We start from the raw sequence: 72,089 nt of genomic DNA, 5'->3' as shown, positions 1-72,089 counted from the left end.
CTCAACACGCACTCCCAAACCCACACACTCACACACACTGACACACATGCTTAGCTTGTATTGTGCAATTTCAGTTTTGGGTCTGGACGCTGTTCACTTTGTCTTGGCGTTTCGACACGATTTTTCTTCATTTTGCGAAATCAATCAAATGCAGGCTGCCTGCCATGCCGTCTCCTTGTTTTTCGGGCGGCAGCTCTTGCTCTTGTTGTATTTGCTGTTGACCAGTTATAGCCATGGCCACTACTACGTGCAGGCGCCTGGCCTGTCAACACAGGCCAAGCCAATACCGAGTGGGTAAAAGAGTGTGAGAGAGGGAGGGCAAGGAGAAGAGCTTCCTGGCAGCCTGTCCGTCAGTGCGCCTGGCTTACTTCACTGGCTGCCAGGCTGCTTGTTGGACATTCATCAAGCCATTTCATCTATTGACTGATTGATAATATTTTTGATAAATGATTGGCGGCGACGTTGTCGTCCTGCCTTTGCTTGAACCACACGGCCTTGCTTGCCTGCCTGCCTGCCTGCGTGCCCGGTTGCCTTCCGGCCGGGTTATTTACGGCGTGCAAAAGAGCCAGGCAAAGGATTTATAGGTACGCTGCCGAGAGCTGAGCTGATGCAATATGCAAATTGATGGATCCTCGATAGGTCATGTACATATGGTTTGGGGGCCCAATGCTGGGCTTATGGCTTAAGCTTGTTAGTTGATTGAGCTATCCGTTCGTTGAGAAGGGGAAGGCAACCTGGCACTATCATCCAATAGTCTCATCACATGCAGCTCATCATTTTTCATAAGCAACAACAACAGCAGCAGCAGCAGTTGGAGCAGCAGCAGCCATGCGCATAACGAGTTGAACTAATAAAAATTAATTGAAACATCAACATTAACACCACACTCCAAACGATTAGAATCAGTTCCAGGCAGGCGCGCACATTAAGGTGTTGTATTGTTGCTGTTCCTCTATATCGTTTGCTTATTGTTGTTGCTGTTGTTGTTGGCAGTCGGGCACGCGCCAATGTTTACACGGCTCATGGCACAGGCGACAGCCAGAAGCGGGTGGTCAGAGAGACAGCGAGAGAGGGACAGAGAGAGAGAGACAATACTGAAGGTGCTGCCCATATGCGAAGCAAGAATCACAACAATCAGCCAAGGCAGCCAAACCAACAGACAAGCAACACCACAGCAACATCGGGTAACAACAACAGCAACAGCAACAACATTAAACACTAACAACAACTTAGGGACACGGCCACATAAAACGCCCACATCGGACGCGCAGATTCGCAGACGGACGGACGCGCTTATACAATAAGCCACACACACACACTGCAGAGACAACGGACAATGAAGAAAGCAAGCTTGTGTGTGGCACAAGGGGCAAGCAGTGAAGAGGCGCTGCACAGGCAGAATTCAACGTACGTCGACGGCGGTGGACGTTGGACGGAAATTACAGGTCCGCGCCAAAAGGTAGCTAAAATCTTTCGTGCAGAACTTGACGGTGTTGCCTCTTCCACATTTATGTGGCACTGGGGCATATTCACAAACTAAAGTGGTCTGAAGACAAGAAATAATTCTGGAAGACTTTCAAACAACATAGAAATAAGATATCTGACATGATATTGCATATAAGATTAACATAAATTAATATTGATTAATCATATTAATATTGTCTACATTAACATCTTCATTATTTTTGAACCGCTTTAGTTATTTTCATTTGAACAAGTGCAGATCAAGTGGCATAAAATGAATTTAATAGTTTATGATTGTTATATATTTATATATATATTTTGTTGTTCCTTTTGGAACTTCTGTCATTTCAAATCTGTAAAATGAAAAAAGCTTTTTCTTGTTTATAATAGTTTATTATTAATTATATAAGAAAGAAGTTATCATTCATATTTGCTATACATACATTTTATACAGGTAAAGGAATATCTTATTTATTTTTTTGTTTGTCAGAGTATTCACTCTTCGCTTCAGTAATCGAAATTTCCCTTTGATGTTGTGATTCTTGTTGCCTTCGCGTTTGTGCTGTGGTGCTTCCACCTGAGCTGAGTTAAGCGCCGCGTGACTTATTTGATTGTTAAACAACATAATCTGCTGTAGCCTGCATGTCGGCGTGCCTGTTGCCGCATGTTGCCAGTTGTCGTTGTCGTTGCCAATTGATTTTGGTCAAGTGTGGCAAATAAGTGAGCAAACACGAGGTGCCCAAGTGGCCACGCGAGCAGGTGGCTCCATCTGGCATCTGGCAGGTGGCAAGTATCAAGTGCAGAGACAACGCTCGAGTCTGAAGATGCTGCACAACGGATTGACGTCTCGTTTGGGAATGGAATGGCTTGGTGTCGGAAGCGTCCAACACCCGTAAGCCAAACGCAATTTAAGCAATTTGCAATAAGGCAACCGATGACTGCCGGCTTCAATTGCTGACTGCCTGACTGCTCGACTGCTTACCTCCTTGGCTGCCTGGCTGCCTGTCTTTGACAAGCGGTTCTATAAAAAAAGATAAAAAAATAAGAGAGAAAAACTTTGTCTTTGTTTGTGTCACCGTCTCTTTCTCCCACACGTGTAATGAAAATGCAGCGTAGCGGAAAATCGCGCCAAAGACACAGTGCAAAAAGTTTTGGATGTGAGAGTGGAAATTGAAAAGTAACGGACTGAAGTGCCAAACTGCCCCCACAAAAAGACTCGAACAAAAAACACGCCAACAACAATAACAACAACAACAGCAACAACAACAACAATAAGACAAACTGAAAGTATAAAACGAAAGAATATTGTGAAAAAGGTATGAAAATTTCGTTCAAAATTCATGCAGGAATATTCCGAGGCAAAGTCAGCGAGAGTTGGAGAAGCGGAAGCGGATTGGCAACTGACTCGCTACAGCCTTTGTGTGTATGTGTAAGTGTGTGTGTGCTTGTGTGTGTTTTTGGGGGCGGTGAAGCTGCACTGCTGGGGACACTGAGAGAGTACTGAAACTGGGATTCCAACAAGGGGTCTGCTGTCGTGCGCACTTTCTGACAGTCAATATTGCCGGGCGGACAAAGCCACTTTAGGTGTTATTGTGTCAATGTCTCGTAGCCAGCGTAAAACCCCCTGAAGTGCCTGCCCAAACTGCCAGAGTGGATTTTTTATACCCGCTACGTATAGTATAGAAGGGTGTTATAACTTTGTGCCACCACAAAATATGTGAAGCAGGCAGTGGAAGCTGCCTTCCATACAATACAACTATTGTTGATCAGCATCAAAGCCAAAACAATAAGCCATGCCAGCCTGACTATTGGAAAGCTATCCTCTTATTTTAGTTTGGTTTAGATTTAACAAAAAATTTTGAATGCGATCAATGGAAGTTATTGTAGAAACACTTTGCTAAGTGTAAATTTTGACAATGTGAACGAATATAATATATTTTGTATCGAGATAATATATTTTATATTGTAATATAGTATATTTCTAATATATTTTTGGTATAATTTACTAGACTTGATTCCCATATTTTATACTGATATCTAGTATATTTTGAGAATATTTTAGATATACTCCACCACGCTTTACTTACATACATTATACTGAAATCTAGTATATTTTGGGTATATTCCACTTGATTTTACTCATTTTCGCTACACCAAAATCTAGTATATTTTAAGTACATTTTTGTACATTTTACTATATTTTACTATACTTTAATTACTTTCTTTTTACTAAAATTCAGTATATTTTTGGGTATATTTAACTAGAATTTACTCACTAACTTTATGCTTAAATCAAGTATTTTTTGAGTATATTTTGGTTATATTTTACTAGACATTCCATAACAAGACATTCATTATTTGTCATTTGTTAAAAATTCGGAAGGTAGAAAGATGTTAAACTTATTTTGAATGTACTGATATATACAATTAGTACAGAGTTATGATTAATATACATACATATATGTGAAGCATATTTCATTAATCACATTTTTAGTAAAAAAGCAAGTTAAAAATAGGTAGCAAGTATTTCACAGTCAAGTACACTCGACTGCAACTTTGTTACTTGTCTGTATACGCTTTCCGAAAGTTACTTAGATTACAATGCCACAAGTTGATTAAAGCAGACAATCTTTACTTTACATATTCAATAAACGTCACAATATCAACAATAGTTTCTAAAAAATTGGTCAAGTAATTTTATTTGCCGACACACTACCAATAATATTGGTGCACGCAATCGCTTGAAGTATTTTATAGTCGATAACACTCTGGAAAACCATTTTCAGTCGTTTTTTGCTTGCATTATTGCTGCTGCAACAGTTCCAAACAGAAATTGGTAGTTCATATTTTACAGCAATTTCCATTTTGCCATATTGTCAGGCTTCAGTTCACTCAGCTTCCCTCAGCTGCCCTCAGCTCTTTGCTTTTGCAGTTTCTTTGCTGCTCCACTCGCTAGTTTTCTACATGCAATTGCAATGCATTTTTATTATTTTTGCCAAGCTTCATTTGGTTCTGACTTGGGACAAACACTATTGCACTCTTTGGTTATGGTAATGTTGTCTATACTATATACATACTTGGCGAATAGTTTGTAATTTGCCGATGCAGCTGAAGAGCAAACAAATCAGAGTTAATTTCAATAATCAGCAATTTTGTCGCATGCTCTCCATATAGTACTACACTAACTTCATGTTCAATTCGTTGCGCTTCCTGTTGGCCATAAAAAACTAGAACGTTGGGTTGGCTTATTAATGGCCAAGAACAGGACAGCTGCCAAGCTGTACAACTGATGCGCTACACTTTGTGCTGTGAGTTTAATAAATTTGTCATATAGAATATAAATTTTATTTTATAAACTTTAACTTACAATTTGTATAAATTTAATCAAAATATAATTTTTGAAAAATGCATTTTACTCACAAAATGTTAGCTGCTATTGCCATTATTCGAAGAACAAATATGCTGCACTTGGAGTGTGGCAATTGGTTTGGTTATACACTACATTATGGCCACAATGTAACTTGTGCCACACTCGGTCGGTCGTCTGTGCTGCTGCTTGCAACTTCCTCTTGGCAAATTAAGGCACTTGCCCAGGCAGCGGCTGTCGTTCTGACAATTGCCTTAAACTATAATCAAGCGGGGCGAACTGGCTAAAAATAAAAGTGGCCAGTCAGCTAGGCCTGCCTGAGTGCAACACATACATACATACATACACAGAGAAAACTAACTAACTAGTTCTGTTGCGAAGTAAATCAGAGCCGCATCGAGCCAACGAACCGGATGCTGGTAATAATATTTAGATTTTTAGCCCTAGATGCAAAACTTTATGCTTGTTTAGATAACATTATCTCGCTCGCTGGCCGTGGCTTGCCGTTGCCCCGGGTTGGTCAAGGCAACTTTGTGTCCAACTTGTTTCTTCTTCTGCCTTGGCCAAAGGAAAGAGTGCTGGATGGGGGGAGGAAACTTCGCTAGCACGCATAAACTTGGCTAATTTACGATTGCATTGTGAGCATTGGACTGGCCGTATAATTAGGAAAATTAATTTGTGTACTTTAACACAGCGACAACATGAAGACGATGGCGAAGAGTGCGAGAGAGCAGAGAGTAAAGTTTTTAATTTTCATGATGCAGATAATGCCCATTAAAATACGTTGCTAACGGTGACCAACACCTGCGGCTGATCCTGGCCATGTTGCACTTGCTTTTCCTTGCCTTACCTCGACTCAGTCGAGCCGTGAACTAAGTGCATTAAAAATTGCAAAAAGAAATTGTAGCGGCCGAGGATGAGCAGCAGCAGAAATGGAACAGCAAACGGCAACGGCAACGACGACGGCAATGAAAAAAAATTATGATTATTATTTTTTATTATAGAGCTGAAAGAAAAGTCGTCCTTTGGGACAGCGACGTCGACGGCGACTGTGAACTCGCGTCCTGTGTTGCTGGCCAGACCAGGATGCACCGGCCTTTTGAACTTGTCCGGAGTCAGTGTACGCCGTAAAAAGGCGGAGTTCAGACTTGTTGTTGTTGTTGTTGCTGTTGCCGCCGCCGGCGGTAGCCATTATGTATTATTATTATTCAGCCCCGTTCTGGCAATGCATCCACCTCTCTCTTTTTGCATTTATAGTATATATTTTTTCCTGTCCAGCACTCGAGCTGAAAATTATTACTCGAAATCAATTTCATGCAATTGAAGCACTTAATTTTTACCAATTCATTAATTGATTTCGTTGCTGTTGATGCTTCTGCTGCTGCTCATTTCGCAGAGGAGGCGAACTTATGGCAAACAAAACTGCTACGAAAAGAAAAATTTGTCTATATTGTGATGAACTTTTGATACCCTGCTGATACACAGAAAAGATTGCTATATTTATAAGCAATTTATGCAATTATTTATTTATGTATATAGTTAAGTAATAAGATTACTGACTTTACTTCAGGATAGAGTAGCGATGACTAAATAGTTCTCTGGTCACAAATTATGAAAGTTTATTTAGTATATATGACTCTTTAGTTTATATAAATTTTAATTCACATCTTTTTACACAGTTGGGCATACCCCATTTGCTTATTGCAATAAGTGCTCATATCAATGCTGGGCAAATAAAAATATTAAGGGAGTCTACTTATGTACGTAATAAAGCCCATTCGAGTCTGAGTCCGAGTTCCCATTTAAATCGCCTTTATCCCTTTTGCTGGCAGCTTTTAATGAGTGTTCAGCGATGGATGTTGCAGTTGAATATCAAACGGGGAAGGAGGAGGCGTGTGGAGGCGTGGCGTGGATTGTTCGGTTCACCGAATGCTACTTGACCAATTTACGAGTTACGAAATGGTGCAGGGGATAAATTAAGCAACTTTCTGTTAAGTGTTGAATGTAAAATTCCATGTTGTGCGGCAGCATAAACATAAACAAATAAATGCCATGCACAACCTTAACTTAAATGTAATTTAATTAATGTACAATTGTTTATTTAGTGGTTTTGCTGAGAGCTTGCTGCATAAAAAACGAAACAATTATTTGTTTTATTTTTAAATACCCTATTAAACAGAAATTAAATAGGTATATGCTCGAGTATTGAATCATTGCATTTCTCTACACAGAAAAAACACATTCTAAAATCAAGAATAAAATCTTGATTCAAAATAGTACGATGTCATCGTTGAATAAAGAAGAAAAGTTTTTAAATCAATATCAATGTCTCATTAAAGCTCTTGATTGCCAAAATTTAGATTGCTTAAAATGAAACATAAAAAATTGCTCATATGATAAAGTATGCCTAATACCTAATAATATGCGCTGATACAATATTTATAATATTAATATACATATGTTGTCGAAATATTGATTTTAATACAAGTTACAATTAAAACTTAAAACTCAGGACTATTGACCACACGGTCTAATTTTAAATAAAAGGAATTTCAACTTTCAACTTCCATTATTTAGAAGATTTAACAAAAAAGAAATTCTTGAATTTGAGAGCTTTTCGATCTTCAAAAAAGATTTATTACAAATTTAATTCAATAAAACTATTAATTAACGAAATCTTGTTTCAACATTTTTTAATTTTAAAGGTTTTTTTAAAGCCAAAAGTTTTTAAATCAAGATTATCAGCGTGAAATTCAAGCAAAGTTGATTATTTAATTTTTCATAAAAAATTCTTTAAATCTTTAATACAGGGAATTTCGAAGCCTAACCCCATTCAGCAAGCTTCTATTGTTATTATTGGAAATCTGAAATTCCGCAATCCGCAATGCGATTGCGATTGTGACACAGCCACAAACAAACAATTGTGCAAATATTTATTCAAGTTTGGTAAAAATGCGCGGTTCTCATTTTATTTAATTCAATATTAAATATTCAATGGGATTTCAGCATTGCTCCAGATGCTATAAGTACCCATTATATTCGGAATGCTCTTACAGTTCGAATAATTAATGATAAATGTTTTAATTGATTGTATACATTTTCATTTCAATGCCTATTTAAAGGCTCGATGACCACTTGAGTGGTTTCCTAGATATTTTCATTAATTAAATTTAACCATTGATTGATTTAAAGAAATTCCATCAGCACTTTTGGTATTCACTTTACTCACCATTGTCACAAATTTTACTGCTTTTCAAAACTGTTTTACAATTTATGATAATTTTTGGAATTACTCGAAATGAGCTTTAATTAATATTTCACCTACCAGCTTAATAAACACCGCTGGGCACGCTTTGTATTAGCCTAATTAAAGTCATCAAATTTAATATTTAATTATAAAAAACATATTAATTTAATGCAACCGTTAATAATTTCCATGCCGTTTAAACTTCAGTTCAATTAAATACAAATTATCGTCATTGTTATCATTTCACATTTTTTTTGCTGCGATGCTTTTATTTTTATGCTCGATTCTTTTTTTTTTATTTTGATTTTAATTAAATTATTCAATATTGATTTAATGCATTTGCATAAAATACTGGCGCTGGCATTTATTAATATTGTTATTACTGTCCCAACGGGGGGAGAGAATGCAATCCTTTAGGAGGCAACAAAAAAAAACAAAGCTCATTGCCTCACTTTAGATGCATTGCCACGCCCACATCGCGCCATTATTTGCTGTAATGTTCGTTGCCCTTCTGCAAGTCTGCAATTGTTGTTGGCTGATTTTTTAATGAAACGCTGAAGTATAATTTATGAATTTTAATGAGTTGCCAAATGATGCCGAAGCGTTGATTTTCCATAATTATTAACACAACGATGCTGGACCGTTGATGGCAGCAGCATCAACAGCAACAGCATCTCCATCAGAAGCAGCAACAGCAGCATCAACACCAGCAACAACAGCAACAGCAACAATGCTGGCAGTCTGTCTGAGCTGAATGCCAAATGAATGGGTTGAGGATGATTCTGATGAAGCGAGGGGGGGACACTGGGCTCAGGGGAGTGTCGTTGCCAGGCCATTTGTCTGCCTGACAACCAAGCCGATCTGCAGAAGTGCAAATTCTCGTTATACTCTCTCATTAACTGTCTGTTAGACCAGCTGGCATTCTAGTGAATGAAATAATGATGCGATTATCTCACAGCTTCCCAGATCGATATTAATTGTGTAAAAATACACGTATTGATTTACAAAGCAAGTGTTAGGCCAGCACATTAAAGCGTTTCCTTTAAAGTGTGTTTCATCTTCGGGGTCAATGCGAATGTTGAAAAATTGCTCATCTGTTTGTTGACAGTTGGGCTTTTAGCATTGCCTATGAATTGTTTCTCTTTATTATTATTATCTTTTCGTGTTTCCTTATTTTGTATTTTTAATTAACAGATTAAGCGCATTTCGTGTAATTAAATACAAAAAGACATCGCACCTTTAAGGAAACTTTAAACATTTCGTACGAATTTTTCAATTGATTTCTGTGACAAAGCCTGGATTAACATCGTATAATTGGCACAGATGCAGATGCGGATAATGAACGCTCACAAAGCCGCAGCTAATATGTGTGCGATGTAAGCGATGCCAATAATGCTTAATTAAAGCCAATAACTATAACAAAAAGCAGGTGAAGGGCATTACATAATGAAATTAACTAACTAATATAAACGTTGAGTTTACTTAATTAAAATGTACCAAAGCGAATATGGCGCAGCTCATGGCCAGCTTAAGCGCATGAATAATACCAATACACACATACACACATACACATACACGTACACACATATATATGTTTACCCTGACGATAACAAACACAATTACATGCACAAAGGGTGAATATTTGATTTTAATGCGATGGGACTAAGCCGGCTTACCGGTCGTATGATTAATTGTAATGTGTTGCATTACATTACGTATACGTCACTGGCAACACTCGCAAAAATATTCTATTGAATTGTTGCAGCTGCCAGCCGGCTGACTGACGCATGCAACAAATGTCGATAGCGCAGTCATGGAGGCTTTTTCGGTAAAGTTTAATTATGACCTGCAACATCGAATATATTTAAGTAGATGGCTTATTTATGTTATACGTTACGTACTGCGAAAGTGTGATAGCAAGTGCTTAATATTCAAATCCGACATTATGTTATTGAGATAAGCTTAAGATTGCACAAGCAATACTCTAATGAAACAAAACATAATTAATTTGGCAAACTAAAGTCAAATTAGTTACGTATGTTTTCACATAGAATTCGTTTAAACAGATAATAAATAGGAAAGCTACAGGAAGTCGAATATTCTCGACTGTGAGATACCCGCTACGCTTAATCTTAAAATATACTTAAGAATACTAAAATATACCAAAGATTATATTTGGTAAAACAATATACTATTACGTACACAATATACCGAAAAGTACAAGATATCAAAAAAAAACAGTGTGACATTTTTTTTAAATACACCGAAGAATACTGAAATATACTGAAATATATTATTTAGTATATGAATATACTGTTACGTACAAAATATACCAAAGAGTAGAAAATATCTTTGCAAATCAGTGTGGCATTATTCCTAAAATATACCAAAGAATACTGAAATATATTGAAAACTATATTTGGTATATCAATATACTAATACGTACAAAATATACCATAGAGTACAAAAAACATTAAAAAACGAAGACTATATTTGGTATATCAATACAAAATTACGTACAAAATATACCATATAGTAAAAAAGAATACTAATATATAACAAAGACTATATTTGGTATATCAATATACTATTACGTATAAAATATACCATATAGTAAAAAAAGAATACTACTATATAACAAAGACTACATTTGGTATATAAATATACTATTACGTACGGTATATTTTGTACGTATAGTATAGTATATAGTAAAAAAAAAATACTAATATATAAAGAAGACTATATTTGATATATCAATACACTATTATGTATATAGAGTACAAAACCCTATATACATTTCCTGTAGGCATAAAGTTATAATACCCTTCTACCCAATGCTACGCATAGGATATATGTAGTAATTTAAGTCATTCGAACTTCTTAATTAATACACAATATCTAAGGCAAGTGAATTGACCCCTTCCGCATCTGTTTGGTATTCATTTCATTAGGATCTTGGCAAATTTATAAATGAAGTCATCACTCGCGGCTCCACTTCGAAATTGCACATCTCAGGTAAATGCCAAATACTATGATTTAATTGTTAAACATTTTCGGCAATTGCTAAACCAATATTGATTGCAATTGCAACTGCTGCTGCTGCTGTTTATATGTATGTGTTTGGCTTCAGGTGCTGTTTTGCTGTCTTGGCGCCAGTTAGGTGGTCATGCAACAGCGTGGCAATTTCTGACAGCAGACATTACAACTTAAAGTTGCCTAATGCTAATGATAATGCCTACTAAAGTCAACACACACACACACACAAACACTCAGCAGCAGGTTGATGCAGCATTAGATGCAAATGCGAGTAAACGTTGAGATTGTCAGGCGGCAGACGTTAGTGGGTGGTTAGCCAGAGGGAACGTTGGACTGCTGATGCAGATGGTATTAGTGGGGTAAGGGGGACGGGGGACATTCAGCACGTACGGTTGTGCCCAGTATAGAGTATAGAGTAAATGAACTCGTAATACACTGACACGTTTATGCACTTAGAGAGGAGATGATAGTTGCTCAGAGGCAGAACAGCACTTGGCACATTTAGAAGGCCCTAACGGCTGGCTGTTGGCCTGGCTTGCTGCCTCTCGCCTCTCTGCCACTCTGCATGCCTGCCTAACGGTAAACAGCAATCACTGCTAATGAGTTTTATTGTAAATTAAAATTGCAATCAGTGTCAGGCAGTCGCAGCCAGGCGCAGTCGACGACGACGTCGCATTGTTGCCACACAAACTCATACGAGTGTGTGTATTCTATAAACATGCACATCAGAATGTTGTAGATGAGACTGAGCTGCATGATAAATGCAATAAATGACACTGTCGTACCGTTGGGGGCATCTCAAATCCTTGCATAATAAATTTGCCAAATTGCAAACATTAAATAAAGACAATACGTAATGTGCAATGACAAGCCAGATGCCAACAACAGCAACACCAACAGCAACAATGACAACATCAACTGGCAGCACCCAGTCTGAGGGCAGCAGACCTTATTTAAAGGCATCTCATTGCAGCAGCCACATGTTGCCCACAGGGTCAATAGCACTGCGACACATCAGTGTTGCACAACAAAGTTCGATTTATTAAGAAGAAATTAAAGAAGGATTATGTAAAATATTTTAGATATAATTTTAATTATGTTAATGCGATTATCATTACATTCTTAGACAATTTTGCGCATGATTGCTAAAATAGTGATTAAAATGCAATTTATTCGAGGAGAATGTTAATTGCAATTTTACATTTTGTGTGCCTGAGAATTATATTAATTAAGTGTAATGACAGTGATTTAAATATCAATTTGAAATTGGTATATTTTGTGGAAGGCAGGTAGGTTAATGTTTCATATATTTAATTGTTCTTAATTCAATTTCAATATCTGCATTTAATTTTATATCGATTTCATTCTATCGATTACTAGACTAGAGCTGTAAAGAGCTTAAAATACATTACAATTCAACTATCGTTATAACATTATAACAATTTCCAAATACAAATTTGTTGAATTGTTACCATTAGTAAATATTTTAAGGTCTTTTCCTTATTCTGTCCAAATTGGCTACATGCTGAATACTCTACTTGTGCAGCACTGTTGCTCAAATGCTCCACCCCCAACCAAGTGTACGTGCATACTGATACACACACATACAAGCAATTGTTGAAGTCATTAAAATGGCATTTATCATTCCGAGAGAGAGAGAGAAACAGAAGAAGAGCGTGTGAGAGAGAAGAATTGTGGGGCAACAAGGAAAGGGTAAAGGGAAAAGGGAGAGTGACAGCGAGGCATGGGGACATGTGCGATGCTGGCTTATCGATATGCCAAGTTAATAATTAAAATCGTAAAATGCGTTAAAAGTCTATCAGTTTAATTGCCAACAGTGGCTACAACTATCAGCAGTTGGCAACCACCGACAACGCCGACGACGACGTCGACGTCGACGCTGACAGCGACGCATCTGCTGTCAATGACACTGTGATGAACTGCAAGCTGCCAGCAACCTGATGCCTTTTCTATCCGGCTTGCCAATGGGGCTGATCCTGGTCCTGCTGATGCTGCATTGATATGCAATTAACAGAGCCGCGAGACGGTTTTGCAAACCAGCAACAGCAACAGCAACGACAACAACAAGACCAACAACAACAAGAGCAAGAGCAAGAGAAACGGGACAATTGACGCAGTGGGATTTATACTATAGTCGCATGCATTTTTTATGATTAAATAATAGTTGCAGTTTTTTAAATGCTGCGACAGCAGTCAACCGCCCATTGAGCCAAAGAGCCACTGAGCCTCTGAGCCCACTGCACAATAATTGAACAATTGGCAGCTGCCAGTGGGGAAATGTTTCCCCAAAAACTAACAAAAAGAAAAGAGAGAAAAACACAAAATTATACTGCTATGGCAACGGATTGACAACCGAAATCTATTCATTCCGAATACTTTAAATATTAAAGCACACAGTATTATATTTACTACACAGTATTGTATTAATTGTAGCATGCCATCATAATCTTTTATTTTAAATTCGGCTTCATTTTGAGCATATTGTGATTCGGGCTTTATGCTGCGGGTTTTCGCTTGAATTTCATTTGTTCATTTCTTTTTTTGTTAAAGTTTGAAAACGTATACAGAGTTACACATCATTGTACTATTTATGTGTTATGTTATATATGCTCTATTGACCCAAATCCATCATAGTTTACAATTTTATAAAAATTCGTTTTCACCTTTTTCTATTATGAATTGGGACATTGCTTTCATTTTTCATATGCGCAACAACATTTAACGTACATATTTATCTTATTAGATAATTGTGTTATTTTACCAGATGATGTCTGATAAACTTATAAATAATTATTCAAAAAAATTGCAAAATTTAATAAATTTTAGGAATTGAGTCCAGAGACAATATGACAAATCCATGCAATTGTTCTGATTTTAAAATCATATAAATATTTATTTTTTACTTTTTTAAATATAAATATGTTACAATATTGTTATTATTAATTGTCATTGACAATCTAGTATATTTTGTTTCTGTGGGTTATTTTAAATGTAGTACTTTCATGATAAACCGAATACGATCTTCGGTATATTCTAGTACTTTTGGTATATTTCTTAAATATGTTAAGACTTGGTTTTAGTCCATTTTTTGTTTTCATTCAATTTTAATCAATTTGTAAATTATTTAAATTTGTGTCTCTGGCAAATATTTCGAAATAACAGAAAAAAGAGAAAATCATAAATACATATTTGTTAAACATGTATTTTTTCCTAATATATACTTAAATTTGAGTTATTCTACGCGTATACTACAAATATAGTAACAATACGTACTATATAACACATTATAACATACGGTATATTTTTGTTGAGAATATAATTCATGTCCGTTGGCGTTGACTCTAAATACTCGATTATTATGGAGTTTCTAGCTATTGTATTTTCAAACTCAGAAACTCTGAAAGCATTAATTTTGGACGACTCCATTTCAGCAGATTAGAGGAAGTAAATAACAGTATCATAGACGTAGTGAAATCATGAATACATAGGAATATAATATGCATGCGATTGACGAGTCATAAGCCAAAATTGAGTTAATTTGGATTGCTTTTGTTAGCTTCGATTCCGATCTGGAGTTGGAGCATTAAATAGTGGAGCTCGGTAAGCTGATGGAAGAGTGGCATCAGCTGACAACCAAATACAATGGCAATCGCATAAATAATGCTCTGCTGAGCCGCATCGAATTCAATGGGTTGCTTCTTAGTCTCCACCTACTCCAAACTCAATCAAACAACACAACGCGTGTTCATTTCCGAATGGCTAACGCCAAGCCAAAAGCATTTATGTTAAATGAGAAACACGTCTTAATCGGCTATTCATATGGAAATGGTTGGATTATTATTCAATTAGTTACTTTTGATAAAAAAAACGAGAGAGAAGAAAACAAATGAAAATAATCGTAAAAAAACGAGAATATTTGGTCAATGGTGTGTGTGTGTTGTGTGGAGAGATAATGCGAACCCTATCCCTATCTACATTTCTATCCATAAAGTAAACACTCTTACACACACTTTCTGTCTCTATTCCTCTCTCTTTCTCTCTCTCTCTCTCTCGCTCTTGCAGTCACGCAGATGAAAATAAATGGGCAGCTAAGCAAAGCTGCTTCGCTTCAGTGAATTTTATTAATGAACTGTGGCCAACGCATGGAGTAACTCGAGCATCGTTTGGCCACGGGAAACAAACTAGAAATACACCTGTGAGCGTTTCATGTTCATTATTTGCCCAGGCTTCCAGGCAACAAGCAAAAGCACAAACAGGCACCCGCCTCACATGTGCTCGTCGTATCTTGTATCTCATATCTTGTATCTTGGCCAAAAGCAGATTGCAAAAGCAACAGCGTAGTAAACGCAAATGGCCATGGAGAGCGGGAACTGGAACTGCTGTCTTTGTCGTTGTCGCTGCTGTTGCTGTTGCTGTTGCTGTTGGTGTAGCTGTGTTGTTGCCCCTGCTGTTGTTGGCTACGGTTGCCACTCGCATTCATTCATAAAAATCCCAAGCGCCAAATCCAGTTTGAGACATGGTTTTAAACCAGAATTCACACACGTCTCAAATCAAGTTCAGGCGTCGCACAGTGGTGCAAGATAATCTTTAGAAAAAAACACAGCAAATTCCCATTAGGGAACTTCGGAGCAAACCACTTAACTAATTTAACAATTTTCGCGAAAAACAAAATCTTCAATGTCAAGCGTAATATGTCATTCGTTTTGCACCTAACATCATTAGGGAATTACTCTACAGAATTATGTGTAGGAATTTCGAAGAGCCATAAAATTTGTTACTTCAATTGATTACAAGATTAACAATTGACAACTGTGCGACGCAGATGCGACGACAACGCCCCCATCTCAGCGGTGTGCGGTGTGCGGTGAGGAGATGTGTGGGGCATGCGGCAGCGGATGTTGCGGCAACAACAACAACGACAACCATAGAGAGACGTCAAAAGCTGGCGTTGCTGATGAGACTTTGATCTTCAGTTGGTAAAGCGAACCTGTTTATGCCATAAAGTATCTATATCTATAAGCAGAGAGTGTATTTTTTTATTCGTTCGCTTTTCGTTTTTCTGTATTATTGATTGAAAGAGACCGCGTGGGCTGGTGATGTCTGTCAGCTTTTTGGTGGGCAGAGAAACGTAGTAATTGGATGCCAAATATCGAGCAGGCAATTAATTATAACTGTTTGTGTCAGGTCGAACAACACGAGTGGGTGTCAAAATTGACCCGCTTCCGCTGGGACTTTTGCCTTCAATAATTTGCATAATACAATAAGCGGCGAACAGCACTAGATTCCACCACCCGAGGCAGCTCTCAACGTGGGCGTGTCTCAGCTAATCAGTGCGTTCTTTGTTTAGTCCGTAGCTCTCTATGATTACTATTCAAGCTCGCACACACGTAACTCCTTCTCAACGCACGCAACTAACTGCTGTAGCATTTCTTTTAATAAGTTTAATAAATGCTTGTTTTACTTTTAGTGGTCGTAAGTTTCTCAAGTACCAAACAATTAGCAGCATGCAGCATGCAGTGCTTTGGGAACGGAAGCTTGCCAATTGCTGCACGCAACATAGACAAACAAACAGCCATCGTCAGTCAGAGAGCTCATTTGGAAAAGTTCGCGAATGGACTGCAATTTGCAGCTTCGCTTCTTAGTTCTCAGTGCACACTGAGAACACAGAACACAGAATAGAGTGCGATCAAGTCGCTTCTTCAGAACGGGAACCAATTGCATTTGTGGGCTTTCGCTATAGACTGAACATCGACTCAGCCAACGGCTTCTTTCCCTATGAAGAATATGAGACTAGCATAAGAAAAGTTACTCTGAGAAGTGTCTTCACAATATTAAATATATATACATTTATATATCTGAGACTTTCCTTAAGAATATCAAATATATGATATCTATCTTTAATTAATTCAAAATATTAATTATATCTACATCTTCATATCTGACAATTGTCCAAAAAATATTAAATGATGACTTTAAAACATTCATATTCCTAAAATATTTTATAAGAACAAAGAACTATAAATAACATTCAAACTGAATTTTTATTACTTCAAGAAAAAATTATAAATATTGTAAATACTTATTAGAAACCGGAAAAATATAAAAATAAATGCCTTTTATCTTTTCTCATCTCCATATTAATAAATCAAATGTAACATAAATTACTACATAAAAATCAGTAAAGAAATAAATATCTTAATAACTAATTAAATAAAGTAGAGCATTAGCTAGTCGCCTAGCAGTTTAGTGTGCATTATATTCGCATATGTTTTGTTTCGTTTTGGTTTTAATTTTGTTCACACAATTCATTTGAGCTTGGCCTAGGTGACTCTCAACTCTCAACTGCCGACTGTCTTCGTCTTCGTCTTGGTTTTCGTCTCCAAGCTGAATATATCAGAAACTGACTTGCCTGACTGAGCTGAGTGATGGTGATGGGAATGACTTGCTCAGAATTCCCACATAAATTATGTGCGAGCCCAAGTGTGACCAATAAACCAACTGTCCAGACAACAAACCTCAAGTCCAGTTCAGTTCAGTTCACTTTACTTTACTTTAGTTCAGTTTCCAGCCCCTTTCCCATTGCATCATTTGCCTTTCTGTTGTTCAGTTTGAGAGAGACTTTTGCAATAAAATATGCCTGGTAAAATCTTAAAGTTGACTCCTGAGTTGACTGCTTTGGCTACTTGAGCTCTGGTCTGCTCCCAACCGCAGACGTGCTTCGAACCCTTCTTCGGGGTGTAACCTCTTTTTAACTTAATTTAGAGTTAAATATTAGAAATTACCTCACGTGCAGAGCATCAGGAGTGCAGAAATAAAAAAAAAGAAAAGAAAGGAGAAAAAAAAAGTGAACATAACTTTTAAGTCATGCAAAGTTTTGCCATGCAGCAGTAGCTTTGCCTTCGTCTTGGCCAAATGTGCTTGCAAATGTCTTTTCAATTGGCCATCGACGAAGGCGCAAAAAAGTTGCGGTAATATCGTTTTCACTGTGTATATGATGCTGGTTAGGTTTGCTTTGCTTTGCTTTCTTTTCGTTTTCGTTTTCGTATTGGTTGCTTTGATGCGGTCCTTAGGCAGGCGTAATCCTGTCAAAGTGTTATCGCTAAGCGCACACCTTAACACACACACTTATAAAAATACGTGTCACACACACACACACACACACACATCTTACACCCACACAGAGTCAATGGCAGTTACATCTTGCTTTCGCTCGGTGCGGTGTCTTGACTTGCATGCAAATTTTGTGCACGGCTGATTTCCTGCTTTATATTTTGTCGATAAGTTCGGCTGTTTCTCTTTTCTGATTTCGTTTTATTTACATTTCTTCTCCTTCTCTCTCTCGCTGTGTCTCTGCTTCTTCAGCTTTTGCTGAGTGTGCTCACGATTTTTACGCTTAAATAAAAAATATCCACACTTAACACTTTTTGTTGCGCCACAGTCCGCAAAATCCGTGCAATATTTTGACTCGACTCGAGTCAACTCGGCGAGTTTTTCATGACTTTTGTATCGGCCCAGTCATCAGCTGACATGAGGCAAATGGCATCGCTTGTCGCCATAAACTTGAACAAATATGTAGCCCCAGACGTGCCACACACACACACACACACCCACACATATACACCTCCAACCGCTGCTCAACCTCATCACCATCTTCGACAACATTTGCGCAAGGTGCGGCGATTGCCGTTTGCCATTTGCCATTTACCGTTTGCTTTGACACGTGTGGTCGGATTCGGTCTTGAGGTGACTGGGGACTGCCACAGGAAGTGGGTCTGGTTATGGGAGTATGGATATTTGTACTTATAAATGGGCCTGAGGTCGTTCGTTCCTCATCGTTCGTTCCTTGGCGCTGCGCTTTTTGTTTGAGCTGCGGCCGCCTGTTTGTGACTGCGGTGCTGACTGAGCTGGTCGACAAAGAGGAGCTGATGGTTTGATTGAAAGATTGTCTTGGCCGTGGGGATATTCCATCAATGTGGTGGTCGCCATAAGATCTGTGTACACTCGCATGTCCGAAATGTGAATGTTTGAACAGCAATTGATGTTGAATGATTTATCCACAGTACATTGTTAGATACACACATTCGAGTACGTATATCTCAGATTTCCCTGGATAACAAAGCGTTAACCGTAGTTCTTGAGTATTCAGCATTCAGCGGAATAATCTCCTCTCTTCTGTTGCCAGTAGGAACCACTTTTACACCCTACTCCCTTTTTATGTTTCGCCTGATAACATTCTGTTGGTGTAATTAGTTTACTGTAGCTCATCCTTGCTTCACTCGCTCATATTACATCCGGCAGCTGCTGCTGACATGCACCCAGCCCGGAGCTGGTAATGAGAGCGTGTCGTGACACGAAGTTGCAAACTTAATATTAAATACTCGAAAGCTGGATAACAATTTTGTAGATCACACAATGATTATGACTTTGTCATTACTGGTAACCATTTAGTAAGCATTTGCAAATTTCCTTAACAATTCTTTGACTTTATATTAAATACTCGAAAGCTGGTTAAAGATTTGATAGAATACACAATGATCATGACATTTGTCATTACTGGTAATCAATTAGTAAGCATTTGCAAAGTTCAACTATTCTTTGACCTTATACTAAATACTCGAAATCTTGTAATCAATTTGTTAGAATGCACAATGTTAATTAGTTGTGATCATACAGTAAGCAGATGTGAATTTCCATAACCATTCTTTGACTTAATATTAAATTAGAGTATTTAACAATTTAATAAAATACATACACAATGATCATGACATTTGTCATTACTGGTAATCATTAGTAAGCATTTACAAATTTCTTTAAATATTCATTAACTTAATAATAAATACTCGAAAGCTGGTTAATAATTTGATAGAAAACACAACGATCTTGGCACTAGTCATTACTGGTAATCATATGATAAGCAGTTGTGAATTTCCTTAACCATTCCAGCATACACTCATCTCTAATTTGAGCTAACCATTGGCTCATTAGCTGGCACATGCTAGAGGCTCCATTATAACACTGTCAGCGACTGCTTGTGCTTGTTGCCATCACATCCACATCCACATCCACAAAACATCACATCATATCCACGACATCATCATCATCATCCAAAAGTCCCCGAATCTAACATCCAACAGGCTGTTGCTGTTGATGTTTCATGCAAATGAAACTTGGCTCTCTCTAACTACCTACTAAATGGGCTCATTTTTCAAATTTTATAGCTACTTAACAGAACATCAAACAATTTTCATTTTATTAACAGACACACACACACATACACACCAAATTATACACATATATTTATATGTGTATGTTTGGTACATGCATCACTCGGGCTCCCGCCACGCGCTTTTGTCTCTAGCAGCTCAATTTATAGCTCGTTTCATATTTTGCGTTGTATCTACAAGATACATTTGTATCTCTATCCATATAATAAGACAGCAAGGCACAGACATTGCCCAATATACACACATATTCATATGTATTCGAAAGGAAAATACTCACAGAGAATATTTTCGGGAAATATATTAAAATAATTGTGTGCTATGCTATGCATGATGTAGCCAATACACATACGCTAATTGAATGTGTATGTGCGCGTGTGTGCCCCACAGAGAAAACACACACGATATGCGAGTCCACAAAATACACACAGAAATAAAAACCAAAAAAATAAGAGAAAAGGAAATATGGTTTCATATGCATGTATTTTTGTACACGACATGCCCCAAAGGGACTACAAAGCCAAAGTCAAGTCAAGCCGAAGCTGATTCCGATGCTGATGCTAAAGCAGAAGCCAATGCTGATTCTGAGGCTGATGCTGATGTTGAGACTGAGCTGAATGCTCATGCTATAGCTGTAGCTGTAGCGGCTTCAATAAATGATTGAACAAAGCAACGAATGAAATGAAAAACCCCCGCAAAGGTCATGAAAATAACCAACAACACAGAATGCAGAATGTACTCGAAGGCGGGAGGCAAAACAGATCTCAAGAAAAACCAAACCGAACCGAAAGACAAGCGGAAAGCGGACCCAGCGGCCTTATTGAGGAATGTGCGGTTTAAAAATAAAAATAAAACACAAGAAAAAACCAAAGACATCGTTGGACAGCCAACGGCGTTCAAGATGTGCGTTGTGTGCCACATGGGCGCCCTCTGCTCATCGCTCAGCTCAGCTCAGGCAACAAACAAGAGCCACCACAATGATGAAGACTCGACTCGAGCTAATTACCCTGCCTCTGAGGTGTTGGTGTCGCCGGGGCCTGCGGACAACAAACAAAGTGCCACAGTAGGCGACACAAGGACACAAAAACATCGGGCCAATTGGGTTTATTTATGAGTGCAATGTCAATGGTCGAGACATTTGTTTGAATTCAAATATCAACACATCATCTAAAGACACAGCCAATGAACGTTTCAAGTAAGCCGCATCGAATTTCAAGGCAACACAAGGTTATCTAACTCAAGTCTCAGCCCCTGCGGCTGCCACATTAATTTGTCAACATTGAGCTGCGATCAAATTGCAGTCCTGATCCTGGATCAGGCAACTAACTATCTTGTTGTTGTTGTGTCGGTATTTGTGTGTGGCTCGACCTGCAGTTCAGCCAAAGGCCAAAGCGGAAGTCTGATTTTTTCTTGGCCCTTTTTTTCGTTCTCTGTCTTTCTCTCAGGTTTGGGATTTTGATTTTTTGGCGACATTCGGGCGAGGATGTGGCTTGACTGACCACTTGAAAGGGATATTGTTGAGAGATTTACTAACACACAGTAGTTAGTAGTTTGCCACTGACTCTTTGATGCGACAGTTTCAATTGGAATTTTCGTCTATTAGCCAAGCTATCAAATTTCAACAATAATTATAGCCGTTAAGCTGCTGATACCCAAAACAGAAATGAATATTATAAAATCAGCTGACTATCAAAGTCCATTAGGACTGCTTCATAAGTGAGGATTATAGGATTTATTTTTACTTTATCAAAATGGCTTATCGGCATAGGAAATAATTACTTTTAAATTGAACAAGTAGGAATGCTATAGTGAGATAGCTGCTACACATTTTTAAGAAACTAAAACAGTATTATCCTTAAAATATACCAAATAAATATAACGGGTAAATACAGAAATATACTTAAGACTGTATATAATGTATTATAATACTATTACGTTCACAATATACCAGATTGTCAAATAAAGCAAGTAATACTCGATTACAACAGCAGTTTTTTGCCATACATAAAAATATTTCTTAAATTCTACAATTTGTATCTGACTTTGAGACACAAAGTTATAAGACCCTTCTACCCTACAAGTAGCGGGTATAAAAATGATATAGTAATAATGACTTTAAATTTAATTCTTATTGTAAATGCAAATAGAAAAAGTTTGTTTCCCCAATTAAATCATCAACATTATATATTTATAATACAAATCGAGAGCTGAGAGCTGTCTCATATGTGCTCTGCTCATTTGTTACGTCAGCAAGAAGTGTCGAGCCTTACCCAATTTGCTTTGTTTCCCCCAAACTCTGTGAGCATAAAAAATGGAATCTTAAGCTCACTCTAATTCTAATTATATGCATACAGACTTAAGATTCTGTGTGTTACCACCACAGAAGACCCAAAAAGCACTCATCAACGCCTAGCCGCCAAAGTTTTTCACTTTGTAATCCCGCCGTTTGCCTCAAGACATTCCCATTTGCCTCATAGCTCTGTTGTTGTTGTTGTTGTTGTTATTGTTGTTTTTTGGCTTTTATTTTACTTTATGTTATATATATACACACATATATATATGTAGGTATATATATACGAAAAGCAGCTCGCGCTTTTCATCATCGTCATAATCTCAACAGCAACATCAACAACTTGAAGTGATTTGTGTTTTTTCATCCGCCTGCGACGGCTAAGACTTACCTGTCCTCCTGCTCCTGCTCCTGTTGCTGGCTTCAGCTTCAGCTTCTGTGCCAGCTTCTGCTTGTATAGGTCCTTGCAGATCCCTTTCCCCATCCCTATCTCGCTTCCATTCCCATTCCCAGCCATCACCACTTGTAGCAGCAGAAGGCTGCTGACGCTCCTGGCTGTCTGCCTTTTTTACTTAATCACCTCACAAGGCGCTCGAGCACACAACACGGCTTTAATCTATTTTAATTAAAATTATAATTATTTAATATAGCCCAAGAAAGAAGTTGGCGCAGCATTGGAGATGCGATGCCAGCTAGTGTAGTGACTCAGTGTGGAACCTTCCGTGAATTCATTAATGTGAAGAAAACAGAAGTCCAGTCAGAAGCATAAGATGAAAAACCGACAAGGAAGCGGCATTTTTAGAAAGCAAATGGTAAACAAGATGTTGTTTTGAATTATTACTTGATTATATGATGGATATAATCTTTCTAAAATGTGATCACATCAGGAGAAAGGCATAGAAAGTGAAGAAAGATACAGAGAGAGAAGTGAACGTCGTGCAAAAGCATATCCTACTCGTTTATTCCTTTTACTGTGCCACGTAAACGCAATTCACTTCACAGGGTACAAAGTTTTGGAGTTGCTAGTCCAATTTGTAGCACTTCTGACTGTCAGAGAGCTCGAAAGTAAAAATGCTAAACACATGACGTCGATAACGTTCCGCATAAAATTATAAAGTATCTGTAACTGGGCCGGAAGAATGGGTAGATGTTGTTAAGCAGAGAAGGATGATGGAGTGGAGAGGAGGGTTGAGGGGATTGTGCTAAGGGTTGCCGACACAACTTGTGGAAACTTTGAAAGCTGTGCTTTGCTGTGCTGTGCTGTGCTGTGTGCAAGCAACATTTTGCTGGCAAATCTGTGCAGGCTTTTGTCGCAAATTCCCAGTACATCATGTGTAGAATTCATTAAGGTGACTAAATACATTCAAGTGATTCAACGAGCTACAACGACAGAGCGACAGGCAGTTTGGCAGTTTCTCCAGCTGCGTGTAATTTGTAGCAACTGTGGCAAATAAAGCGACTACGAGAGAATCAGCCAAAAAGAGACAGAGACAGAAAGACAGAGTGAGAGAGAAAGAGAGACACAGAGACACCTCACTGCTGTTGCATCTCAGATATTAATTTCTTTCTGCTGTTGGTAAAGGCAAAGTAACTTAAGCCTCAACTTGTAGCAGCAGCTCGGCAATGAGATTGAGATACAGCCACCGCTAGCTACACTTGTACCACGCTTGAGCCGCCTTTGCTTCCTTAAAGACACCTCGGCAAGAGCAAAGCTCCAGCTCTTGTTGCTGCTCTTCTTGTTCTTGTTGTCGTTGTTGTTGTTGCCGTGCACATTAATTCGTGGGAATTAATTATTCTCAGGCCTGTGACGATTCCCAAGACACTCGCTCACTCATTCGTTCGTTGATACCCAGCACCGATGCCATTTCCCTCCCTCCCTCCTCCGTCTCAATTCGCAGTCGGTTCGTCACTTGCTTCTTCTGCTGTCTGCGGCAAGGCGAAAATTTTCGTATCACCTACTTGCCGCACTCGCACCACACAGCTCACAGCTCACAGATACAGATACAGATACAAATGTATCTGCAGCTCTCCTTCACGCTGTACATAAAGACTGGCAAAAGTTTATGTACTGCTGCCGTTTTTCTTCAGCTTTTTGATTCAACGCAGACTGCGACTGAGACACCGACGTTGAGCTAAGCGGCACAATTACAACAGTGGCTGCAAATCGCTTCATCTTTCTTTATGGTTGCACTGCAATGGCCATTTTGGGACGGTCTTATGGATGGCCAGACACTGTTTGTGCCAGGCTCATAACAAATCATTTGGCTTGTTTAAATGGACGAGCATCGTTTGTTGCTACTCCCATATATCTCACACTCCACTTCACTCCACTCCACCTGAATGTGGCAGCCAGCTCATTAAATGTGTGGATAAAAGATCAGAGGTTGTTTCGCTACTAAATTTGCATTATTTTCAAACATTTGTATTTGCAGCATAATCACGTGTAAATAAATAAATTCTATTGGATTTCAGCTGCAATTGATAAATAAATTCGTGTATGCAAATTATATTTAGGCGTAATGCGACGCAGGTCAAAAGGTATTCAAAATATATATGCAGACTTGGACACACATGTGTTTATTAATCAAATGCTTTAGATTATTACAGGATAATGTCATTCAACTGACCAAAAAACCAATAATAATTGCACTAATTTAAACCAAATATTTGTCATGCTTTATAATTAAAATTGCGACATATTTTATCAATATTTGGACAATGCATTCAAGATTAGAACAAAAAAGCATGTTTTTCGGCATTTCTATTTACCAATAATGAAATTGCAAATAAATTTATGTAATTACTTAGTTGTTTTCCACATCGGTAGAGCTCACGATTTGCGCTTTGAAACACATTAATTATGAGTAATTTATCCATCGAATAGTTGATGTGTAGCGCATCTCAACAGTCTCCCAGACTGATCAAAGTTCACCCCTTTTGTGTGTGCTGAACATACGTGCAACTTGCTGTTGATTTTCCTGAGCTCGCTTTAGCATAAAGTCTGCCTGTTTTTTCCTTTATTTTTATTTTTTGCGCTTCTTGAGGCACTCGGCATTGCATTATTTATGTATGTACATACAGAGCAGTTGTCTAGAATTTTTGTTAATAATTCTTTGTAGCAGCTTGTAAAAAATATAATTTCGTTATTTTTCTCATTCATTCTATACTGCGGCTATTAAGCTGATGATTTTAATGAGTGAATAATGTGTGTTCGGCCCCCCCTGCGGCATTAATGAAACATCAGCAGCAGCAGCAGCAACAGCAACAGTTTTTCTGCTTTAATTTTTTAATAACTTTAAAGCAGCGAACTTGCCACTCGAAATGGGGGCCACATGTAACCCCAGACAACAACAACAACAGCAGCAACGAAATAACTCCCAACTCACAAACCGACTCCATCTGCAATTGCGACTGTGACTGAGATCCCAAGTGCGACAACAACAACAAGTGAAAAAGCTACAGAGAGTGCTCGACTGTGAGATACCCGCTATAATAAACGCAAAAAAAGTGTGATATTATTCTTTAAATATACCCAATTAATATACTGTGAAACTACTAAAATATTCCGAAGGCTATACTTAGTATATATATATACCCACATTCAATATAATCAAAACAGTGCGGTATTATTTTTAAAATATACCAAATTAGTATACTGAAAAAATACTACAATAACCTGAAGACCATACTTTGTATATCTATATACTTACTTTCAAAATTATTTAGTATTATTTTTTATAAACAAAATTAATATACTGAAAAAATACTACACAATACTACTGAAAGCTATACTTCGTGTCGATAATATCAACTTTTAGAATATACCAAATTAATACATCGAAGGCTGTATTTGATATATCGATATACCCACTTTCAATAAAATATACCAAAATAATATAAACAGTACCAAAATATACCGAATTATATATTTAGTATATCCATATACTACTACATTTTAAATATATCATAAGTGCAAAATACAATAGAAACCAAAGTAAGTAACATCCTACTATGGTCAAAGCTATAAACATCGTCTCTGCTGTTTACGCTGATCAAGAATGGGGTCTGAGATGTCTCCATCTGACAGTTAAATACATTTCCTGTTGGCACAAAGTTATAATACCCTTCTACCATATGCGGAGCGGGTATAACAACTCCGACTTCACTTAAAGGTCAGAAGCAGCCAACGAACGCACTCCAGAGGCGTCTCGATGTGATGTTTGTTTGTTTTGTGTTGCTTGTCGACATGTGTCTGGGGTTGCCTGCCCCCCCAAAGAGCTGGCAAAGCGAGTGGCGCATTAAATTTGTCATTAGGTTTTGTGGCGCATCTAGAAAATTACATAACTGCCGCAGACACGCATCAACTTTTTAAATATTTAAACGTTCTAATTGCCCAAAGACACAAAATTCTGCTAGCCGTTGGCCACTTGAGCCTGAATAGCTGGGCTATGGGAAAACATTTCTTTCGTTGACATAGATAATTATGCTGATTACGATTGTGTCACAGATTATGTACACACGGACTGACAAAATGCCCGAGTTGGGGGAAATGTGGTTGAAGAAGCTTTTGTAGTGCTGCATTTTCGGGAGTGTCAACTGTAATGAGCCCTTGGCTTGACTTTTCATTGCTCTGCTTGGCTGACAGAAAGCATTTGAAGTACTCTGCTTTCGGCTTCAACATTTTTTTAAATGTCATTCTATCTGTTATTCTCACTCACCTCTCTCTTTCTCTTTCTATTTCTCTTTCGCTCGCGCTCTCATTTTCAGTGGCTTGCCACTGCATTTTTCCTCTAAGCTGTGACATTTTTTATGGCCTGTGGTGATGTTTTGACCTACTAATTTAATGATGCTAAATGGCGTGGCAGTTGATTGCCAAAGCATGCGGGCATTGCAGGCGCCACAGTCACAACCACACCCACTCTGCCTCCCACTCTTTCTCCCTCTTGAACTGTGAATAGAAGGAAGCTGTGAGAAAAAGCTCGAGTTGCGCTTCAAGTGCCGCAAATGAAAGAAATTATATTTATTGCTTAGACTTAGGCCTATGAAATACTCAAGTAATGCACAGCCCAAGTGCCCAATATCTTACCAAAAACAAAAAAAAAAAAAAAAAAACAACAACACAACAAAAGTTGTGCGACTCTTTGAATAAGATGCTTCCTCTTTTTTGAGGCTTTCCAAGTATAATTAAGAGCTTTATGGCGGACTAGAATCTGTGATTATGTATGAACAACCAGCATGGCTTTTTCTTTTGCATGCTTCTATTATAAATCCTCTTTCATTTCTTCTTATTCATCTAAGACAAAATCCTCTTAGTCTTCAGTCAGACTAGACTCAAAGTTGAAGCGCATTTCAGTGCCTCAGTGTGGTGTGTCCCCATCTTTATCTAGCTGGCAGCTTCATCTCCGGTTGGATTTTACACTCTCTGACTACATAAAATTCCCCAGGTGCTCGATGCACTCTATTTGGTTCTGTTGGTTCTAGCTACAGCAGCTCTTCAGCTCTTTTGACTTCGGCCAAAAGGAAGTAATCCATTCTGCGGGCAGTTTTCAATATCACTTTCAGCGACAACTTCCTGCGCGTCGCATCATCAAAAACTGTTGGCACTTTGCATACAAATGTGATACAGAGGAGGAGAAAGAGGAGAAGGCGAAGGAGGGGAAAGGGAACACAACGCGGCAAAAAAAAACTTATCGCAACATTTTAATAACTGCCGGCAACAGTAGCCAACTACTCAGTACAGTGGCTGCTGTCTCCACAGTCCGCTTTGTCTCTGGCTGGTGGCAGCTTTCATTAATTACCAAGAAAAGCGAGTTTTTTTCTCCTTTAAGCCGCTGCACTTTTCCTGCCAGTCAGAACAGTCAAGCAGTCAACTGTGTTCGTACCTAGTCTATATATAAGTATTTTCCGCAAAACTGGCGAGCACGTCAACAGGTTGGCGTTGGCCCTAACTGGGCACAGCTCCAGGCTCTGGATCTGGCTCTGGCTCTGACTCTGATTCTGATTCTGACTGTGGCTTAGGCTCAGTTGAAGCTGGTTCTTATCTAGCGTCAACATCACGCAACATGCGCGTAATTTTATGAATGAAGTGCTTGCTGCCGGCCAGGACTCGACTCCGACTCTGACTCGTATTCATACTCGCCAACTGGTCAGGCAAGCTCTTAATTGCACTCGCACCTATTTTTTACAGCAGCAGCAGGCAACATGGAACATGAAACAAGAAAACGGGCAACAGTTTGTCAGTCAGGTTAACAAATTGCGTTAAAGCGTTGCAGCAATCGCAAAACAGGTTTTCTGCACATCTGTGCCTCATTCTGGCGCACTTGTTGCATCAGCAACAGCAACAGAAACAGCATCATCATCATCATCGTCATGAGGCACACGAGAAAGAGCGAACGAAGCCTTTTCACTTGCTGACTGCGACGCGCTTATTAAATATGATTATGCGTTCGATTGCAGCCAGGCTGGACTGGCCAGAAAGGCAGGCAGCAAGCAGCAAGCAGCTTTCAGTTTGGGGCAACTAGGGACTGACTGGCTACAATCACAGGAAGTGGAGCCGCGCCAGGCGTCGTCACATTTGGCGGGGCAATGCTTAGAACCTGCCCCCAGAATGAAGCGAGCACAATTTCATGCAACCTTCCTTCCACTGCCCCATCCCCATCCCCATCCCCTTCTACTGCCTCTGACACTGCCCCCGCTTGGGGCAGGCAACGGCTGCTGCCAACTGCTGCCCACTTTTAATGAAGTTTTCCGTTTCGTGCCGCTGTTTGTTGCTTGCTTTTTGCTGCTTGCTGCTCAGCATCCTCTCGGAGGTGGCTTTTAATTTACCCTACAACAATTCGATAAATTTGCCATGCTCTTAAACGGTTTGTAATTTAATCAAATTAAATGCATACATTTTATTACACAACAATTAGCAAGCCACTAAATAAATTCAAAAGAGTAACTATAAAATTCTCAATTGTGCTTTTCAAGAGTTCATCTTGACAATTGTTTTTTGCAATCACTTTAAAATAAAAATACCAAAAAGAGAGCATGTGAGATTCGACTTTTTTTCAACAATATCTTCTCAATATGCTCTAAAGTCGAGCTAAATAAAAATCCATTGCCCGTTTCAAATGTTTTAATTAAAATTTAATGAATTCACTGTATTTAATTATGCATTGTGTGTGTTTCTGTTTTGTCGTTTTGTGCACATTCAAAGTATGCTGAAAATTAATTTTAATTGTTTTGCCTGTTATTGTTGTCTGCTGTTGCTGCTGTTGTTGCTGTTGCTGCTTCTCTTAGTGCAACGAGTGGCAATCGAGGCGATTATAGTCGTACTTTGCAAAGACTCTCCCTGAGCCTAGGCAGAGCTCACTCAGCAAGCAGACAACATGATAATTAAAATAGCATTTATTGCATTTTATTTGATAACAAAAACACACAATCTGCTGATGCTGCTGATGCTGATGCTTCTATAACTTCGTTTCTGTGAAATTGCAATTTTAATTAACTGACATTTTGCACAGTCGGAGCATAAACAAATACTCAATTTAATAAGCAATCATAACAAAACGAATATTTTTACGCAATGCACAAAATAATAAACACAAACTGAACAACATATAGTTTATTGCATTTATTAATAATTAAAATAAAAGCCATGACGATGTAAAATCAATTAAAATATGCAAATGTTAAATATTGATTTCTATAATTTATTATTCTGCTACTGATCACTTAAAACTCTCCAGCCTGAGGTCGGTGAAAGCAACGCATAGAATAACATTTTGTGTGATCCGCTAATGTTGCCCACATAAATTAAGAAATAAATATTATTAAATGCGCTATTAATTAAGCGGAGCAGCGACGCTATTAATTAATAAAATTTCTAAACAAAAGCCGCCGTTAAGTCTCCGGCCCCCCAAAAACAATTAGGCGTCATTTAAGGTGCAAGTCGACACGCCCACTTAATAGAGACCCAAAGAGCCAAATGAAATTGTGGCCTGAGAACATGATGAACGTGAACAAAAAGCCAAGCGCTGATTGATGGCAATAGACAAATTTGGGTACAGCCGCAAAGCCATATACCACATAATGAAGCAGGTGCTTTATCTTTGTATGGGTGTGAGAGAGTGTGTGTGTGTGTGGGTGAACTGTACCCAAAAAACCATCCCAGAATAAAATATGTAAATTTGTAATTTTTCAAAGATTTGTAAGTTATTTATTCAAATACTTTTGTTTGAAGTTACAAAAATTTGTTGTGGGTGATTTTTGTATGTTTTTTTTTTTTCGTTTTTATTTTGTCTTTGATTTGGAAATATGTTTTAAATATTAATTACATATTTATATATATGTATATATATATATATATAATTTATTAAAGTTTCATTTTATACACATGCTTATCTTGATTTAAATGCAAAGATCCCAAGTCTAACTTTAATTAACATTTCGTTTCATTCATGAATTATCTTTTTTCGTGTTTTCTTTAGCATAATTTTTGGCGCTTTCGCATGTTTTATCATGTATATAATTTATTGTCATGCATGATAAAAACTTAATCAATTTCATTTGTTCTTTTTGTAAATACGTATATATTTATATGTATATATTATGTGTGTGGTATGCATGTACTTAATTATTAATTTCATGAGCTCTTACAACTAACGAAAATCACACTTACAATTAGTTTTATAATTGATGTTATGCATTTTTTCAAGTTTTTCGCTGTTTATTCACTTTTATTTATTTTATTTTTTTTTGTTTTTGGCTAATTTATTGTTTGTGATTTCGAATCGTTTTGATCGTTTTTATCGTTGAAAATCGTTACGCTTGTCGGGCCTTAGGGTTGTAGACATATACATAAAGATTTATATATATGTATATATGTTTTACTCGTAATTGTGTTTATGTTGAGATTTATGTTGATATTGGTATGTCTAGAGCTTAAACTTGAACAACTGCTAATGAGAATGAGTCACGACGACGACGACGACGACGTCGACAGACTCGTTAATATATTTATGCTAAATGCTAAAAATCGTAATTGCTACTACTTAATATCAAGAAAATGCCTACAAATTAATATTTGAGTGTTTTGTTCTTGTGTTTCATTTTGTTTTTGGTTTTTTTCTGGTTTCTTCTACGAATGCTGCTTTCTGTGTGTGTGTGTGTGTTTGGGTTGTAAGTATATAATTGTATTGGTTTCTTGGTGATGAGAGGGGCAAGCATTTGTAGAGTGGGTTGCGTACCTGCCCCAAAGGCTAATCCATTGGCATCCAGACACCGGCAGCATCGATTTCATTGATTGATGTGGATTCATCATTTGACGTGCGTGCTGATGTTCATGTTGTGTTTCGTGATGTGAGTCGAGTTGGTTTGGATTCGATTGGAGAGCCTTGGATACAGGTACTTATCACAGCCTTCGAGCGCCGCATGCAAATGTCTTTTCTCAAAGTACATTCAACATGTTTCCTCCATTTGCGCTCCATAATAATCAACGTCATTTAGTAATAATTATAAACAGAAAACAAAACATAAGAAACTGGCAACAGCAGCAGCAGCAACAGACACAGTAACAACAACAATCGAAACAACGCAACATCTCAAAATCCCTATTAATGACTGAAATTGACTCAATTTCAATTTCTATATCTATCTGCTAATGTTGATGTTGTCTTTGTCGTTGTCGCTGTTGTCGATGTTGTTATTGCTGACTGTGTTGCTCTGTTGTCTGTTGTCTGTTGTGTGTGTTCATGTGTGTATGTGTGTGTGTGTCAATCAGTCTAGCTGGGTTTGGCTGGTGTTTGTTGGTTGCCTTTCGTCTTTGACGCGCTGCACGGCTTAGTAGGTCTGCAAGATAAATTAAAGTGAAGAGAGAGAAAAACAAAAATATATCATTTAATAAGCCATTATCAATATTAAAGCTTAACGAGGGTCGCTCAAAAATGTGTGGAAACACTCAAAATAATAATGGTACAAAAATCAATTATTTAACTACGCTTTAACACTTTTGTCTTCTTTCTGCGCAAGAAATTGCTTAAAATGAGTTTAAATGTGCTTAGCATATGTATTTTATAATTGAAAGTTTTCTAATAGTCAATAAATATAGGAAATTTGATATATGTTGAAATATAATATTATTAAAGTTCCTAAGCAAAAAAATTTTTGAAATTTTGGAAAATTCCAAAATATTCTTACAATTGGAACCTTTTTCTCTCAGTGTTTCAAATATATGCAGAGGAAAAATAAATATATGGTTCGAGTTTAAAAATATGTATTTACTAGAAAAAGAGCTGTAAGGATAGCTCAAACCATTAAGCTCCTAATTCGGAATATTCTAAAATATTTTTGAAATTAGCTAAGGTAGTTTATTATTTAATTTATAAGTTCATAAAATGCAAAGAATTTTAAGAAATAGATAAATAAATACTCTGAAATATTATTAAATGCTCAACATTCTTTCACCATTGCAGTTAATATGTAATTTCGAGATTGAAAAGCATTTATACGAAAAATAGTTTTAAGGATTTAGAAGAAAATAAATTGAAATACATAATTTATAATATTCCAAAAAATTCAAATTTTAACCTTTATCTTTGAGTATTTAATACTGTGTTAATGAAAAGTTTCCACAACACAAAGAGCCTATGGATTTTGTATGACAAAGAGTTCAACTCACCACTGGTGGATAGGACATGTACTTGTCGCTCATGTTGAAGTAGGATCCATCAGCGGGCGGCGCTGGCGATGGCGATGATATGTAGCTGCCCTTGATGACCAGCGAGGAGGCGGGCGACGGCGAAGGTATGTACAGACCGTTCGAGATCAGCATGTGATCGTCCTTGGCCCGCATGGGCATACCTTCGATCAGTCCTGTGGCGCTGTTGCGCTGACTGTGCCGCTTGGGATTGGGCAGCGTGCGAGTAAAGTCCGGATTGCACATCGGATAGGGTGGCGTGCACATGGAGCTTTCCTGGTACTTGGGTGGATATGCCGTCGACTGTATGATGTCCACGTTCTCCACGAGGTACGTGGATGCGGCTGTCTTCTTCTGAACATCCGCCTGCAATGCAGTGATGGGCAGCTGGTTATTGGAATTGGCCAAATCAGTAAAGTCAGGTTTATAGAATATTTTAAATGAATAGCTGATAATTACCTTGTAGACTGACTGATTGTCGTCCTTGGAGTAGGCATCATCGTTGCTGGGCTCCGTCTCGCCCTGGGACTTATTCTGCCGCCGGATGACGAACCAGGCCACTAGCGCCGCATTCAAAACGAGCAGCACCATTGCAGCTGAAGTGATGCCAATGATCATGACATTCGGCAACTCATCCTTTTCCGTATATTCCGCCGAATGTGGCTGTGATCCTTTGCTCAGGGTTAGCTTGATGTCCGGCAGGAATTTACTCACTCCCGCCTCGTTGTGAGCCATCACCGAGAAGTAGTAAGTGCCACCGGGCTTCAGGTTCTCCAGCGTGCTATTCTGTTGTCCCACCTTGGCGTCCAGATACTTGTACTTCTCGTCGCCCTGCTGCTTGAAGCGTATGCGGTAATACACCTGCATACCGCCATCGAAACCAGCTGTCCACAGGAGTTCCACACTCGTATCGCTCACGTTGCCAACTCTCAGCTGTAGCGGAGCATCCGGTCGAGAAGGTTTGCTGAACTCAACTGTGGTGCTCGCCTGACCCATCGAGTTGCGCACCACACACTCGTACTGTCCGTAATCATCCGCCGAGGTGCTCTCCAGCAGCAGTGCGGACTCGAAGTGCAGCGGATCAACCTGACGATCGACACTGGTGAACTTGTTACGACGCTGCATCTTCAGATCCTTGCCATGACGACGCCAAATAAAACTAGGCTGAGGTGAGGCCAGCGCACGACAAACGAGCTGAGCTCGTACTCCTAGACGAGCCGCATACCTCGTGTAGCTGGGGGAATGATCAATCTCAGGAGCAGCTGCAGGTGAGGGAAATGCAGTGTTAACTACCATCTAAGATTGTCTTACTCCTGTTGTACTTACTTTGCACCACGAGTAGCACTTGCTGAGTGGCAACAGCGCCGCGTTGATTGTCCACGATGCAGGTGAAGTTGCCGATGTCGTCACGTTGCACGTTCTCGATCTGCAGGAAAGCGGTGTTGTTCTCAAAGCTGGACGTGGTGCGCATGGCAAAGTCATAGCCAGGCCGGGACCAACGCACATGGGCTGCCTCCAAGGGACGCGCCTGAATCTGACAAGAGAGCACAGCCTGTTCGCCAGAGACAAAGCTTTGTCCCTCCGTCACAGAGGTGATGATGGGTGCATCTAATTTGGTAATGAAAATAAGCATATGCCTGACATTTGTAAGAATCTCTTTACTTACATTCAACCACCACCTGAATCTCCAGCAGGGCGGTGCCTTGAGTGTTGAGTGCTTCACACACATAGATGCCCGCATCGTTGCGACTGAGACGACTGATATTGAGACGGGGTCCATCGGAGATCAAGCGTTGCCCACTCAACGCATTGTTGCTGATGGGCAGACCATCCTTGGTCCAGGTGTAGCTGATGGACATGGGATTGCCACTGGCATGAAGTTCCACCTGCATCGGAGCACCCTCAACACCCACAAAACTGGTAATCTGAGCAGCATCGAACTTGGGAGGAACTGTGGAGGCAGAGACTGCTGCTTAGAGAAGGAACAAATCTAGGGGTCAACTGAATGAACTTACAGAGTATGTCCAAGCTTATGGTTTCATGCACGCTGCGCTGCAACACTTCGTTGTGGCTCTGACAAGTGTAGATGGAGCCATCGAGGTCCTGGGTAATATTCACATGCATCTCCAGTGTGGAGACCGAGCCACCCCAAAGACCCGGACGATTGGCCAGATTGAGTCCCTCCACCGGAATGCCGTCCTTCCACCAACTAATCTTGGCAGGCGGGTTGCTGGAGCTGGAGTCGCAGATAAGTTTGGCGCGTATACCAGGTACCAGGTTTTTGGGCGCCACGCTGATCTTCACAGTCTCGGGTGGGACTATAGAAAGCGACATTCTTAAAGGGAAATATTCTCAAAGGAGTTTGTGGTTACTTACAATGCACGCCTAGGGTTTTTGTGGCAAAGAGCGGAATTTCGATGGCAGCATTTTGCACCTCGCACTTATAGATGGCATTGTTGTCGGAGGCATTCACCAGCAGCGACAACTCGGAGGTAATCTTGCTGTCCGTCACCTTAGAAGCAGCATTCACCCGCTTATCGTTCTTGTACCAAAGCAAACTTGGCGGCGGATTACCACCAGCCGAGCTGCATTGCAATTTCAATATGGAGCCCGAGATAAGGATATCCCCATTGTTGTAACCGGTGAGCAAGGGAGCCGAAGGAGGATCTACAAAGGGAGTTGGCTAAAGCAAACTGCACAGCATCCAATTAAAGCTCTTTACTTACACAACACATTCACGGTGTGGGAGCCAACGACATTCTGTGAGAGCTCCGCATTCAGAGCATGACAGACAATGATGAAAGTGCGGCTTTGCGAGTCGATATTTAGGGTAATATTAGAGCTGCTCACCCAGCCGCCATCCGAGCTGCTTGTGGTCTTGAAGGTGCCATTGCTCAACGGACGTCCATTCATGGACCAGTTGATGCGTGCCGGGGGATTCGAGGGAGCCGTAACACAACTCAGTTGCACCGCATCGCCAACTTTAGCTTGCGTCGCTCCGCTCAGAAATACGTCTTTGGGTGCATCTACATACGAAAGATGTTACAACTGAGAATGGGAATGGGATTGGGAATGCAAATGAGACACTTACAAAGCACAGTCAGATTGAGTTCAGCACGCAGAGGAGTATTCGACAGCAGATTCTTCGCCTCGCAGACCAAATTGGCGCCATTGTCCGATGCGTTCGCCGTGAACTTGTACACATTCTCCGAGAGACGTCCCGAGGTGCGTTGTGGGGAGTTAAGGACCTCGCCATTGCGATACCAGACCAGTTGGGCTGGAGGATTGCCGCCGCGACTGCGACAGGCGATTTGCACCTGCTGACCACGACGCAAATTCTCCCCCTGACTGTATCCCTCAAAGAATGGCGGACCGGGAGGGTCTAAGCAAGGGGAAGGATAATGTAAGTCAAAAGGGGTAAACACAAAGCATTGTCGATAGGACTTACAAAGCACTGACAGCTGAACCTGAGCTCGCATTGGCACATCCGGAGGCAGAGCCTTGTGACGCGCCTGGCACGAATATTCCTTGTAGTCATCATCGGAACGCGGCTGCAGGTGCAGCGTGGAGCTGGTGCGGAAGCGTTTAGCTGACGTTTGATTCACCGACACAATGGGAACTGAACACAGCACACACAAATTAGGGGGATTTCGTCAACGAAAAGAGAGTGAAAGGGACTTACCCGATGTGGAGACTGGCGTCTCGCCCTGATACCAGACAATCTCTGCAGCAGGATTTGCATTCTCAGTGATGCACTGCAGCGTTAGATTCTGACGTTCGATGACCTCAACCTTGGCATTGCGCGAATAGCCATCGATGTAAATGCTGCTGGGTGCAGCCACGATGCTCAGCTTGGCATTGGCGCGTATCGCAGGATTGCCAGCGGCAGGACCCACCTGGCATTGATACTCCGCATCGTCCTCGAGTGTGGCATTCTTGATTTGCAAATTGTATGTGCCATGGGCGGCATCGACGAGCACGGAATAACGCGGATAACCCGGAATAACCGCCGAGAATCCCAACGCAAAACCATCCTTGGTCCATTGCACCTTGCCAGCCCGAGCGGAGACCTCACAGCGCAATAGCGTGTCCGTGCCCTCCAGTATTTGCAGATCGTGCGGCGTAACCCGGAACTTTTGCACAGCCACAGAGGCAGGCGCTGAGGCGGGGGAAGAGGCAGCGGGAGCGGTTACCTGGCCACTGCAGTCGCAGGCAGCTGAAAGAGAGAAGAATCGCATAGGAGTTGTGTTAATCGGCACGTTCGACAATTGCGCACGTAGTTGGGAACTGCAGCAGAAGCGAGTTGAATTGCCAACGCCATCGACAAATCGACATATCGACAAATGGTCGATTCGACCTGTCACAGCATCACAGTCAGCATTGTAGTCACATTTACCTACTTTTCGCAGCCCACACATATAAAATACACATTACTTAAGCGTAAGACTCAACGACGCAGCTCAGTCACATCTCACTAATTTGGAACAACTTTTATTTTATTCCCTCTTCTTTTCTTTGCCGTTGCCTTGTCTTGCCTTTGCGTTTTTCTTTTCTTTTATTTCAAGCAACACACACTCAAACACATGGCTCACATGTGTCAGAGCACTCTGCTCTCAGGTTGTCATTGAGACATGGACATGTCTCAGTCACTCCCTCTCACTCTCACTCTCTCTCGCTCTTGCTCTCTTTGTCTGTTCGTTGGCAGTCTGTGTGTCGCTGCTTCTACCCACACCTAACTATAAACGAAGTAGGTCTACAGCTTGCGGCTCATTAGCATTAAAATGTCTTAAAGAAAAGACCAGGCCACGTTCGATACCAAATTGAACCGACTACTTAGCTGTTCATACACAATGCGATGTAAGTGTGTGTGTGTGTGTTGTCGTCGACCTAATCAGCATTAGAGCAATCTACATAGGTAATATAAAAGCACGCACAGTGTGTCCAGTAAGAAAAAAACAAATGTCGAACTAAATTGTGCTACTTTTGCAATAATTCAACACAGATTCTTTTTTCAGAGTTTCTCTAGTAGGTAATTAGACCGGAGATTATACATATTTTAATGTTTTTCATTGCGAAAAGATACATTGCTTAAAAATGTTGGTCATACGTCATCAAAAATATGAATAATGATATTATAAGTGATGATTTTTTTTACCAACAATATTTCGTTGAGCTCAAATTAACTTGTTTTAATAGCTGATCTTTTTCAATATTCAAATTAAATTGGTTGAACAAACATATAAACTATTCTGGCCATGCTGAAAGCATTTAAAATTGATTATGTTTAAAATCGAATGACTTAAAGTGATTAACTTATTGCGTCTGTCAATATATCGAATAAACAATACGCTTCAGTATTTTGCCATTTGCCAATTAATTATCATTTATCAAACATAACACAAATTTCTCATACATGATTGGCAATCAAAACAAGTTCAATTTGTTTCAGCCAATGCAATTAAGCCGAAGAAGCATTTTAGTTCGTTTTGAGAAACGAAATGAAACTGGTTTCCTTCTCTGCTTTTGTGCCACTGTGCAAAGGCAGAGCAACAAACCTCCGAACGCAGCGTGAGACGTGCCTACAAATGGCTCAACAAATAAACGTCGCTGTCGTGGACTTCATCAATGGATTAATTGATTATTTGTCGTAGACAAGACGGAGCGAGGCTACCACGCTCTTGAAATGAGTCCGATTTCCGTTTGTCTTGGCCACGAATCCGAGAACTACATTCGAGTAAATACACATAATATGTAAATCAGAGTATATACAGACAATAGATAGATAGAGCTATCCATGGTATATGATTTAGTTAGCAGCGGAAACGCAGCGACCACCCGCAGTTGGAATTAGTCACCTCAGGTTCTTATTTTTTATTCGCTGGGTGCCTCAATTTGCAACTGGGCTGTGCTGCATTACTTGGACCCAAAGTTCAAGCAATTAAGTCCAGAGACCAAGAGACAGTTGACCAAACTGCACAGCCAGAACATTTCCTGCGGCAATTAACCAACAACAACAAGAACAACAACAGCAGAAACAGAAGCAGGCAACAAAAACTGCACAAGTTGACAGGTTTTGCAACGACGACAATGACAACAAAAACAGAGGCCAAGCCCAAGCAACGTCTCCGGTTGGCTACAACTCATTTAGTGTCATTACGAGGTGACTCTGTGTCGCCTTGCCTTGCCTTGCCTTGCCCTCTTCCCTCACTCCCCTCTGTGTGTTTCGTTTATTACATTTACATACACATGGCTTGGGTAAGTATATGGAACGAGTACAAGACAATAAGCAGTGGGTAATTGTCACACACATATGCATGACCGGCAGGATGGCCAACAAAGAAATCCTTGAAGTGTGACAGTAGGAAGAAGCACCGGCAGTACACTCAACACAAAAAGATGGAGGAAGGAGGACCCGCAGAGATAGAGAAAGGGAGGGAGGGAGATGAAGATGGAGAAAAAAGGGAAAACACACGCTGTAAAGTGAAGTAAAGTGCAAAGTAAATGAAAGACGAACTAAAGGCGGGTAAAGTAAACCGGTTTCCCATTTCATTCATGCCTTCTGTGACCAGTGACCAGAGCACAGTGGTCAAGCGAAGGCAAGGAGTTACTACCTCCCTTCCTCCCTTCCCTGCGTCCTGCCTCGCCCCTAGTAATTGTCAACTGGGCCCACAAATTGTACGCAAACTAAACTAACAGCTTAACCGCAAAACCGTTCCAAGCAGTCGATGCTGATGTTGATGATGATGATGCCGTTTGGCATACTCGATGTCGATGTCGATCCTGTGACTCTGACTCGGCCACAAGTTAAGTGCGTATACTCTACACACACACACATACACACGCACAGTCAGAGGCAGAGGCTAACACACATGGCTTGAGGCAAAAGCTTGCTAATAGTTTCGAGCATGGTCTGTGGACTACGTGTGGCAATAGCAAGCGATGCGCAACGCCGGATGTCGCACTAATGGTCAACGCAAAAGACGCCATCCCCCTCGCCCCATGTTTCTCTCCCCAAAAGCTGCTGCTGCACTTTCCCTCCCTTTTGTCACTCTGGGCTGCTTTGTAAGTTAAACTATCTACAAGTCATTAACTCATACAAAGCCTGCGACTGTCGCACAGCAGGCCTACTACCACAAGAGTGAAAGAGATAGAGAGAGACAGAAAGAGGGAGAGAGGACAGTGAACATCTTTGTTGCTGTTGTTGCAAGACAATCCAGAGTGAAGTGGCTGGCCTGAACCTGGATCTGGACTCAACACTCTGCCGGACAACGCACATTTCGCTTTATTCTTTTTTCTTTTTCTGCTTTTTCTTCTTTTTTTTGCGCTCGCCTGCTGTTGTTCTTAATATTTTCCTTTTCTACTAGTTGTTGCTGTCTTATCAAGACCAGTTTCCAGTTTGTGCTGCTGGTTTTCTCTGGTTCTCTGTTTTCGGTTTGCTCTGTTTGCCTGCAACTTCAGCGCGTTAATGGAAAATATTGTGGCATATCACAGGAAATCCGGTGAGGTTTTTTTTCTCTTCTTTTTTCTCGCACTCCTTTTTGCGCCAGGACACTTAGCGTGCACACAACCATCAACAGCAACAACAACAACAACGACAACAGCACGCACTCGAATGACTTTGACAAAATTAACGGTCACATAAATCTCTCGTATAGAGCTCTAGGCGCTCTTTGTGGCTTTGCGTTATAAATTTAATTAAAATTTCTTCCTTCTTTTTTTTCTCTGTTTGCTGTGTTGGTTTTTGCCATTCCCATTGTTGTAGTTGTTGTTTTTGGCTTTTTTCGGCATTGTTTGCTGTTGGTGCGGTCGCAACGAGTTCTGTTAATTTAACAAATGTCTTTTATTATATTGATTAAGCGGCTTTGGTGTCAAATTTGTTGTCAGCTATGTTAAGCGCCCACAAAGTGTTTGGAATTGTTTTAAATGGCGCAGCGAATAGGATTTTCGGTTCCATGACAATTATTTTCAACATGTGGCTTACGGCTCAAAACCCAAGCCCATCGCCAACCCCATCGCCAACCCAACCCCATCCGGATATGTGCAAAAAGGCTTATAATTTGAAAACCAGCTAAATAAATGGTGTGCACTCAACTCAACTCAACTCAGCGCAACTCGTCTCGTCTTGAGCCGCTTAGGCCCAGAAGCTTTTAAGATAATTTCTCCAAGCGGCTCTAATATTAGCTTAGACAACAATTCCTAGCAATTTTATTTATAGAATACGGTAATTGCTTCGGTTGCTGCTCTCACGAACGAACAAATTTCACAGCATGTTGTCAAGTTTTAGCATTGATTGAAAATAAAATAAATCGCTAGCCCGCATCGAAGACATCAATCTATCAAAATTCTGGTTAAACTTGTTCAGCAAAAAACGAACTTTAAATTAATATATTTAAGTGAGTTTTCTGTCTGCGATGAATTCATTCATTGTTATACACACACATTTTGTCCTTTCGTGTAATGTGTAATTTGCATGTGCAAATGCATTTCTCATATTAATATCATTTAATTCGGATTGCTTTGCAATTGACAGCCTTTTGGGTCTTCCCTTTCATATTTCACAATAAAATAAAAAATTGCTCAGCATCCTTTATTCCATTCGTTGTCATCGTCGTCGACGATTTCAATATTCTGCTCGGTTATTGTTTGTGCTCTTGGCTATCTTTATTGCTCAGTCCTTCAGTCTGTGTCACACGGGCCGAGCGAGCCATTTAATGTGCGCCTTGGGCACGCTTAATAAATTCACAATAAAACGCATTTGACTCAAGTGAATCGCACAGCCCACAATAACGACCTCCAAAATGGATCTCCCTCCCTCCCTCTCTACCTCCTCCCTCTCTCTGTTGTGTCTTGTGAAGTTCTGGGTAAATTTCACACAAATTGCCGCATTACCAAGTCTGTGTGTCTGTGTGTGTTGTGCTCTCTGCACTGATTGAATTATAAAATTTGCAGCTGAACAAATGTGACCAGCCATATCAAATGGCCTCTCTCACTCTCCCTCTCTCTCGTTCCCACTCTGAGCCTCTTTGGTAGCCACGTTAAACTAATCAACTAATTTGCTATGAACTTTGCGGTCTGCACAAATTAGAGCCCCATTGCCTGGGACAGCTTCAGACAGAGACGGAGACAAAGACTGGCTGCGGGGGTGCCAAAGAGTGAGAGAGAGCGAGGGAGAGAGAGGCAAGCAACCCGGCCAGCCATAGCATTAACATTAATTATTTTCTGCTTCATGAGCATTTTAGATGAACATGAACGAGACCGAGCGATGAAGATGTGCGCCCAGCTGCTGACCGGAGTAGCTTTCATCTTTAATTAATTAATAAAAATTATTGCCCCTTTTGAACTCTCTCTTAGCCTGGACTGGGCTGTCAACTATTTTTTCAAATATGCCAACGAAATAATTTTCATTTTGTTCTCATCTTGTGTCTGATTTTGTTCTTTGTTTTCTATTTTTTTTTGTGCCGTCTGACCGCAACCGAAAAAATTGTTTTTGAAAATTGAAAGTATTTTGCGGGCAGCGGGCAGCGAATGCGGGCAAGGCAATTAGCTAAATTAAGGCTGGAATTTACCAAAACAAAATATACTAGTATACATATATGTATGTTAGTATATACTAGAATTTAAGGAAAACGGAAAATTATACTAGTATACATATATGTATGTCAGTATATACTAGAATCCAAGGCATCGAATTTGCATGCAAAAATATTTAGTGTCGAACACACACAAATATTAAAGTGTAAACAAACAACTTATAAACATTTGGCCAAATATGCCAAATTGAGCACATAAACCACAGAATAGCAACTAACTAACCCCAAAAAAGGGATGAATATAGCTGCAGCATCTACCAATATCTCTATATATATATATCTCTCTCTCTCTCTAGTCTATAGGACAGCCATAAAAGTTCGGCAAACAAAAATACTAGCATAGCTTAACAACACTTTTAAAATGAAATTTAACAGCATTCGGAAGAGTCGGGAAAAATAACAACCCAACAACAACAACAATAACAACAACGGCAACGACAGCACAAATACTAAATAAATAAATAAATCCAAACCAATTTCTGTGTATTTTTTGGTTGTCTTTTTTCTGTTGTTAATAAAACGACTGAGAGAGAAGAGAACTGTAATAGATTTGATGATTTTATGACTGTAAGCCACTCAACGCAACATTCAGAGGTTTATACATTCGTCCGGTTGTTTGTTGTCACCAGTGTGTGTGTGTGTGTGTTTGTGTGTTGGTGTGTAGGCTGAGGTTGAAGATCTTTAACACCCACAGGCCCAGGCGGAGGCAAAAATAAATGTATTTCTCCAAAAAAATTGACAAATTTTATTAGTCATAAATTTTCGGAGGCAGAGCATTAAAATCATAGGCAACACCTAGGCAAAGTGCCGCACAGCCGAAAATTGGTAAGATGGAAAATGTAAAATGAAAGAACGAACCAACGAACGCTGTGTCGGCAGTCTATGAAAATAAATTAGTCAGTGAAAATATTAAAGAACGGAACGGAGCGCAAAGAAAAAGAAAGTTTCGACCCAATGAAGCAATGAGGAACCGCGAGCGCCTTAAAATATGCAACAAAATATTATTTAGTGCGCTCGTAAAACTTCGGCGGGTGTTTGTCTGCAAATGGGCAAAGTTTGTGCCACTTCTTGTACTTATTGTTGTTATATTCTGTGGCAGGCAAATTAATTTTTCGCCGGATTTTTTTCTTTTGTTTGCTTTTGCTTTTGCTCTTGGTGTCGCTCTTAAGCACTGAAAACGCTTTAATGCGCGAGCTGACATTGGGTTTAATGTGTTAAGTTTTTTTTTTGGATTTTCGAGCACTGCGACTACCGGTCTTAAAGCCAAAGACAAAGCCGCAGCCGCAGTCCCAATACTCCCACACACTCAACACGCACACAGTGTGACACAGCCCACAGAGGTCCGTAGGGTATTTGAATAAGCAATCTAGCCAGAGCCCAAGCCATAGAGTAAATGGTACAGCAATAGACTCATAAAGAAATCAAAAGCAACATTTTGCGCTAGCCAGCTAGCCATGGCTTAAAAAAAAACCAGTTCGAGTGCCACTAACTAACTGAGCCGTCGACGTCGCCACAACCTACGTGCCTCAAATACGGGTTTATGAATGGCCAACGCCATATGAATGGCTCACAAAGACGACAAAGACGTGGGCCAGCTATGATCCCCCTTCCCCCACACCTTCTTCTTCCCCTTCTCCTTCCCCTTCCCCTCTCTATATTGCCTAGCAATTCCCCCCTTTTGTAGCCTAAAAGACAGTCGCGTCGAGCTTTCAGTTGCGGCGCATATTAAACTGAATTTCAATTTAACTCAAGCTACAACTATAGTTGCACTATCTGTGAGTGTTTTCTCAGTGTGTGTGTGTGTTTGTTGGGCACCCAGAGCACGCACCTGGCTTTGACGTTTTTGCCCGGCTTAGTTTAATGCGCTCAGCGAATCAACGATTCGCTCGGATCGCTTCGGATCGACAGCTCTGGCTGCGATCGACGTTTGCACTTGTCGTTTGGCAAATGCCAAGACATGAAGCTATTGCATGCCACACTTGCCTCTTACTGTTGCCATTGCCTTGTGTATGTGGCAGCTGCATAATTATAATGTCTGGCCCGCTGGCTGTGTATTAGTTTTTTTTTTTCTGTGTTCGTTTTTGTTTTTCTGAATGTCTTGTCTTTGCCAAGCTGTTGCCCGTCGTCTGTCTGTCTCGCCAAAAGGTCAAACTGCATATTTCTGTGTTGTTTTTCTGTTATTTTATTGACGTGCTGAACTTTGTAGACGGCTTAGTGTGAGACTATAAAATAAGTTTATCATGCAACTGGGTTATTTACACAGAATATACGAAAATTCAATTGGAATTTCGATGTTATAAAATACTCAAAAGTGTCGTCGAATTCAATTTGCATAAAAATGTGCAAAAAACCATATCAAGGCAGGTTGAGAAATAAACTTTTTCGAATCTTGCATAATTCTGCAGATCCAGTTTCACAATGAAAGCTATAAAACACAATGAATTATTTTACGAATATATTAATTTATAGAGGGTTTTTAAACATCATCCGTATTATTCGCAACTACCGCGTACAATTTCAAGTTTCTCTTATTCCCCCATTAAAATCAACGGCACAGAAAATACTATGCAAATAATTTTGCCTCTCTTATTTATGCTATTTTGTATACTTTTAATTTTATTAAAAACACGTCGCATATCCATGAATGAATGAATGTGCTCGCGCGTCTCGTTTGAAAAGTTTTTAGTTTATTTTTGACTTGTTGTTTAATATTATTTATGTATGCAGATTGAAACTTTTTTGCCGGCTTTAGGACGGTTTCGTTTTTTGGCTTTTTGGGAGACTCGACTCACGACTTGATTGTTGTTTTTGTAAAATTTAATGGCCATCTGATTGCGGACAAAACTGTTCAGATTACCTATTTATAATTCCAAGGATGTGTTCATTAAGTTATAAGATTTATGGTCATACTTATGGGCTGCATGTTTTTAATGCGTGTGAACAAAATGCGGGCGATGTCACTTCATTTGTGTGTTTCGATGTAGAAACATTGATGTATTTTGCACAGCGTTGTTCCCAACACACGTTTCTATGTTTCTTCTTTTTATATGTTGTGCCCAGTCTAAGAACTACAAATCCAGTCAAGCGCGTCGGGCCTGAAATTCAAGTTATCTGACAGTGTTTTAAAAACTGCTCGAGCATAACATTTGACTAAAAGGGGCCCCAAACCCAAATGTTAGATAATCGCAGCCAAAGCAAAACCGAAGTCGAAGCTGAAGCCAGTTAAAGAAATATACTCGTCGTAGTCGGACTGAAATTCAAAACGCACACGGCCACACTGGTCAGATTAATGGCTTCAAGCTGATTAGTTTGAGGCCAAGACACAAAACACAGTCACCAACTGAGACTTCAGATAAGATGTAATACAAAGGCCAACTAGCTTTGGTGGGCATAATTAGCCAAAGCTCAACACAAGTCTCTGTTTAGTCCGAATTTGTCAGAGACAGTCCGAAGGGAAGAGGAGCAAGAAGAGGAGGAGGAGGAGATATGAATAATACTCCACATTGTGCCCCACAACCAAAATCTTCATTTGTCAAAATTAACACTCCGACCATAAGCCAAGAGCTACAAGTCTCTTTGTTGTGTTTTGTTTGTTGCTAATGTTTCGCTAGTTAAGCAAAATAGTCGCGTAGGTGAAATCAACATTTCATTATTTTTACATTAATCTTTCAATAATTGATTTTGATCTCCAAAGTTTTACATTCTTCTAATTAATAAGCTTAGATATGTTACAACTTCTAAGTTGCTAGTTCAACTTTTAATTGAACATTGCGATTTAAGATTAACATTCTTTTAATACTGTTTTATTTCAGATATGTTTACTGTAAACTTCTAAGTTACTAGTTCAATTCTTAATGGAACATTTTTTAATCTTTAAGAATTAACATTCTTTTAATACGGTTTTATTTCAGATATGTTTTCTGTAAATTGCAACTTTTAATTTTCTAGCTCAATTCATAATTGAATGTAATTTCTAGCAACCTTTTTTAATCTTTTAAGATTAACATTCTTTTAATGTTTGATATTACTTCAGATATGTATTCTGGAAATTCCAACTTCTAAGTTACTTGTTCAAATCCAAATTGAACCTTTTTAATCTTTAAAGATTGACATTCTTTTAATACTCGTTCAATTCTTAATTGAATGTAATTTCTAGCAATATTTTTTTGTACATTTCCTTTCATTATTTATTTATTACTTCCGATCATTATCAGCGTTTATTTTGTTCCCACACTCGATCAATCTTAATTCTTGATCAAATTTTCAACATTTTCGAGATCGACCTACTATTGCACACTTATTATTATTCGTGTTGTTAACATGCTTATACCTGTTCTTGCTAACTGAAAACGGCAAATTGAAAAAATAAGAAAAAACAAAAACTGAACAGAACGTTAAACAATTTTCACATTGTCGCGTCTTGTTATTAATTCAATTTTTTTTTTATATTATGTTTTTCGTTTATTTTTTTGGGCCAAAGTTACCGTACACTTTTGTGGGTTTTCAGACACGTCCCTGGCAGTTTAATTGAGCCAGCAGCAGAGGGGAAAAAGGCACTGACAACTGCTGTTGTCCAAAACCGGCTTGGGCGCGTCACACACACACACACAGACACACACACGCAAGTCATAGCCATCCATCATTATGAAATGTGTGCAAGTGTGTGTGTGTGTGTGTGTTTGTATACAAGTTTGAGTCGAGCTGCACCTGCTCGCATTTTGTTGGCCTGGGAAGAGCGAGTTTGAGTTTGAGTTTGAGGCCTCCTTCATTGATAGTTTTCATGCACTGGGAGCTCAACTTTCGCATGCGCAAACTTGTCGGACAACATATGCTGACCATCCAGCTATAGTTCCAGCATCAACTCCAGCTTCGCTCCAATTCAAGCTGAGATCTGTGCAGCTGGAACCGGACCAGCTGGCTTGCTTCAGCTTCAGCTTCAGCTTCTGTTTTTGCCGTGATTCTGCGTAGAGTCTCCACTTTGCTTTTGCTTTGCCTCACTTTTTTTTTGTGTTGTGTTTGCCTTTTGTTTTTATGCTGTTGTTTTTTGTGTGTGTGTGTGTGCGACCAACGTAAGTTAATATGACTTGTAGCACGATGATTGCTTCCTGTGCCGGGAGAGTGACTTGAAAACTGGCAACTGGCAAACTCGCAACTCGAAAACTCGCACAACGCTTCGCTTAGGCGCTGACAGCGCTCTGACGACGACGACGCATCAGCAGCTTTTGTTGGCCAACTTTTTCGAGCAAACGCTTTTTTTTGCTTCTTTCATTTTATGAATGAAAAATCGTTGGCTGCTGATGTCGCTGCTGCTGGCGGAAGTAATAAATTAATTGAGTAAATATCGATTCGCACTGCGCTGGCAGGGCTGACTTGTTAATTGGCAGCACTTGAATAGCACACACACACACACAGAGACAGACACGTACACGTTTACAGTAGTCGAGCATTCAACTTGCAGCTGTGCATTTCTCCCCCCCATTTTGCATAGTCAAATTGGCTGGCAAAAGGGAATCCGAGCTGACATCGCAGTAGAAATAGAAATAGATATGGAAGTTGAAATCCAGCTAAATCATGTTAGTCAGTCGTACAGTCAACAACCGAGCTCGTCAAGTCAACACCACATCCAACATCCAGCATTCAGCATCCAGATGATGCTTCGTGGTTGGTAGCTGGTGTCGTATCCTCCGCATTGAGTTGTCGCCTCGCTTTCACCCTCCCCTCTCTATCCAAGTGGAAGCTGGATGCTGAGCAGATTAATGACCATTGATAGCGCATATTCAACTGCTCAGCGAGCGTATTAATGCAGCTTGATAATTTATTGAAAGCGCTTCTAATGAATTTTTATGTTTTGCCTTAAAGTAAACATGAACATGACTCGACTCGACTCGCGTCGAAGCCAAAGATGCCCCCAATAGAGGAAGAGGGAGGAGCTCAGTACTTTACTTTCAGCTTGGGGTACTTCTGGGGTGCTTCTAAAGCGCTACTAAGTGCCTTTTAACGGCTGCTTCCGCTAGCGTTTTCAACGTTTGACTTGTAATTTGGTACGTAAAGCGTTTTTTTATGGTAGCTTTTATGGCAGCATATGCCAACAAGCTGCCTCATCGTGCGTACTAAACTTAATTAATTGGCCAACGGCGCTGTGTTTGCCAATTATTATTGCCACATACATACATATAGTTCTTTAACCTTTTTTGGCCTTCGTCTTAGCTCTGCTTTAATTTAAATCTTCAGCGTATAGTGTGAAAAACTGTAACGCATTAAAAAACCAACAAAACACTCATATTCAGTTTCTCACAACTTCGACAAAGCTGTTGGACTTGTTTCGCCCCGAAGGCATAGAGCTTATTCACAGAAGAAAGTAATAGTTAATACGTGTAATTAAGCTAAATAAAGTGCAAACATAAATTATTACACTTATAAACGAGAGAGACATACGTATTTATATAAAAATACAATTAAATGATTTATTGGCGCCTGGAGTCGGAGCAACATAAAATACTTTATTTGCACGTGCGAAAAGTATTTAATACTCTAATAAAAACATGCAGTTTGATAGTATTTATTTTTGGCATTTTTTTAGCATTTTCTTCAAGCAATAGAAAGTAATATGCATAATTATGCAAATTAAAGTGCAAGCTTCAATTAATAATTATTTTGTTTTTGAAATGTATAGCCAGAAGCTATCTGCATAAATAAGCATATGCATGTAAATAAATACAAATAAACAAAAATCCACATATTCCATTGTTTTGGCACACTGCATATATGTACATACATATCTATGTATGTAAGTGTTGTGTAAGCTTATTTCTTTTTACTGAACAAGTTCTTTCGTTCAGTTTTGATCAGAGAACTAGGTTCTTTTCGTTCACAAGGAGCGAACTAAAATGAAGTGAACAAATGAGCAAAAATGAACAAAAATGAACTAAGGATTAAAAGTGAAACGTTTGAACAATGAACCGAAACTTATTCAGTTCGTTCACCTTCGTGAATAGTTTGTTTGAAATGGATCTGATTTATTGACGCCCTTAATTGGAGTTGCAGTTGTGGCTTTACACATTACATATCTTGCAATATCTTTAACACAATATTTTGCAAAAGTTGTAAGCGGTATTTTTTTTTGGCTCTTTTGAAGTCGCTTTCGCAAATGTTGCTGCTGTGTTGCTGCTTTATCGCATCGATCTGAGCTTCATGCATAATTGCATATATCAGATGCAAACACCTAACTGTACACATGTATGCATGTATCAGTTGCAAACACACACTCACGTATGTATGTATGTTTGTATGGTCGTTACGAACGAGCCGTCATAAGCAGCGCTGGCAACAACAATCAAAAGGCAGCAGCAACTGCAACTGTTGCAACTTGTTTGCTCTTGCAGCCGCTGATGTTGTTGCTGCTGTTGCTGTTTTACTGCTGTTGACGCCACCTAACTGTCAACTTTCTTTTTTCGCCGTTGCACATAATTACAGCTAGCAATACACATGTATGCACATATAATGTATATGTATATGTGAGTGTGTGTTAAGTTTTACTTGCATGCAATTAGCATAAAAAATATCAACAGCGTTTGCATTTATATAACGCTACAAATTATGCATCATTGAAGCCTGCCACAGCAGCACCAAATTGCACTGACGTTGAATAATGACCGAAAATGCAACAGCAACAACAAGGCAACAGCCTCGACTCCGGCTCAGACTCCAAAGCTGCAGCTCACAGGCCGCCAGTTGCCACCGCAGTTGCCGCAGCTTCAGTTGCAGCTCCAGCTTCAACTTCAGCTGACGACAGACAGCCGACGATGATGGAAATGAAGCGCTGGCTGCCTCGAGACGCCACCAGGCACAAGCATACCCCTGCCCCTGTCACATGTGGTAGGTGCCACACCGTGCCGTGCCACTGACACCTCACGCACGCCCACTCCCAGTCTTTGCCGCATGCCACACGCCGCAGCCGCAGTCGCTGCCACAGTTGCAGTTGCAGTTTCAATCACAGTCTCAGACCCACTTCAGCTGCTGCTGCTGCTGTTGCATTGGCAGCAAATCTGCAATAGGCATAAACATTGCGCTTGTCGGATATAGAGATGGCAAGTAAGTATTATTTACAGCGACATTAACAAGGAAATAAAGTGGTAAATTAATACAAATAAAATGCATAAATAATAATTATGTCTAACAATTAATAAATAATATTTCATGTTATTATTTGTACTAGACAATTTAGACAATTGAATAATATATTCATATCAAATAAAAAAAATAACAAAATACATATTTATAATCGTTTTCAACATCTCAGCTTGTTTTCGCCAACAATGAAAACATAATAGACCATTTATAATCGTAAACATTTGTGAATATTACCAAATCGGAAATACGCTTTGAATGCCATGAATAGTATTTATTTTTGTGTTTTGTTTTGCGACTCCCACGAAAGCGACGATGAAGAGTGCGAAAGACAAACAAAGTAAGGTCACTAAAATAACAATATCGATAACACGAACGTGCTCATCTCTAATTCACATGCTCATATGCATGAGTGTGTGCATATGCATGCACGTATGTATGCATGTATCTGTGTGGATATGTCTGTCAGCAAATACATTGAAAATAGGCTGGAAAATGGGAAAATGGCGCGGCACGCATGAATAGAGGCATAGAGTCATCCATAGACAGCTTGGCGCTTTGAAAGGCGCATTCGATGGGTGCCCACAGAAGAGGGGGAGGAGGGCGACAGGGTTTTCACTCACTTGACGCGCAAAGTGCTGCAAAATAAGCGCAGCAACATACATAAAGGAGAAATGCACACACACACACATACAGATGCACAGTGTGTACACATCTCATTGTGTGAGTTTGTAAAAAGACAAACAAAATGAAAGCGTAGAGCAGTTAAAAAAAAAATAAGTACAAAACGAAGAGAAGAAGATGAGAAAAGTTATATAAAAAACACACAAAAAATTGGTTCAATTTAGCACAAAGACAACACGGTGCACACAGCTGAGAAGCTGAGATAGAAGGAAGGGCGATGAGGTGATGAGGAGGCAAGGCAACATCACAACATTGGCAGCATCGGTTCATGATGGGAATGTGGGATTGGGTTGGGGTTGGGGCTGGGCATAGGGCACTGACAGTGGCTAAGGACGGTGGCAGGGGGGTGCGGGGACATGAGCCTATTTGCAGCTCAGTTCAGCTTGGTTGTCTTTATTTTTTTTTTGTATATTTTCTGCAGTCCAAACGAGCGACGACAACTCGTTAGCACAAATTTGCTATGTGGGGTATTTAATGGCAGTGGGAAGGGCCAGTCGAGAGGGGGGGAGGGTATTTTTCGATGAGGTCGACAGAGTGCAAAAAGGGGGGCAGAGGGCTGAGGGGGGCACTCCTCGTTGCTGTCAACGCCTTTTAAATGGGCAGCGACGAAAAAGCTTTTTACAATAGAACGAAAAAGCCAGCAAAACGCGTTCCCAAAAGCCGCCGCCAAAAACAGGAAAAGTCACTCCATTTTAATGTTGTTTTTGTTGTTTCTGTTGTTGTTGCTGTTCTGATGTTGCTGTTGATATTTTGGCAAATTTTCATAAACTGTTATTTATTTTTATTGCATAAAGAAAATGTAAGCAAAAAAGCCAAAAGACGCTGCAAAGTTGCGAGCAATTTTCTGCTGCTTTTCGTTTCTTTCACGTTGTGTGTGTGTGTGTGTGTTTGTGTGAGCGTGCGTTAATTTTTTTTGATGTTGTCGTTTTACTGGCAAAAGTCTGTGGCGGAAGTGAATTTGCAAAAAAACACAGCAACAACCAACAGCCAACAACCAACAGCAACAACAACAACTACACACCCAAGTACCACAGAAAAACAAGAAAAGTAAAATGCTGTGCGCTTTTGACCAGCACCCTAGCCAAAGGCGGCACAAACAGAAAATGTTTGCGAAACACACAGAAACAACAACAACACAATACATATATATATATATATATAGTATACTAGATATGTAAAAAGAGTGTCAGACTGAGCAGAGGCAAATATGCAACAGCAATAACAACTTGGAAGCGCATTTTATTTACATAAAAACAAATGACCAGCATTTTGTGCGGGTCTCCTCCGTGTCTTCTTCTCCCCGTCAAAGTCAAAGCTGGGAGTGAGTTGTAGAAATGGAAGGAAACAAAAAAAAACACACGAACACGAACACAAAAAACACACACACAAACAAAAAGAAGGTAAGACAGGGGTTGTAATTATCCCAGCTTGGAAGATGGGGGCAGCGCCAGTTGAAAACCCTCAACAAAGTTGCACACGTTGGTAGGTCTATTAGGGAGATTGGCACAGACTCCTTTGGAATGTGCTGGGAAAGTTGCAACAGTCGCAGCTACAGCATGAGCTGGCAAATATTACAGAGAACTTTGTGATGGGGATGGGGACATCATAAGCCGCAGATAGACTCTACTTAACTAGACTCTATAAAGTAGCCAGCTGAGAAGGCAATAAGTGTTGTAATTTAAGTTTTGAAAATTGTGAATTTAGTTCTAGCGTGTGTTTAAAATAACTGAAATCCTCGAAGACAACAAACTGTAAAGTATACAGGGTACACTAATGGAAGTCTGTTATCTAACAGACTGCAAAGTATACAGCATTCACTATGAATAGAAGTCTGTTATCTAACAGACTGCAGACATGTTAATTGACAGCACATGTAAAGCACCGACAATATCGATAACTCGTTCGATTAATTTGTCATCGATGTGGGCAGTTAGCAAATGAAATGAGAAATGTATTTCAGCAAACACTTGCTTGTTGAATACAAACTAATTTATTTTAAAATTAAAGTTTAACTTGATTTGCTTCATTTAGTTGTGATATTCGTGCTCTACAAACATCAAGTAATGAATATTTTTGTAGAATAAAGTCATACATTGAATCGCAACTTATTTTAAATTTAAATACATACTGACTAAGAGAGTTACCACATATTTAAATACAAATTTATTTAAAAATAGTTGTGAAGCCTTTCGGAAAGTCGTAAATTGCAAATATTAATTATCCCTGCGAGTAGTTGAATAATTAACGCTTATCCTAGGCAAATGAACCTATCCAATAACACTATCGTACACACGAAAAACACTTTTGCTAAGCTTCTCTTGAGTTCTCGAGCTGAAGAGCTGAAAAGTTTTTGGGCCGGCTCCAAGTGGAGCAGAGGTCCATTACCATTTAGCTAAAGCAATTGCGGTCAGATGGAGAGTGTCCCTCTTAACCCTCCTCCTCCCTCGCCCACTGCCTGCCCACTTTTAGTTTTCCATGTTGCTAGCTAACTAATGTGTGTACTATGTGGGATGGGATGGGCAACTACTTACCGCTAAAACCTCCCCGCAACCTGTTCAACATAATTCGCAGCACTTTTTAATCAGAGCAAGTGGCCGAGTACTCATACTTATACACTCATACACTCATAGTCTATTCATTGGACGTTTTAGCTGCTGCTTTTGCTGCCCACCGATTAGCCAAGCCCTCTGAGCCGAGTTCTAAAACGGAGCCAGTTCAATGCACTGCGAAGAGTGCGTTGCGTAGTTTTTAACCAGCTTTTAAAACGCGTCAAAAGTTTTATGCCAGCAACAACAGCAACAGCAGACGACGACACGGCTTTAAGCCAAATCATTACTAAGTCCAGTCGAATGAGCCATGTGCCTTATGTTTGCCGAGGTTTTACCTTTAATTCAATTTGCCTAGCTAAATCGCTGGGATTATGCATATATATAGCACAGCATAGCAAAGTCGGACAATCTCAGGTCTCTCTCCCTCTCTCTCTCTTTCCACACATAAACCTACATACGTCTAGTACATATTTGGCTTATAGCCTCTGCCTCTGCCTCCGCCTCCTCCTCCTCGTCTGCCTCAGTTTATGCTCTATGCCATCAACGTTTATGTAGGCAAAAGAGATTTGTAAATTCTACACTTCGTTTTTTTTGTGTTTTTCCCCCCCTGCTTCTTCACTCTTTCAGGGCTTAAAACCACATCCTCAATTTTTCTAGTTGTGCCAAAAAAAAAAGAGAAGAGAAGAAAAAAGTCTGAAAAACGTAATCATAATTTGTGTGCCGCCTTTTGTAGGTTGCAAGTTGAGCTGGCCGCTTGCTACACATGTTGAAAATTTGACTGCCTTCAAAACTGAGTTGCCTGCCTGCCCCATTGCGGCAACAACTGGGGGCAGGTGTATTTCTTTTTACTGCCGGTTTTTCTCTACTTTTTCATATATATATGGTATGTATGTATGTATTTTTCGGTCTTGTTTGAGTTTTGCAGCTTGGCTGGCATTAATTTTGAACGCGTGCAAATGGAGTTGGCTCTTGAGGCATGCCACATGCAGTGGCAGCTGCTCTTCACGACCATGTCCCAGGGCGTGTGCCAAACTCAGACGCTCAGCTCCTGGATGCAGCTTCATTCAACTTCAACTTCAACTTCAACTGCGCTATTAATGATGTTCTCCCTCAAAATTATTGTGAATAAAAATCGTTTAATATATTACGAAAATATTCTTTAAGTTAATTAATTATTTAATGATAAACCGAGAAGCAGCTGCAAATTGAATGTGGAAATTAAATATTCTCATATATTTTAGGAATTAACAATTTAAGCAGATTGAATGAAACATTGAAGAGTATTAAATAGCAGAGGAAATACAAAAACACATTAAGAACCTCCTCTATAATCTGCTTAGTTGCAAAATGAATTTAGAGATAAAATAAATTAAAGACAGGCAGCAAATCTTCATCAAAACTTTAAATTTTAATAAGAAACTCAAACACACGTTTTATCAAGTTGTTAATTAGAAATTCTCTATGGCCACTAATAGATTTGTCATGCGGTGTAAAATGATTAAAATTGTGTTAACTGAAGCTCGAATTTCAAGTTCATAATTGCATTTTCAAACATCGGCTTTTCATTTTGGATTTTCATAACTTATTTCTCTTTGTTTTCGGTTTTCGTTTTTGATGTCGCGCTCAATTCATTAGCAGTTGCCCAATAAATAAATCAAAAACAGAACACAAATTGAGTATGGAAAAAAGTTGGAAAAACATTTTACATTTTTTATGCAAATACTTTTCAATTAGCCGGCGAAACAAATTGCCAAACAAACTATGCAACAAAAGGCCAATAAAAATGCAAAATCCGAAATAATTAATAACAACGAAGTTGCTGCATGTTGCATGCTGCAAGCTTCAGGCTGTAGGCAGTAGAAGAAGAGGTAGATAGAGAGCAAAGTGTTGTGGCTAAAATTAAATTATGTGTGCCACACAAAGTTCCCTTCGAATTATGTCGCATAAATCAAATAAACAGCAGCAGTAGCAACAAAAAAAAAAAATAAAGGAAAAACGCAAAGTTGAGGCTGCAGAAAAATGTTGAGGAAAATTACTGCGAAAAAATTTATACGAAAAACTTTTGCATTTAAAGTGCGCCCGAGGGCGAGAGAGAAACGGGGTGGCAAGTGGCAAGTGTCTCCCGTGTGTTAGCGCAACACTTATAGCCAAAAAAAAAACAACAAAACCAAAAAATGAAAATGAAAGAAAAACAACAATTTTTATTATACGTTGTGAAGTAGAAACCGCAGTCGAGAAAACGCGACAAACGCGACGGCAGCGGGCAAAAACAAGTGTTTAAATGTCAACAGCAAGCGGCAAGAAAAACCAGCAGCAGCAGCAGTCGGAGCTCTGTGTGGCAGCTACAACTACAACTGGCTGCAACAACAGCTAGACAAAAGGAGTTATATGCGAGTGTATCTGCGGAGTCTGCAGAGTCTCACAATTCATATGGAAAGATAACCGAGCGCGTCTGCTTCTGGGACTCATCTTCTATTTTTATGTTTGTGTAATTTTTGTATTTTTTAGACTTTTGCGCCAGTCAAATGTCATGAACTTTTGTGGTCCACACACAGCGGTCAAAAGCATCTATGAGATACTTTTTTCTCGCTGCTGTTGCCGCTGCTGTTGCACATGGCGTCGCTTAATAACTTACCCAAAAGCAATGCAAATGTCAAAGTTATCCAAAACTGCATCTTGCCGCCGTTTCTGATGATTGTATTTATCGTTGTAGTTGTAGTCGTTGTTGTTGTTGTTGTTGTTGTATTTATTGTTAACTTTTTGATTGGTTTTTTTTGTTGAACACTCAAACTCGCACACACTCACTTCGTTTTGGGCTGTTTACAGTTGCAGATACTTTGTGTATCTTTTGTTGTGTTTAATTGCAAGCCACAGCCTCTTTTAGGCTTGGCCACGCATTTGAGCCATGCATTTGGGCAAACATTTTGCGCAATAAACCCGACGACACTCAACAATTCACAAAGCACCCACACACTCGCACATACACATATATAGTAACAAAGCGTTAGCGTTGTCAATTTGGAATTTTGCTTGAATTTTGAAGAACTTCTTCACTTCACTTTTAGTCGGTGTTGTGTGTATTTTTGTTTATTTTATGTTTCGACTCTCGACTTTTGGTTTCGATCGTTGTTGCACTTGACACGCTTGCCACAGATACGCGACGAACAGATACAACGCGCAGACCGCTGAAGACTAAACGCAGATACAAATTCCGATTCCGATTTCGTAGCTCGCCCGCCAAACAGGTCCAAGTCGAAGCGCAGCTCACAGGCGATTGAAACGAACTCGAACCTTGAAGCACATGGCTCGCAAAGGCAGCTGCGACTTCCAACTCGAACCTCAACTCAAACACGAACTTATACGATGGGAAAAAAACAGGCGAGGTTTTGTGTGTGCCTTGTGGTTTGGGTCATTGCTAAATCAGTCATGCGACTCGAAGTTACAAATCGTTGCTAAGCATCCCATATTGCAATTGAATAGTAGATCAACATAATTTACGAAATTTTCAACTTTAATTGTAAATTCATTTTCAAAATACGCCTTTTCATCTGCATAGTTGAAATTAGATTTTCATTTGTCATGGCTCTCAACAATTTCAAGTAATTCTTGTAATTTTCCTCCTGTAGAGCTCTCAGCATACCTAAAAACGATTTGAATACATTCACTTACTCGTTTCAACTTTTAGAACACGCACTTCGTTAGCATCTTCGTCGAAATAGTTCACGACTCTCACACAGCAGCCACGACGTCTGCGCCCTACCGTATTCGAAGAGGTGCGCAACTCTGCTAATTCGTTTCGAACTGTGCAGACGCACTCTTATACAAAACTCTGCTACGCAGGCAAATGCAATTGCTGAATATAATTTCGAAGTTGTTTAGCAGAGATCCAGGAGTATACGTCGAAAATGAGATGTTGAATCGCATAATATAAGAGTATCGAATGGTGACTTATATCCGAACGTAGAAGAGCTCAATTAGAAGAGAGGTAGCAACATGTCTGAAGTGCGCCTTGTAACTGAAGTGTTGGGATTTCGGTTATGAAAGTAAAAGTGTAAAAGTGTCCGTCCCATCTATCGCGCTATTTCTCTAACCACCTATCTGTCTAACTCGGCTGGCTGGCTGGCTGGCAGGCAACGTAAGTAGAAAAACATGGGAAAAACTTTATTGAAAATCGAGGCAACGCAACAACAACAACAAGCTTTGAGCAAAAGATTCTAAAAGTTTCACACACAAGTGAAAGTGGCAGCAGCCAAGCCAAAGCCAAAGCCAAGGAAGTCAATTTGGATGCTTAGTGCACTGGCAAATAATAATACTATGTATATTGAAAGATAGATTATGTCGAACTTTATGCACTTTACGCATTATTCAGATATCTTCGAGATGAATTTTGTGCCTCACTGAGTTTCAATTGAACTCCAAAGTTTCAGAATTTTCACTGAACTCAAGACATTTATTTCAAACGTCTTCAGGTGTAAAACAATTTCAATCGAACTTCGAAACTCTACTGGATACATTAAGAAGTTTCACATTGTAATAGAATGTTTAGTATGCAGATTAAAATTATAACATCATCATGACTACTGAACTCATTTAAATAAAAAAAGAAGTCCCTCCTTTGAACTTGCACCATGACTGGAATAGTTTATCAACCGTGAATACGTGTGAACTTATAATGTAGTAATGTAGTAAACAGTCTTATTTAAATTCATAAATGTGGGGAAATAAATAATAATAAATAAAAATAATAATAATAATAATAATAATAATAATAATAATAATAATAATAATAATAATAATAATAATAATAATAATAATAATAATAATAATAATAATAATAATAATAATAATAATAATAATAATCAGCAAATTAAATTCAAATTTACATAGATTGATTGTCAATTAGATAAAATATTTATTAAAAGTAAAGATCTTGGTTATATTCAGATTACATATTAAGCTCCATGTAATTAATTCTTTTCTTGAGTATAAGGATTAATTGCAACTTTGTGCTTCTTTTAATTATTGTGATGTTCTTCAAGTTTCACTCGCTTTATAAAAAAATCTACTATGCAAACGCATCTTTATTGTATGCCAATAAACTTCATCCAAATACCATTTTTATAAAATATATTCCATTAAACCGCAAGTGAAAATCGAAGCCATAATTGCTTTCACCAAAAAATGTGTATCGAATATTTTGGGTATTAAACCATTTTGGTTTTATCTACTGCGATATATTCAACATCGAATAATCTAATAAAAATCGACTAGAGAATAGAAACAAAGAAAAGCGCCCACCACAAAAGAATGAAGAGTCAAACAAACAACTGCGCCAGACAATTGGGCGCATCATCTCCATCTCCATTCACCTCCGTCCACGTGGTTGATTTTCGATGCGAGCCGTGAGCCATGAGCTGTGAGCTGTGAGGTGAGAAGTGTGTGTGAGGAGCCCGCAGACATCAGACAGATAGTTATATGTATATAAGTACATTTATACCTATGTAAGCTAGTTGGTAGGGCTGCGGCTAGTCCGCAGCAGGCTTTATTAATGGCTCATAATGACTTAAGTGAAATTACTGAAGCATGGCAGCACATTCCCATCCCATTCCCCCCCATCGCATCTGTCTCGCTCTGGCTCTATTCGCCTCTTCCTTTGCCTTCTACCTTTCGCCTCTGCGTCTGCGTCTCCGTGTCTGTGTCTGTGGCAGGCGAGGCGAACTCGACTGCAGTCATAAACAGCGAGAATTCCCACGCGGCATTTAATATTCTGTTGGCCAAGTAAATTTTCGCTGTTCACATGTTGCTGCCTTCGCAATACCTACTGGATAACCAATGTCCCAAAAGGGGTATGCTATCCAACTATGTGATGTCCAACGAGTAGAAGTCGAGTACTATCGATAGTCGCCATCGATAGTAATTGATAGTTGGTCATAGAGCATCTACTATCGATGATGTTACTCTTAAATAAAAACAAGTTGTTTAATAAGGTGTTTATAATTATAAGAATAAAATAAGGAAGAACTCATTTCTTACCCAAGTTACAGATATTTCAAAATGTTTATAGAGTGTATTTATTTATAATATTGCTAGTTGAATAGTTATTAATAACGTAGAAATATCTTAGCCACTTAATTATCAGCAAATATACAGCATATCATTTAAAAATGATTAATTTCTAATTTCAGCTAGACTGTATTTGATGGAGACTTGATACAGCATAATAATCGATAGTACCGATACAACTAACGATAGTAATACACCTCCAATACCAAGCTTTAAAAACATGAAAAATTCGTGAGTACTTCAAATATGTGATATTCATCAAATTGTTTTTTTTTTTATTAAACAGTCATTTAAGCAAATTTGATAAACTTCATTAAATTATGTGAGAGATATAATCCCAGTAATCATATTATTCATTAATCGTTAAATAATATTTCATTATCATGCCTAAAAACAAAATGTTTCTTTATAAGAAACCCTTTAGTTTGCTGCTTTAAGATATTTGGGCTATCTCAGAAAACAGAGCAAAGCAAATAGGGCATTTGAGAGTCAAATGCATGCTTAAGCACAAAACACTCTCACTTGTTGTGCTTCTCACTTGCTTTCAGTATTTGAAGCATAGTTGTGGGTTGTTCTTCTGCTTCTGCTGCTGCTGTTGGGTTGAATGCCGTGCAAGCAAGTAGTTAAGGTCAGTTCATATATTATGCTTTGCCAGGCAAAAGGTGCCATAAGTCTATGAGTTTCAGCGAGCGAGCAACTCGGAGTCTATGTTTTTGTTAAAAGAGACAGAGAGAGAGAAAGCGACTTTACATATAGTTCAGTGTGTGTGTGTTTGGTCTTTGCCCAGCAGCTCTTATTTATTTTCCCAGTCTGCCGCAACTCGGCAACTGTTGCCTACTTTTCTGCGTCTCTGAAGTCTGTTCTCGCATCCTGGCATTCTGGCATCCTGGCAGCCAGCCCGCCTGTCTGCTAATTAAGCGAAATTTTGCGTAATAAGCTCGTCTGTAATTTGCGCTATCTTTTCGCCTTTTGTTTTAGGCCAACATGCGTAGTTGTAGTTGTACTCTGTGTGTGTGTGTGTGTGCTTTTGGTATTGTTTTTTGTTATGATTCTGGTTGTGGCCCTGTCGCCTTTTGTGTGTTGACTTTGTTAACTGTCATCAAGGTGTTCATTGGCTTTGTTATTACGCCTCAATGAATTTTCGGGTGTGCGTCGTCTATCTGCACAAATTGTGCGCCATTCAAGTGATATATGCGTGTAATTTTTCATACTCGCCACTCGCTTCCAAGGAAGATAGTTCGAGGGATGCGGCTGCTCCTGGTTACAGTTGAGAGCCTCTCTAAATCATTTGAGACAGTCCACAGTATATACACAGACTATATATACATATATATATGTAGGTTGGATAAACGGAACAAGAAACAAGGGTCAGCCATGGGAGAAAATGAGAACAAATTTAATGGACTATCGAAATTTATTGTCTTTAATTTGTTTTATTGAGGCGAGTCCTTTGACTCAATGCAATGGTTAATCGAATTAGATCGATTTTCAGATACATTTATTCAAATGGTTTTACATTTCATGATTGAAATCATGCAGCATCAATTTAATTATGATATTGTGCAACAACAGAGGTCAACAGCCTTCTTCTTCTCCGCCTCCTCCATCTCTCTTGGGGCCTAAATGCAATCTTTTGACTGATAAGCCGCATTATTAACGCCATGTCAAATTCAGCACACGCATAATTTCATCAAAAACTCACTTAGCTCTCTCATTGTAAATGAAAGTGTAAGTCGACCCCATGACTTTGACTTTTTTTGCACCTGCTGCTCATGTTTCATTTTTATTTTCACAATTTGTTGAGCTCTTCTCCCCGACCGAATAGATATCAGCGGCAGCATAATAACAACATTATTTATACAGGCGCATGACAACAAAAACACACAGAGTGTGAGTGTGTGTGTAAAACACACGCACAACATGCTGGCATTTTAAACACATGTAAACAAAACCGTTGAATTAAACCGAAAATTAGCATCGATTAAAGTCAAGAAGCCGCGACAGTGCCTCTCACTCTACCTTTCCCACTCCCACACACACATCCCGTTATCGGTAGCAAAGCCAAAATACACGCTCGCTATCTCGCTCTCACACACACTTTATCTTGCACAGCCGCATTGCTTTAAACAAATTTTAACATAATTTAAACATGTGTTGAAGGCGCACACGCTGCTGCGTCTGCTTAATCCCCTTTTAATCCGTTTTTAGGCGCGCCAACGCAACGTGCTCGACTCGCCTCGTCTCGCTTTGCAACATAACCTCAACAACAAGAGCGAGGACTAACCTAACCTAATCTAACCTGCGCAACAACAGCAAACAAACACCAGCAGCAGCAGCAACAACAACAACAACAAGAGGAAGAGCAACAAAGTGCAGCCTCTGATAAGGTAACGTCGACGTCGCCGCTGCTGCTGATGCTGCTGCTGACGTCCTTGGCGGGTCCATTGAGGGTGCCAGCATAAATAAATAATAGGGTGTATAAGTAACTGTCTGTGTCTATGTGTGCGTGAGTGTACTCACGTGTTTGCACGTGTGTGTGTGAGTGTGCGAATGTGGGCCGCATGTTGAGGTGTTTGCAAAACTGCAAAAATATTAGTGCGCTCGCGGGCTTCAACTCAGTTGTTGTTTTTCTTCTCCTCAGTTGTTGTTGTTGTTGTTGTTGCTGTTCTTGTTATTAGACAGTTGCGGCCTCACTCCATAGTGTGGCGCATGTACTGCGTTTAGGGTTGCCCCCAGTGCGGTTATGTCTGCTTGCAAGGGTTGCCTGCCTGCCTGCTACTTATCATATGCAAATGCTTAAAAATGTTTGTGTGCTCATAAATTCCGCTGCCGTATGAATAGCGTTTGTTAGCGCCTACTGTGACTGTCACTTCTCCACCTCCACTTCTTCTTCTTCTTCGCCTGCTTCTTCTTCGTCTGTTGCTCTTCTCCACGAATTATCCATAAGTTGAGGCTGTTTGTCTGGCATGTCATAAATTCATTAGCAAGTTTTTATGACGCTCGACTGGCAGCAAGGCTATTGCCTTGAAGTAAGTACTCGCATCTCACTTGAATTAGTGGCGCAAAAGTAACTCCTGCCTCGGGTTTTATGCTCATCATAAAAAGTAAATAGTATAAAGGTATAAACTGACCAAACTGATCTAACATATAAACTACTTTTTCGTTATACGATGTGTAAAAACAAACTAACTATATTACGGATATCCCATTAATCGTAACTCGCTGTTTCAGTTCTCTAGGTAACATTATTACTCTAACTTCCTGCAAATGCGTTCATTAAATATTCTTTTTAAATTATCAATTTGAGCGTTCGCAGTTAATTTCACAACATAATTAACTTAGCTGATTTAGTGCACGTATCGACCACTCCAGCTAATTGGTTTAATTCTCTCAAATTTCAAAACCAAAATTGTACCATTAATCACTGGCAAATGAATCAACTTAAATTTGGGGTACAATATTCTCAACTGGTGAAAGTTTAAAAGATGCAATAAAATGCTGATTATTATGATTTTTAAATAATAAATAAAGTGAGTTCTGAGTTAATAATATATGCTGAATCATATCTGTTCTGAGCGACATGCAGTTAGTTATAGAGTTAAATTTGAATTTGATCTATTAATGGTTTATATGCAGTAAGCTTCAAGTGCTGTTTGAAAATCAAAGCCACGCGCTGTAGTCCATATTGCAGCCTCACGTTGCTTTAGCAACGATCTCCTCATTAATAATTGACACGCTTAAATATGTTTACCAATTGCAGCAGTTTTCCTAAGTTTTATTATCTTAATATAATATAATAATATTAAGATAATAAAACTTAGAAAGGCTGCTGCTTATTATATTATATTAAGATATTAAAACTTAGGAAAGCTGCTGCAATTTGTAATATTAACAACATTACAAATTTTGTATATGTTTGTTCAAGTTTTAATTTCTTATTGTTTCTAAACAAACCCAAAATGGAATACTCGAATCAAGATATTAAAGATATAAAGTCAGCGCCACAAAAAAGCCGCTCTTTGAAGGGTTACGAATTTTTAACTTTCAGGGCCTGTGGTTTCATTATATGATTGCGGATTCGCCCAATTTTTTTTTAACTAGTTAACTGATGGTATGTTAATAAAAGTGCATACCAATTTTTATTTTAAATTTGTTTTTAATATTAAAAAAAATGTTGTTTTTGGGTTCACATTAGTTTGAACGACTTTTCACTATTATGGCAAACTTAAGGAAGAAAATCATAAAAGTTATAATAATAAAAAAATTCAACAAAAACTATTTTTGTTCAAATTTTAATTTTTTATTGTTTCTAAACAAACCCAAAATGGAATACTCGAATCAAGATATTAAAGATATATGTACAGTGAATCACAGCTTATATCCATCACCAAACTAAAAGCTAAAATCCTGCGCTTAAATAAATTTAATACCTCTTTTAGTTTGGCCAGTATACTCATTCAAAGTTGTCGGTTGGTGGTAGTTGAAATAAGCTGTGATTTTTGAGTTTACACAAAAAAAAAATGGAGACAAAATTACAGTCCTTAAATATTTCAAGCAACGCTATTGTTGACGCCAAAATTACTTTATATTTTAAAAAATACTGAATTAAATTTTAACCTTTTAAATGTAGAGTAACAAAATTATTTTTTATTTTTATTTATCAAAAGATCGATTAGATATTAAACGTCGCTGTAAAAGTAAAAGGCAGCGTAAGAATGCGAAGTTTTTAAGCTCTCGTCCAATTATTAAGTATAATTTAAATAGATATTTTATGCACAAATAAAAGAATAGTTTGTGTTTTAGTGCTCTTCAAAATCGTGAAACATGCTTGGAGCAACAACTATGAAGTTAAATAATTAAAATAAAATCCCAGCCTTAGTGCACAATGAAGTTTTATCACGAATTTACGTAGTGTAAAATGTTCTTACCTCTTGAGCTATCCGTTGATAGTTCAGTTAGTTTTTACTAACAAACCCTTAAGTCAACGGCATAGATTAAAATTCATATTTTGTGATTAAATTGCATTTTATCCTTAAATAAATATTTTTAAATAGTGTAAACTACTATATATTTGTTATTAATCAAATGGTTTTGAAATTTGTCTATATTTGATGATTGTATAATAATATTTCAAATGTTAAATGATTACTTTATTAACAAACATTCCCAAATATTTTATTTATTACTGTCCAGTGTTGAATGTAAAATTAAGATGCCCAGTTGAATAGGTTAGTAAAGCAAATACTGAAGAGCTGCAGATGAAGAGTTTACTATCCAATAGCAATAACATTTTCAGCAGCTTTGCTTTACATATAGGTTTAGACTTCAGTTTGAACTACACGTTCCTATCACTCTTATGCCCAGTAATAAAAACGTTGTGTGGAAGATGAAATTGGATGCACTTAAAGCAAACTTTATGTTTATCTTCAAACATTGCAAAACTCTTGCTGTGCATTCCACTTCTTTGGCAATTCTAATTAATGTTACTATATTTCAGTGTTATTTGTGAAACTTTTTTAACTACTCGTGTGTAGTAAAATGTATTTTGACTGATGATAGACCTTTTCACATCTGTTTCCAACGTTTTTCACTTTGCCTTTTGCTGTCCGTTTGCAGTTAGCAGCTAGAGAAGCCTTGGCCTCCTTTCATCATGTCCATCTTCAATAGGGCAAACATTTGAGCCATTTTTCAGATTACAGTTTACTGTTTAGAATTTACAGCAGTATTAGATTGCACTCGCTTTTGACTATCATTTCTTTATTTGTTTTTATTTTTTGTTGTGTTTTGTGAAGCTTGACGCGTTGCTTTCTTAGTTTTTAGCTTCGTTTTGCATGGCAAATGTAATTTATACAAAATTAATTTACGTCATAAAAAGACTTTTGTGACTGGGCAAGCGGAGGGGAAGGGAAGGGATGGAGGCAGAGCTTTACCGACTGCCGACTGTGAGCTGTTGATGTCATAAATGTTGCATGGCACAAACACACACACACACATACACACATGCACAAAGGATGAGAGCACACATACAATGAGAGCAACAAATATGCATCGAAATAAAATAAAGTATAAGCCCAAAAGTAGTAAACCCAAAAGCCCTGGCCAAAAGGCCCAAAAGCTGTGCACAATTTATGCATGAACACGCCCCCTTTAGCGCCTCCAATGGCTGGCAACATTTTGTTGCACTCGCACTCCAACGAAGCAGAAGAAGAAGTCGCAGTAAAGGAAAGGAAAGGAACAGAAAGGAAAAGGCAAGACCCGTTGCCTATTGTAAATGCAGCTTAGAATTTGCTGCAAATAAAGTGAAATGGCAACGGGCTGCTCCAAAATTCCAAACACACAGAGTGGAGAAAGCGAGAGGGGACAGTGGAAAATGCAAGGGACAAACACGAATGTGTGTGTGTGTGTGTGTGAGTGTGTGTGTGTGTAGAGAGAGTAAAGCCAGCAAGGCAGCAAGGGCAAGAAACAACAAGAACAACAACAACAACAAAAAATTGGCAATTTAACATTTGACGTTTTCTACGAGACTTGTTCAAACAATATACTTGGGAATTTGTTTTAATGCTCAGTCGAGGCAAGAGTTGGCGTTTGGCGGAGTTGACGGGCGACTGCCTTAAGCTCCATATGAGCACTACATAGGTGGGGTGGGGAGGGGGGATGGGAGGAAGCATGTGGGCAACTGGCAATAATGGCTTTAAATTTTTATTAGATGACGACGCTTATGCGCCTTAGTTGCCATTGCCGTTGCCTTGCCGTTGCAGGCTGCCCCGGCACGTTGCAGCTGCTTCGAATGTTGAAATGTTTGTTGAAAATGCGATGCAGTTGTGTTATTATTGTTGCAACACAACTACTACACTTACACATTGTTGTGCTGTATTTGAGTGCGAGTTTCAGTTGTTGCCATCAAGCTGCTCATGTAGAAATAAGCATAAGCACTAATTACCTGAAATACGCCAGAGCTAACAAAGTCGAAACTTGGCTACGCTACTGTGTCAACATATTTTCATGTTAACATGTTAAGAATAGATCAAACTGTTAAGTTACATACCCGAAATGTTAACTTGACTGTTAAATGTTTACTTAACAGTCCAGTCTTAACATAACGGTTGTTTAAATCAACTGTTGCAGACAAAGTCGAACATTAAGTGCATTCATTGATAGATTAAAACGTGAAGTTGCGTAACAGAAATGTTAACTTCGCTTTGAGATGTTTACTTAAGAGTCCAGTCTTAACAAATCAGCTGTTAGAGTTATCAATTCCATTCATTAATAGATTAAAATGTTAAATTACTTAAAAGAAATATTAACTCAGCTATGCTGTAGTGCATTCATTGATAGATCAAAGTGTTAAGTTGTACATAGCTGAAATGTTAACTTAAGTGTTATAAGTTAACTTAAAAGTCCAGCCCCTAACCATATAACATAATGTATTATATGGTTACTGTTCCAGCTTTAAAATATCGGCTGTTAAAATCATTTGTTGTGAACGTGCTTTCATTGATAGATTAAAATGTTAAGTTACTTATAAGAAATATTATCGTGCATTCATTGATAGATTAAAGTGTTAAATTACGTAAAAGAAATGTTAACAGTGGAATCGTCCATTCATTGATAGATTAAAGTGTTAAGATACGTAACAGAAATATTAACTTAACAGTCAAGTCTTAACATATGCATCTGAAAGTGCATTCATTGAAGTTAATTTTGCAGGGCATTTTCAAATGACTAAATTGAAATTTCAACTGGATGCTTACCCCTCATGTGTTTACTGACTGTTAGTACTAAACTCGTTTTTATTTCGTGCATTTATTTCTTAAAATTTGTAAATTCAGCATTTGATGTACACTTTTAGGTTTTTGAAAATAAAATCAAACTTTGAATAGAGTAAGGGTTTCAGTGAATTTAATTCCTAATCACACATGACCACATTTCAATCAGCCGTGTCAACCTTGACAGTATCTACGAATGTAATAAATCAAATTGCAGTTGGATGGGAAACATATTTAATTCTTATCTTCAGTATTGTAATTCACATATTTAATTCGTATCTTAAGTAAATCACATTTACTGTGAGAAGTTTGTTAATAACCAAAGCTGTTGACATCTTATGAACTCTGTCTCTGCATTCACAATTTGTACAGTACATGTGTGTGTGTCTCTGTGTATGTGTGTCTGCATGTGTCTCTCCGTGTGTGTGTGTGTGTCTGCTTGCTTGTGCATTTAGCCAGCTGCCCCTGAGCGTATGCTACACTTTATTTAATGTGGCTGCTGTCGCCTAATTCGCATAATTACGCGCTTATTATTTTTGCAAACTGTGCCATCTCTGTATCTCTCTCCCTCTCTCGCTCTCTTCCCTCTCTCGCTCGCTTTATGTATGGGAATTTGTTGTGTATGCGTAATTGTATTTCGCTTTGCGTGTATCCAGTAATTGTATTATTTGCATGATTTTATTATATGGTGTTCCACGCTGCCGTTCAGCAGTAGCAGCAGCAGCGAGTCGAGGAGGCACAAAACGGCGCGCTGCGGCCATAATTAACCAAATAAATAAAACAGTCGAAAACTGTCCAGCAGATATAACGGCATTATACGTAGAGCCTAAAGGGAAACGGAAGTGGACAAAATCCAAATACAAATACACGAACACAACAAGAACAAACAAACACACACACACAGACCAATACAGTCACATACTGTACTTGTGGTTGTATTATTGAGTATTGTCTATGCCCCGTGGGTTAGATTTGGCCTTTTTGTTCATTGCCGCCATGACAACAGCAAATTAAATGGCTGTCATTTCATTTTTTATACCCTTTGGAAGCGGACGAAGCTCTTGGCAAAGATTTCGACCACATAAACTATAATTATATCAGTAAAAATTTGATCACAAATAACACAATAATGCATTTTTAAAAACTTTACATTTTATATACAATTTTATTTAGCGAATTTCATTAATATTTAAACAGAAATAGTAAAGAAATAAAAAGCTTTGCGTAGCATTTTAAATAGTTTATGTATTTTGTTAATACACTACGCATAGATTTATTATAAATTGAAATGATTATTGCAATACGATTGCCAAAAAAAATGCCAAATTTTAATTTATGCAAATAGTTTCTAAATAAAGATAATAACAAAATTAATAATTATCTCATTTTGTATACTTGATTATGTTGTATAAACAAAAATGTTTGCCTCAAGAAAAATATATTTTTGAATTTAATTTAAAGTGAATTTAAATATTTTGTGTTTAATAATTCACAATTTAAAGCGTATTTGCAATTCTTCTCAAAAGAGTTTTCAATATTTCTAGTGATCCATAGTTTGTTCGTTGGATTACTTATTGGCTGCTTTGCAAATTTGGCATTACTGTTTGTCCGCTTGTCATTTTGGCTATTGGTATTATGAAGTTGTGAACATAGCTAATTGAAAACTTTTTGTCACATTTGCAGTGCTTTGCTTGGTTTGTGGACTTTCAACTTACAACAATGAGATATGGATTTATCTGTTTTGTTTTTATGCGTTTTGCGGTCGTCCTTCTTATGATCAACATAAAAACTGTTTAAGCAGATTAGCAAATGGACCCCAAAGCAAAAATTGCTGCAAGCAAATTGTCAACGATGTGCTATACGACTTATGCACTCGTATAAACTTAAGAGTAATGTAAAATAATTACTAGTTGAAGGAGAAATTTAGTGAGAATTCGTTAATAACTTTATTTATAACTGACAACTAATACATATGTTTTATATTTTCCTCGAAAATGTTCATGCTATATCTGTTGTAGACAACTCAGAATTTCCGAGAATCTTTTGGAAGTTGGTTCCTAGAAATTTAAATTAATTTTGTAGCCCACTCAATTGTTGAAATATGATATTCATCGCAATCAATCAATTCGATAATTTAGTATCTAAAATACTCAGAGACTTTCACTGCACATTTTGATTGAGTCGCTCAAGTATTTGATTTGTATTCATTTTGAATTTGCTAATTTGTATTTTAAGAATTTCAAACAATTGTTAAAGACATTTTCTTGATATTTAGTTAACAGTGAAAGGAACTTTAGCTTATTATTATTGACATTAAGTGAACCTACATCTAAACATATGTGAAATTGGATAAAATTGTATGCAACAATTTTTAACTTAAATTTATTGAATAAAATGCACATTTTTAGATTTGAAACATCCATCTTTTGGTTATGTTCAACAGCTGTGATAGTAACCAATTTATAGTTTAAGTTTCAAGATCACAAAAATGTGCGTACATTTTTCTATTCCTTTTTATTTTATTTTTTGTATATACATTGCACAACAGCTGTTGCTCAGCAGCAATAGGGAACTTCAAGTAGTTGTAAAAACATAGAAAGACACCACCACAAGCAGATGCCAACTTAAATTAAAATTCGGAACATTTCCGTATAAAAAAGTAAAATAGAAATAGTAAAAGAGCAAACAAACAGAAAAATAATAATAATAATAATAATAATAATAATAATAATAATAATAATAATAATAATAATAATAATAATAATAATAATAATAATAATAATAATAATAATAATAATAATAATAATAATAATAATAATAATAATAATAATAATAATAATAATAATAATAATTATCATTATCATTATCATTATCATTATCATTATCATTATCATAATAATAATCATAATAATAATAATAAGAAGATGAAGAAAAATAAGAAGAAGAAGAAATAATAAGAATAAGAATAATACGTAAAGGTGTGAAAGATAAGTACAATTAGATATTATACATCACTTTAGCATCTTTATTAGTTTTCAAGACTATCCAGAGTATTCCATAGTTCACTTCTTATAACCATATAAGATCTCTTTGTTCACTTCTTAGTCCGAATCTGCATTGTTCAGCCATTGGGTCAGCAAACTTTGCTTGCATAGAGAACAAATAATAAGTTGGCACTTGAAACGTGTTCGACTTGTAAATACTCTGTGCGAAAAGTCACTTGGAAACTTGAGCTACTATGGTGACTAAAAGTATGCACACACGCGCTGCTAAACCACCTTGTAATACTATTATAGGGATTTTATCTTATTTCAAAAGTTTTTATGAGGCTAATTCGATTGTTTATTGTTTATTAAATGTCTACTCAAAACTTGTAACTTTGGCGTCCAGGCCAAGCCCCATCCGGTTCCGCAGCTGGCTCGCATACAAACAGGGAATACACACAATTACACCCACACACACATACCTAACACACACACACACACATTAAGTGAGCAATTCAATAGCCTTTTGCAGGCAGGCTGTTAGGTTATGGGCTCATGGCTCACCGCCGCCAATAACCACACAAATTACATTTATTTAAGTTCCGTCACATCAAACGTTTACGGCCCTTGGCCACAGACCTGCACACATACACACACACACACCGGCACACACACTCTGCTCTCTCACTCTGCTCATAACTCAAAGTCTCCATGCAACAATTGCCCATCTAATTCACTCAACTGCTCACCTGTTGGCACACTCTCCGCTCTCCACTCTCCACTCTCCGCTCTGACATCGTCATTTGCTTCGCCCTTCGCTTTTCGCTGTCTCCAGCTTCGTCATCGTCAACGTCTTTTTTTCGCTGTCTCTGTCACTGTCGCTCTCGTTGTCTTGGCTGCCGGCGGCGCAGTTAATGTTGTCTGATTTCATTAGCGCAGTTCTCGAGACTTTGCCTCCTTCTCTCCCCTCCCTCCCCTTCCCCAGGAACGGAACCCAAA

The 72,089-nt window shown here is 38.7% G+C and overlaps 1 protein-coding gene and 1 long non-coding RNA gene across 6 annotated transcripts; both read right to left on the bottom strand.

Moving 5' to 3' along the window:
- Positions 1–31,337: 31,337 nt before the first annotated feature.
- LOC133842340 (nephrin) lies at positions 31,338–57,536 on the bottom strand. Of its 4 annotated transcripts, none has more exons than XM_062275392.1 (12): positions 56,913–57,536; positions 37,010–37,543; positions 36,776–36,946; positions 36,419–36,709; positions 36,054–36,353; positions 35,704–35,994; positions 35,343–35,645; positions 34,994–35,278; positions 34,654–34,935; positions 33,787–34,589; positions 33,310–33,693; positions 31,338–32,480 (listed from the first exon to the last, which is right to left on the bottom strand). In XM_062275392.1, exons 1-12 carry the CDS (start codon positions 56,950–56,952, stop codon positions 32,472–32,474), a joined length of 3,693 nt encoding a protein of 1,230 aa, XP_062131376.1. In that variant the 5' UTR covers positions 56,953–57,536; the 3' UTR covers positions 31,338–32,471. The 4 variants fall into 4 exon arrangements, with proteins under 4 accessions (XP_062131376.1, XP_062131373.1, XP_062131374.1 ...); XM_062275389.1 differs by having other exon boundaries at positions 33,310–33,714; positions 56,913–57,535; XM_062275390.1 differs by lacking the exon at positions 56,913–57,536 and adding an exon at positions 37,728–37,857 and having other exon boundaries at positions 33,310–33,714.
- Positions 57,537–65,722: 8,186 nt separating this feature from the next.
- On the bottom strand, positions 65,723–68,226 carry LOC133845135 (uncharacterized). 2 transcript variants are annotated; one of them, XR_009894701.1, is made up of 2 exons: positions 68,092–68,226; positions 65,723–65,998 (listed from the first exon to the last, which is right to left on the bottom strand). It is a non-coding gene; the product is annotated as an uncharacterized LOC133845135 (long non-coding RNA). The 2 variants fall into 2 exon arrangements; XR_009894702.1 differs by lacking the exon at positions 68,092–68,226 and adding an exon at positions 66,059–66,230.
- Between the last annotated feature and the right edge of the window lie 3,863 nt (positions 68,227–72,089).

The sequence above is a fragment of the Drosophila sulfurigaster genome, chromosome 3, assembly GCF_023558435.1.
Source record: "Drosophila sulfurigaster albostrigata strain 15112-1811.04 chromosome 3, ASM2355843v2, whole genome shotgun sequence".
Classification (NCBI taxonomy): Eukaryota; Metazoa; Arthropoda; class Insecta; order Diptera; family Drosophilidae; genus Drosophila; species Drosophila sulfurigaster.
Note: the sequence above shows the minus strand (reverse complement) of the source record. Positions and strands in the feature narration are given on the sequence as shown.

Bases quoted from the DNA above. Each gene is read 5' to 3' on its own strand.
- LOC133842340 (XM_062275389.1), bottom strand. From the start codon at position 56,952: ATGCAGTTTTGGATAACTTTGACATTTGCATTGCTTTTGG. The intron at 35,646-35,703 runs GTAAGTAACCAC...CGCTTTCTATAG, and splicing joins AAAAACCCTAGGCGTGCATT to TCCCACCCGAGACTGTGAAG. The intron at 34,936-34,993 runs GTAAGTAAAGAG...TTACCAAATTAG, and splicing joins GATTCAGGTGGTGGTTGAAT to ATGCACCCATCATCACCTCT.